The sequence below is a fragment of the Apodemus sylvaticus genome, chromosome 11 (assembly GCF_947179515.1).
Source record: "Apodemus sylvaticus chromosome 11, mApoSyl1.1, whole genome shotgun sequence".
Lineage (NCBI taxonomy): Eukaryota > Metazoa > Chordata > Mammalia > Rodentia > Muridae > Apodemus > Apodemus sylvaticus.
The window spans coordinates 295,766-367,854 of record NC_067482.1 but is presented as its reverse complement, the minus strand read 5'-3'; positions in this window follow the sequence as shown (position 1 = coordinate 367,854).

Sequence of the window (72,089 nt, the reverse complement as noted above, 5' to 3'; positions counted from 1 at the left end):
TCTTTTTGAGTTACAATGTGTTATTTAGGAAAAACAAGATAATTTTGCACGATGTGTTATTTCTTCTCATAAAATTTAAGTATTTCCAATATATATGTATTTGTCTTTAATATGCAACACTGTATTTCCTTATAACGTGGTATTCTTACATATTCTTTCGAGTGAAAACTCTCCTTGCATTCTCTTTTGAGGCTGCACGCTAAGACATACACGCAACACCAAAGCTTTTCGAGTTACAACGTGTTGTTTAGGAAAAACAAGACAATTTCGCACGATGCAGGATTTCCTTAAACGTTGTATTCTTACAAATTTTTTTGAGAGAAAATTCTCCTCTGGGTTCTCTTTTGAGGATACATGTTTAGACATACAGGCAACACCAAATCTTTTCAAGTTACAACGTGTTGTATAGAAATACAAGATAATTTTTTAGGATGTGTTATTTCTTCTCGTAAAGTTTAAGTATTTCTAATACGTACGTATTTGTCTTTACTCTGCAACACTCTACTTCCTTATAACTTGGTATTCTTACATATTCTTTCGAGACAAAGATCTCCTGTGCGTTCTCGTTTGAGGCTGCACCCTTAGACATACACGCAACACCAAAGCTTTTCGAGTTAAAACGTGTTGTTTAGGAAAACCAAGATAATTTCGCATGATGCGGGATTTACTTAAAACGTGGTATTCTGACATATTTTTTTCGAGAGAAAACTCTCCTGTGCGTTCTCTTTTGAGGCTACACGCTTAGTCAAACACGCAACATGAAATCTTTTCGAGTTACATCGTGTTGTTTAGGAAAAGCAAGATAATTTTGCATGATGTGTTATTTCTTCTCGTAAAGTTTAAGTGTTTCTAATACGTACGTATTTGTTTTTAATCTGCAACACTGTATTCCGTTATAACGTGGAATTCTTACATATTCTTTTGAGAGAAAACTCTCCTTTGCATTCTCTTTTGAGGCTACACGCTTAGACATACACGAAACACCAAAGCTTTTCGAGTTAAAACGTGTTGTTTAGGAAAAACAAGATAATTTCGCATGATGCGGTATTTCCTTAAAACGTGGTATTCTGACATATTTTTTCAAGAGAAAATTCTCCTGTGGGTTCGCTTCTGAGGCTACACATTTAGACATACACACAACACCAAATCTTTTCGAGTTACAACGTGTTGTTTAGGAAATACAAGTTAATTTTGCACGATGCATTATTTCTTCTCGTAAATTTTAAGTATTTCTAATACGTACATATTTGTCTTTACTCTGCAACACTGTATTTCCTTATAACGTGGTATTCTTACATATTCTTTCGAGAGAAAACTCTCCTGTGCGTTCTCTTTTGAGCCTACACGCTTAGACATACACGCAACACCAAAGCTTTTCGAGTTACAACATGTTGTTTAGGAAAAACAAGGTAATTTCGCACGAAGCAGGATTTCCTTAAAACGTTGTATTCTGAGATATTTTTTAGAGAGAAAATTCTCCTGTGGGTTCTCTTTTAAGGCTACACTTTTAGACTTACAAGCAACACCAAATCTTTTCAGGTTACAACGTGTTGTTTAGGATATACAAGATAATTTTGTACGATTTGTTATTTCTTCTCGTAAAGTTTAAGTATTTCTAATACGTACGTATTTGTCTTTACTCTGCACCACTGTATTTGCTTATAACGTGGTATTCTTACATATTCTTTCGAGAGAAAACTCTTCTGTGCATTCTCTTTTGAGGCTGCACCTTAGATAAAAACGCAACACCAAAGCTATTCGAATTACAACAAGTTGTTTAGGAAAAACAAGATAATTTCACGTGATGCGGGATTTCCTTAAAACGTGGTATTCTGACATATTTTTTCGAGAGAAAACTCTCCTGTGCGTTCTCTTTTAAGGCTACACGCTTAGACATACACACCACACCAAATCTTTTCGAGTTACAACGTGTTTTTTAGGAAAAACTAGATAATTTTGCATGATGCATTATTTCTTCTTGTAAATTTTAAGTATTTCTAATACATACGTATTTGTCTTTACTCTGCAACACTGTATTTCCTTATAAGGTGGTATTCTTGCATATTCTTTCGAGAGAAAACTCTCCTCTTCATTCTCTTTTGAGGCGACACGCTTAGACATACACACAACACCAAAGCTTTTCGAGTTACAACGCGTTGTTTAGGAAAAACAAGATAATTTCGCACGAAGCGGGATTTCCTTAAAACGTTGTATTCTGACATATTTTTTCGAGAAAAAAATTCTCCGGTGCGTTCTCTTTTGAGGCTACACTTTTAGATATACAAGCAACACGAAATCTTTTCAGGTTACAACGTGTTCTTTAGGATATACAAGATAATTTTGTACGATGCGTTATTTCTTCTTGTAAAGTTTAATTATTTCTAATACGTACGTATTTGTCTTTACTCTGCACCACTGTATTTGCTTATTACGTGGTATTCATATATATTCTTTCTAGAGAAAACTCTCCTGTGCGTTCTCTTTAGAGGCTACACTCATAGACATACACGCAACACCAAAGCTTTTCAAGTTACAACGTGTTGTTTATAAAAACAAGATAATTTTGCATGATGTGTGATACCTTTAAACCGGGTATTCTGACATGTTTTTTCAAGAGAAAACTCTCCTGTGCATTCTGTTTTGAGGCTAGAAGGTTAGAAATACACGCAACACCAAATCTTTTTGAGTTAAAACGTGTTATTTAGGAAAAACAAGATAATTTTGCACGATGCGTTATTTCTTTTCATAAAGTTTAATTATTTCCAATATATACGTATTTGTCTTTAATATGCAACACTGTATTTCCTTATGACGTGGTATTCTTACATACTCTTTCAAGAGAAAACTCTCCGGTGTGTTCTCTTTTGAGGCTACACGCTTAGACATACACGCAACACCAAAGCTTTTCGAGTTACAACGTGTTGTTTAAGAAAAATAAGATAATTTTGCACGATGCGGGATTTCCTTAAAAGGTGGTATTCTGACATATTTTTTCAAGTGAAAATTCTCCTGTGCGTTCTCTTTTGAGGATACACGCTTAGACATACACACAACTCCAAATCTTTTCGAGTTACAACGTGTTGGTAGGAAATACAAGATAATTTTTTACGCTGGGTTATTTCTTCTCGTAAAGTTTAAGTATTTCTAATATGTAAGTATTTGTCTTTAATCTGCACCACTGTATTTCCTTATAATGTGGTATTCTTACATATTCTTGCGAGAGAAAACTCTTCTGTGCATTCTCTTTTGAGGCTACACGCTTAGACATACACGCAACACCAATGCTTTTCGTGTTGCAGAGTAAAGACAAATACGTATGTATTGGAAATACTTAAACTTTACGAGAAAAAATAACGCAGCGTACAAAATTGTTTTGTTTTTCCTAAACAACACTTTGTAACTCGATAAGATGTGGTGTTGTGTGTGTCTGTCTACACGTGTAGCCTCAAAAGAGAACCCACAGGAGAATTTTCTCTCAAAAAAACTATGTCAGAACACCACATTTTAAGGAAATCCCGCATAGTGCGAAATTATCTTGTTTTTCCTAAACAACACGTTGTAAGTTGAAAAGCTTTGGTGTTGCGTGTATGTCTAAGCGTGTAGCCTCAAAAGAGAACCGACAGGAGAGTTTTTTCTCGAAAGAATATGTAAGACTACCACGTTATGAGGAAATACAGTGTTGCAGAGTAAAGACAAATACGTATGTATTGGATATACATAAATTGTACGAGAAGAAATAACGCATCGTGCAAAATTATCTTGTTTTTCCTAAACAACACATTGTAACTCAAAAAGATTTGGTGTGGTGTGTATGTCTAAGGTTGTAGCCTCCAAAGAGAACCCACAGGAGAGTTTTCACTCAAAAAAATATGTCAGAATACCACGTTTTAAGGAAATCCCGCATCGTACAAAATTATCTTGTTTTTCCTCAACAACACGTTGTAACTCGAAAAGCTTTGGTGTTGCGTGTATGTCTAAGAGTGTAGCCACAAAGGAGAACGCAGAGGAGAGTTTTTCTCTCGAAAGAATATGTAAGAATACCACCTTATAAGGAAATACAGTGTTGCAGAATAAAGACAAATATGTACCTATTAGAAATAAATAAACTTTACGAGAAGAAATAAAGCATCTTTTAAAATTATCTTGTATTTCCTAAACAACACGTTGTAACTCAAAAAGATTTGGTGTTGCGTGCATGTTTAAGCGTGTAGCCTCAAAAGAGAACCCACAGGAGAGTTTTCTCTCAAAAAAACATGTCAAAACACCACGTTTTAAGGAAATCCCGTATCGTTTGAAATTATCTTGTTTTCCCTAAACAACAAATTTTAACTTGAAAAGCTTTGATGTTGCGTGTATATCTAAGCATGTAGCCTCAAAAGAGAACACACAGGAGAGTTTTCGCTCGAAAAACTATGTCAGAATACCACGTTTTAAGGATATCCCGCATCGTGTGAAATTATCTTGTTTTTCCTAAACAACACGTTTTAACTCGAAAAGCTTTGGTGTTGCGTGTATGTCTATGCGTGTAGCCTCAAAAGAGAACACACAGAAGAGGTTTCTCTCAAAAGGATATGTAAGCATAACACGTTATTAGGAAATACAGTGTTGCAGAGTAAATACAAATACGTACGTATTAGAAATACTTAAACTTTACGAGAAGTTCCACATCATACAAAATTATCTTGTATTTCCTAAACAACACGTTGTAACTCGAAAAGATTTGGTGTTGCATGTTTGACTAAGCGTGTAGCCTCAAAAGAGAACGCACACGAGAGTTTTCTCTCAAAAAATATGTCAGAATACCACGTTTTAAGGAAATCCCGCATCGTGCGAAATTATCTTGTTTTTTCCTAAACAACACGTTGTAACTCGAAAAACTTTGGTGTTGAGTGTATGTCTAAGCTTGTTGCCTCAAAAGAGAATGCACAGGAGAGCTTTCTCTCGAAAGAATATGTAATAATACCACGTTATAAGGAAATACAGTGTTGCAGAGTAAAGACAAATATGTACCTATTAAAATACTTAAAATTTACGAGAAGAAATAACGCATCGTATAAAATTATCTGGTATTTCCTAAACAACACGGTGTAACTCAAAAGGATTTGGTGTTGCGTGTATGTCTAAGAGTATAGCCTCAAAAGAGAACCCACAGGAGAATTTTCTCTCGAAAAAATATGTCAGAATACCACGTTTTAAGGAAATCCTGCATTGTGCGAAATTATCTTGGTTTTCCTATACAACACGTTTTAACTCGAAAAGCTTTGGTGTCGCGTGGATGTCTAGCCATGTAGCCTCAAAAGAGAACGAACAGGAGACGTTGCTCTCGAAAAAATATGTAAGAATTCCACGTTATGAGGAAATACAGCGTTGCAGAATAAAGACAAATACGTACGTATTAGAAATACTTAAACTTTACGAGAAGAAATAAAGCATCGTACAAAATTGTTTTGTATTTCCTAAACAACACGTTGTAACTCGATAAGATTTGGTGCTGCGTGTATGTCTACACGTATATCCTCAAAAGAGAACCCACAGGAGAATTTTCTTTCAAAAAAAACATGTCAGAACACCACGTTTTTAGGAAATCCCGCATCGTGCGAAATTATCTTGTTTTTCCTAAGCAACACGTTGTAACTTGAAAAGCTTTGGAGTTGCGTGTATGTCTAAGCGTGTAGCCTCAAAAGAGAAACCACAGGAGAGTTTTCTCTTGAAAGAATATGTAAGAATACCACGTTATAAAGAAATACAGTGTTGCAGAGTAAAGACAATTACGTACATATTGGATATACTTAAACTTTACTAGAAGAAATAACGCATCGTGCAAAATTATCTTGTTTTTCCTAAACAACACTTGTAATTCGAAAAGATTTGGTGTGTCGTGTTTGACTAAGGGTGTAGCCTCAAAAGAGAACGCACAGGAGAGTTTTCTCTCGAAAAAATATGTCAGAATACCACGTTTTAAGGAAATCCCGCATAGTGCGAAATTATCTTGTTTTTCCTAAACAACACGTTGTAACTCGAAAGGCTTTGGTGTTGCATGTATGTCTAAGCATGTAGCCTCAAAAGAGAATGCACATTAGAGTTTTCTCTCGAAAGAATATGTAAGAATACCACTTTATAAGGAAATACAGTGTTGCAGAGTAACGACAAATACGTACATATTGGAAATACTTAAACTTTATGAGAAGAAATAACGCATCGAGCAAAATTATCTTGTATTTCCTAAACAACACATTGTAAATCAAAAAGATTTCTTGTTGCGTGTATGTCTAAGATTTTAGCATCAAAAGAGAACACACAGGAGAGTTTTCACTCGAAAAAATATGTCAGAATACCACGTTTTAAGGAAATCCCTCTTCGTGCGAAATTATATTGTTTTTTCTTAAACAACACGTGGTAACTCGAAAAGCTTTGGTGTTGCGTGTATGTCTTAGCGTGTAGCCTCAAAAGTGAATGCACAGGAGAGTTTTCTCTCGAAAGAATATGTAAAAATACCACGTTATAAGGAAATACAGTGTTGCTGAGTAAAGACAAATACGTACGTATTAGAAATACTTAAACATTACTAGAAGAAATAACGCATCGTGCAAAATTATCTTGTTTTTCCTAAACAACACGTTGTAACTCGAAAAGATTTGGTGTTGCATGTTTGACTAAGCGTGTAGCTTCAAAAGAGAATGCACACGAGAGTTTTCTCTCAAAAATATGTCAGAATACCACGTTTTAAGGAAATCCCCCATCGTGCGAAATCATCTTGTTTTTCCTAAACAACACGTTTTAACTCGAAAAGCTTTGGTCTTGCGTTTATTTCTATGCGTGTAGCCTTAAAAGAGAACGCACAGGAGAGTTTTCTCTCGAAAGAATATGTAAGAATACAAAGTTATTCGGAAATACAGTGTTGCAGAGTAAAGACAAATACGTACGAATTAGAAATACTTAAACTCTACGAGAAGAAGTAATGCATCGTACAAAATTATCTTGTATTTCCTAAACAACACGTTGTAACTCAAAAAGATTTGCTGCTGCGTGTATGTCTAAATGTGTAGCCTCAAAAGAGAACCCATAGGAGAATTTTCTCTCGAAAAAATATGTCAGAATACCATGTTTTAAGGAAAAACCGCATCTTGCGAAATTATCTTGTTTTTTCCTAAGCAACATGTTGTAACTCGGAAATCTTTGGTGTTGCGTTTATGTCTAAGGGTGTAGCCTTAAAAGTGAACGCACAAGAGAGTTTTCTCACAAAGAATATGTAAGAATTCCACGTTAAAAATAAATACAGTGTTGCAGAGTAAAGACAAATATGTATGTATTGGAAATACTTAAACTTTACGAGAAGAAATAACGCATCGTACAAAATTATCTTGTATTTCCTTAACAACAAGTTGTAACTCGAAAAGATTGGGTTTGTGTGTGTGTCTAAGCATTTAGCCTCAAAAGAGAACACACAGGAGAGTTTTCGCTCTAAAAAATATGTCAGAATACCACGTTTTAAGCAAATCCCTCATCGTGCGAAATTATCTTGTTTTTCCTAAACAACACGTTTTAACTCAAAAAACTTGGTGTTGCGTGTATATCTATGCGTGTAGCCTCAAAAGAAACGCATAGGAGAGTTTTCTCTCGAAAGAAAATGTAAGAATACCACGTTATAAGAAAATACAGTGTTACAGAGTAAAGACAAATATGTACGTATTGGAAATACTTAAACTTTAGGAGAAGAAATAATGCATCTTGCAAAATTATCTTGTTTTTCCTAAACAACATGTTTTAACACGAAAAGATTTGGTGTTGCGTGTATGTCTAAGAGTGTAGCCTCAAAAGTTAATGCACAAGAGAGTTTTCTCACAAAGAATATGTAAGAATTCCATGTTAAATAGAAATACAGTGTTGCAGAGTAAAGACAAATGAGTATGTATTGGAAATACTTAAACTTTAGGAGAAGAAATACCGCATCATACAAAATTAACTTGCATTTCCTAAACAACACGTTGTAACTCGAAAAGATTTGGAATTGCCTGTATGTCTGCACGTGTAGCCTCAAAAGAGAACACACAGGAGAATTTTCTCTCAAAAAAATTTGTCATAACACCACGTTTAAAGAAACCCCGCATCGTGCGAAATTATCTTGTTTTTCCTAAACAACACGTTTTAACTCGGACAGCCTTGATGTTGCGTGTATGTCTAAGCGTGTAGCCTCAAAAGAGAACGCACAGGAGAGTTTTCTCTCAAAAGAATATATAAGAATACCACGTTATAAGGAAATACAGTGTTGCAGAGTAAAGACAAAGACTTAATTATTAGAAATACTTAAACTTTACGAGAAGAAATAACGCATCGTACAAAATTATCTTGTATTTCCTAAACAACACGTTGTAACTCGAAAAGATTTGGTGTTGCGTGTATGTCTAAGCATGTAGCCTCAAAAGAGAATGCACAGGAGAGTTTTCTCTCGAAAGAATATGTAAGAATTTCACGTTATAAGGAAATACAGTGTTGCAGAGTAAAGACAAAGACTTAATTATTAGAAATACTTAAACTTTACGAGAAGAAATAAGGCATCATGCAAAATTATCTTGTTTTTCCTAAACAACACGTTGTAACTCGAAAAGATTTGGTTTTGCGTGTATGTTTAAACATGTAGCCTCAAAAGAGAATGCAGAGGAGGGTTTTCTCTCAAAAAAAATATGTCAGAATACCACGTTATTAGGAAATACGGCATCGTGCGAAATTATCTGGTTTTTCCTAAACAACACGTTGTAACTCGAAAAGCTTTGGTGTTGTGTGTATATCTAAGTGTGTAGCCTCAGAAGAGAACGCACAGGAGAGTTTTCTCTCGAACGAATATGTAAGAATACCCCGTTATAAGGAAATACAGTATTGCAGAGTAAAGACAAATATGAAATTATTAGAAATAGTTAAACTTTACGAGAAGAAATAACGCATCATACAAAATTATCTTGTATTTCGTAAACAACACGTTGTAACTCGAAAAGATTTGCTGTTGCGTGCATGTCTAAACATGTAGCCTCAAAAGAGGACCCCCAGGAGAATTTTCTCTCGAAAAAATATGGCAGAATACCACGTTTCAAGGAAATCCCGCATCGTGCGAAATTATCTTGTATTTCCTAAACAACACGTTGTAACTCTAAAAGCTTTGGTGTTGCGTGTATGTCTAAGGTTGTAGCCTCAAAAGAGAACACACAGGAGAGTTTTCGCTCGAAAAAATATGTCAGAATACCACATTTTAAGGAAATCCCGCATCGTGCAAAATTATCTTGTATTTTCTATACAACACGATTTAACTCAAAAAGCTTTGGTGTTGCGTGTATGTCTATGCGTGTAGCCTCAAAAGAGAATGCACAGAAGAGATTTCTCTCAAAAGAATATGTAAGCATACAAGGTTATAAGGAAATACAGTGTTGCAGAGTAAATACATATACGAACGTATTAGAAATACTTAAACTTTACGAGAAGTATCACATCGTACAAATTTATCTTCTATTTCCTAAACAACACGTTGTAACTCGAAATGATGTGCTGCTGCATGTATGTCTAAACGTGTAGCCTCAAAAGACAACCCACAGGAGAATTTTCTCTCGAAAAAATATGTCAAAATACCACGTTTTAAGGAAATCCCGCATCGTGCGAAATTATCTTGTTTTTCCTAAACAACACGTTGTAACTCGAAAAGATTTGGTGTTGCGTGTATGTCTAAGCCTGTGGCCTCAAAATAGAACGCACAGGAGAGTTTTCTCTCGAAAGAATATGTAAGAATACCACGTTATAGGGAAATACAGTGTTGCAGATTAAAGACAAATACGTACATATTAGAAATACTTAAACTTTACGAGAAGAAATAACGCATCTTACAAAATTATCTTGTATTTCCTAAACAACACATTGTAACTCGAAAAGATTTGGTGTTGTGTGTATGTCTAAAAGTGTAGCCTCAAAAGAGAACCCACAGGAGAATTTTCCCCTAAAAAATATGTCAGAATACCACGTTTTAAGGAAATCCCGCAACATGCGAAATTATCATGTTTTTCCTAAACAACACGTTGTAACCCAAAAAGCTTTGGTGTTGCATATATGTCTAAGCGTGTAGCCTCAAAAGAGAATGCACAGGAGAGGTTTCTCTCGAAAGAATATGTAAGAATACCAGGTTATAAGGAAATACAGCGTTGCAGAGTAAAGACAAATACGTACGTATTAGAAATACTTAACCTTCATGAGAAGAAATACTGCATCATACAAAATTATCTGGTATTTCCTAAACAGCAAGTTGTAACTCGAAAAGATTTGGTGTTGCGTGTATGTCTAAATGTGTAGCCTCAAAAGACAACCCACAGGAGAATTTACTCTCGAAAAAATATGTCAGAATACCTCCTTTTAAGGAAATCCCGCATCGTGCAAAATTATCTGGTTTTTTATAAACAACACGTTTTAACTCGAAATGCTTTGGTGTTGCGTGTATGTCTATGCGTGTAGCCTCAAAAGAGAATGCACAGGAGAGTTTTCTCTCAAAAGAATATGTAAGAATACCATGTTATAAGGAAATACAGAGTTGCAGAGTAAAGAAAAATATGTACGTATTGGAAATATTTAAACTTTACGAGGAGAAGAAACGCATCGTGCAAAATTATCTTGTATTTCCTAAACAAGTTGTAACTCCAAAAGATTTGGTGTTGCGTGTATGTCTAAGCTTGGAGCCTCAAAATAGAATGCACAGGAGAATTTTCTCTCGAAAATATATGTCAGAATACCACGTTTTAAGGAAATCCCGCATCGTACAAAATTATCTTGTTTTTCCTAAACCCTAAGTTGTAACTCGAAAAGCTTTGGTGTTGCGTGTATGTCTAAGCATGTAGCCTCAAAAGAGAACACACAGGAGAGTTTTCTCTCGCAAGAAATTGTAAGAATACCACGTTATAAGGAAATAAGTGTTGCAGAGTAAAGACAAGTACGTAGGTATTAGAAATACTTAAATTTTATGAGAAGAAATAAAACATCGTACAAAATTATCTTTTATTTCCTAAACAACAAGTTGTAACTCGAAATGATTTGGTGTTGTGTGTATGTCTAAACATGTAGCTTCCAAAGAGAACCCACAGGAGAATTTTCTTTCGAAAAAATATGTCAGAATACCACGTTTTAAGGAAATCCCGCATCGTGCAAAACTATCTTGTTTTTCCTAAACAACACATTGTAACTCGAAAAGCTTTGGTGTTGCCTGTATGACTAAGCGTGTAGCTTCAAAAGAGAACGCACAGGAGAGTTTTCTCTTGAAAGAACATGTAAGAATACCACGTTATATGGAAATACAGTGTTACAGAGTAAAGACAAATACGTATGTATTGGAAATACTTAAACTTTACGAGAAGAAATAATGCATCGTGCAAAATTATCTTGTTTATCCTAAACAACACGTTGTAACTTGAAAAGATTTGGTGATGCGTGTATGTCTAAGGTTTTAGCCTCAAAAGAGAACGCACAGGAGACTTTTCTCTCAAAAGAATATGTAAGAATACCACGTTATAAGGAAATACAGTGTTGCAGAGTAAAGAAATTAGAAATACTTAAACTTTACCAGTAGATATAACGCATCGTACAAAATTATCTTGTATTTCCTAAACAACACGTTGTAACTCGAAAAGATTTGGTGTGGCGTATATGTCTATGCGTGTAGCCTCAAAAGAGAATGCACAGGAGAGTTTCCTCTCAAAAAAATATGTCATAACACCACGTTTTAAGGAAATCCCGCATCGTGCGAAATTATGTCTAAGCTTCTAGCCTCAAAAGAGAACACACAGGAGAGTTTTCTCTCGAAAAAACATGTCAGAATACCCCGTTATGAGGAAATCACTCATCGTGCGAAATTATCTTGTTTTTCCTAAACAACACGTTGTAACTTGAAATGTTTTGGTGTTGCGTGTATGTCTAAGCGTGTAGCCTCAAAAGAGAACGCACAGGACAGTTTTCTCTAAAAAAAAAAAAATATGTCAGAATACAACGTTTTAAGGAAATCCTGCATCGTGCGAAATTATCTTTTTTTTTCCTAAAAAACTTGTTGTAACTCGAAAAGCTTTGGTGTTGCGTTTTTCTCTAAGCGTGCAGCCTCAAAAGAGAATGCGCAGGAGAGTTTTCTCTCGAAAGAATATGTAAGAATACCATGTTATGAGGAAATACAGTGTTGCAGAGTAAAAACAAATACGAACGTATTAGAAATACTTAAAATTTACGAGAAAAAATAATGCATCATGCAAAATTATCTTGTTTTTCCTACACAACACGTTGTAACTCGAAAATAATTGGTGTTCCGTGTATGTCTAAACGTTTAGCCTCAAAGAGAACCCACAGGAGAATTTTCTCTCGAAAAAATATATCATAATACCACGTTTTAAGGAAATCCTGCACCGTGAGAAATTATCATGTTTTTCCTAAACAACACGTTGGAACTCGAAAAACTTTGGTGCTGAGTGTATGTCTAAGTGTGTAGCCGCAAAAGAGAACGCACAGGAGAGTTTTCTCTCGAAAAATATGTAAGAATACCACGTTATAAGGAAATACAGTGTTGCAGAGTAAAGACAAATACGTACGTATTAGAAATACTTAAAATTTACGAGAAGAAATAACGCATCGTGCAAAATTATCTTGTATTTCCTAAACAACACGTTGTAACTTGAAAAGATTTTGTGTTGCGTGTATGGTAAAGCATGTAGTCTCAAAAGAGAACACACAGGAGAATTTTCTCTCGAAAAATTTTTCAGAATACCACTTTTTAAGGAAACCCAGCATCGTGCGAAATTATCTTGTTTTTCCTAAACAACACGTTGTAACTCGAAAAGCTTTGCTGGATTTCCTTAAAATGTGGTATTCTGACATATTTTTTCGAGAGAAAACTCTCCTGTGCGTACTCCTTTGAGGCTACATGCTTAGTCATACACTCAACAAAAAATCTTTTCTAGTTACAACGTGTTGTTTAGGAAAAACAAGATAATTTTGCATGATGCGTTATTTCTTCTCGTAAAATTTAAGTATTTCTAATACGTATGTATTTGTCTTTAATCTGCAACACTGTATTACGATATAACGTGGAATTCTTACATATTCTTTCGAGAGAAAACTCTCCTGTGCGTTCTCTTTTGAGGCTACATGCTTAGACATAAACACAACACCAAAGATTTTCGAGTTACAACGTGTTGTTTAGGAAAAACAAGATAATATCACATGATGCGATATTTCCATAAAACGTGGTATTCTGACATATTTTTTCGAGAGAAAACTCTCCAGTGCTTTCTCTTTTGAGGCTGCACGCTTACTCATACACGCAACACCAAATCTTTTCGAGTTACAATGTGCTGTTTAGGAAATACAAGATAATTTTGTATGATGCTTTATTTCTCGTAAAGTTTAAGTATTTCTAATACGTACGTATTTGTCGTTACACTGCAACACTGTATTTCCTTATAACCTGGTATTCTTACATATTCTTTCGAGAGAAAACTCTCCTGTGCGTTCTCTTTTGAGACTAAACGCTTAGACATACACTCAACACCATAGCTTTTTGAATTACAACGTGCTGTTTAGGAAAAACAAGATAATTTCGCACGATGTGCGATTTCCTTATAACGTGGTATTCTGACATGTTTTTTCGAGAGAAAACTCTCCTCTGCGTTCTCTTTTGAGGCTAGAAGCTTAGACATACAAGCAACGCCAAATCCTTTCAAGTTACAACGTGTTATTTAGGAAAAAAACATAACTTTGCAAGATGCGTTTTTTCTTCTCAAAATGTTTAAGTATTTCCAATATGTACGTATTTGTCTTTAATATGCAACTCTGTATTTCCTTATAACGTTTTATTCTTACATATTCTTTCAAGAGAAAACTCTCCTGTGTGTTCTCTTTTGAGACTGCATGCTTAGATATTCACGCAACACCAAATCTTTTCGAGTTACAACGTGTTGTTTAGGAAAAACATGATAATTTCTCACGATGCGGGATTTCCTTAAAATATGGTATCTGACATATTTTTTCGAGAGAAAACTCCCCTGTGCATTCTCTTTTGAGGCTACATGCTTAGACATACACATAACACCAAAGCTTTTCGAGTTACAACGTGTTGTTAGGAAAAACAAGATAATTTCCCACGATGCGTGATTTCCTTAAAACGTGGTATTCTGACATATTTTTTGAGAGAAAACTCTCCTGTGCGTTCTCCTTTGAGGCTACATGCTTAGACATACACGCAACACCAAATCCTTTCGAGTTACAACGTGTTGTTTAGGAAATACAAGATAATTTTGTACGATGCGTTATTTCTTCTCGTAAAGTTTAAGTATTTCGAATACGTACATAGTTGTCTTTACTCTGCAACACTGTATTTCCTTATAACGTGGTATTGTTATATATTCTTTCGAGAGAAAACTATCCTGTGCGTTCTCCTTTGAGGCTATACACTTAGACATACACGCAACACCAAAGCTTTTCTAGTTAAAACATGTTGTTTAGGAAAAACAAGATAATTTCCCACGATGCGGGATTTCCTTAAAACGTGGTATTCTGACATATTTTTTCGAGAGAAAACTCTGCTGTGCGTTCTCTTTTGAAGCTACGTGCTTAAACATACACGCAACACCAAATCTTTTCGAGTTACAACGTGTTGTTTAGGAAATACAAGATAATATTTTACGATGCGTTATTTCTTCTCATAAAGTTTAAGTATTTCTAATACGTACGTATTTGTCCTTACTCTGCAACACTCTATTTCCTTATAACGTGGTATTCTTACATATTCTTTCGAGAGAAAACTCTCCTGTGTGTTCTCCTTTGAGGCTACACACATAGACATACACGCAACACCAAAACCTTTCAAGTTAAAACAAGTTGCTTAGGAAAAACAAGATAATTTCACATGATGCGGGATTTCCTAAAAACGTGGTATTCTGACATATTCCTTCGAGAGAAAACTCTTCTGCTCGTTCTCTTTTGAGGCTGCACGCTTAGTCATACATGCAACACCATATCTTTTCGAGTTACAACGTGTTGTTTAAGAAAAACAAGATAATTTTGCACGATGCGTTATTTCTTCTCGTAAAGTTTAAGTATTTCCAATATGTACTTATTTGTCTTTACTCTGCAACACTGTATTTCCTTATAACGTGGTATTCTTACATACACTTTCGAGAGAAATTTCTCCTGTGCGTTCTCTTTTGAGGCTACAAGCTTAGACATACACGCAACACCGAAGCTTTTCGAGTTACAATGTGTTGTTTGGGAAAAATAACATAATTTCGCACGATGTGGGATTTCCTTAAAACGTGGTATTTGACACATTTTTTCGAGAGAAAACTCTGCTGCGCATTCTCTTTTGAGGATTCACGTGTAGACATACACGCAACAACAAATCTTTTTGTGTTACAACGTGTTGTTTAGGAAATACAAGGTAATTTTTTATGATGCAATATTTCTTCCCGTAAAGTTTAAGTATTTCTAATATGTACGTATTTGTCTTTACTCTGCAACACTTTATTTACTTATAATGTGGTATTCTTACATATTCTTTCGAGTGAAAACTTTCCTGTGCGTTCTCTTTTGAGGCTACACGCGTAGACATACACACAACACCAAATGTTTTTGAGTTACAAAAAAGCCTCAAAAGAGTATGCACAGGATAGTTTTCTCTCGAAAAAAACATGTCAGAATACCCCGTTTTAAGGAAATCACAGATCACGTGAAATTATCTTCTTTTTCCTGAACAATACCTTGTAACTTGAAAAGTTTTGGTGTTGCATGTATGTCTAAGCGTGTAGCCTCAAAAGAGAACGCACAGGAGAGTTTTCTATCGAGAGAACATGAAAGAATACCACGTTATAAGCAAATACAGTGTTGCAGAGTAAAGGAAAATACGTACGTATTAGAAATACTTAAACTTTGCGAGAAGAAATAACGCATCATACTATATTATCTTGTATATCCTAAACAACACATTGTAACTTGAAAGATTTGGTGTTGCTTGTAAGTCTAAATGTGTAGCCTCAAAAGAGAACCCACAGGAGAATTTTCTCTCGAAAAAATATGTCAGAATACCACTTTTTAAGGAAATCCTGCGTCGTGCGAAATTATCTTGTTTTTCTTAAACAACACTTTGTAACTCGAAAAACTTTGATGTTGCGTGTATGTGTAAGCGTGTAGCCTCAAAAGAGAACGAAGAGGAGAGTTTTCTCTCAAAAGAATATGTAAGAATACCACGTTATAAGGAAATACAGTGTTGCAGAGTAAAGACAAATACGTACGTATTAGAAATACTTAAAATTGACGAGAAGAAATAATGCATCGTGCAAAATTATCTTGTTTCTCCTAAACAACACATTGTAACTCGAAAGGTTTTGGTGTTGCGTGCATGTATAAGGGTGCAGCCTCAAAAGAGAATGCACAGGAGACTTTTCTCTCGAAAGAATATGTAGGAATACCACGTTTTAAGGAAATCCTGCATCCTGCAAAATTATCTTGTTTTTCCTTAACAACACGTTGTAACTCGAAAAGTTTTGGTGTTGCGTGTATGTCTAAGCATGCAGCCTCAAAAGAGAACGCACAGGAGAATTTTCTCTAGAAAGAATATGTAAGAATTCCACGTTATAAGGAAATACAGTGTTGCAGAGTAAAGAGAAATACATATGTATTGGAAATACTTAAACTTTACGAGAATAACGCATCGTGCAAAATTATCTTGTTTTTCCTAAACAACACGTTGTAACTCGAAAAGATTTGGTGTTGCGAGCATGTCTAAGCATGTAGCCTCAAAAGAAAACGCACAGGAGAGTTTTCTCTCAAAAAAATATGTCAGAATACCACGTTATTAGGAAATCCCGCATCATGCGAAATTATCTTGTTTTTCCTAAACAGCACGTTGTAACTCGAAAAGCATTGGTGTTGCGTGTATATCTAAGTGTGTAGCCTCAGAAGAGAATGCATAGGAGAGTTTTCTCTCGAAAGAATATGTGAGAATACCCCGATAAAAGGAAATACAGTGTTGCATATTAAAGACAAATACGTACATATTGGAAATACTTAAACTTTATGAGAAGAAATAACCCATCGTGCAAAATTATCTTGTTTTTCCTAAATAACACGATGTAACTCGAAAGGATTTGGTGTTGCGTGTATGTCTAAGCTTCTAGCCTCAAAAGAGTACACACAGGAGAGTTTTCTCTCGAAAAAACATGTCAGAATACCCCGTTTTAAGGAAATCGCAGATCATGTGAAATTATCCTTTTTCCTAAACAACACCTTGTAACTTGAAAAGTTTTGGTGTTGCGTGTATGTCTAAGCGTATAGCCTCAAAAGAGAACGCACAGGAGAGTTTTCTCTCGAAAGAATATGAAAGAATACCACGTTGTAAGCAAATACAGTGTTGCAGAATAAAGACAAATATGTACGTATTAGAAATACTTAAACATTACGAGAAGAAATAATGCATCATACTATATTATCTTGTATATCCCACGTTGTACCCTGAAAAGATGTGGTGTTGCTTGTAAGTCTAAATGTGTAGCCTCAAAAGAGAACCCACAGGAGAATTTTCTCTCGAAAAAATATGTCAGAATACCACATTTTAAGGAAATCCTGCATCGTGCGAAATTATCTTGTTTTTCCTAAACAACACGTTGTAACTCGAAAAGCTTTGATGTTGCGTGTATGTGTAAGCATGTAGCCTCAAAAGAGAACGAAGAGGAGAGTTTTCTCTCGAAAGAATATGTAAGAATACCACGTTATTGGGAAATACAGTGTTGCAGAGTAAAGACAAATACGTACGTATTAGAAATACTTAAAATTTACGAGAAGAAATAATGCATCGTACAAAATTATCTTGTTTTTCCTAAACAACACGTTGTAACTCGAAAGGATTTTGTGTTGCGTGTATGTCTAAATGTGTAGCCTCAAAAGAGAACCCACAGGAGACTTTTCTCTCAAAAACAATATGTCAGAATACCACGTTTTAAGGAAATATCGCATCGTGCGAAATTATCTTGTTTTTCCTAAACAACATGTTGTAACTCGAAAAGATTTGGTGTTGTGTGTATGTCTAAGGATGTAGCCTTAAAAGAGAATGCACAGGAGAGTTTTCTCTTGAAAGAATATGTAAGAATTCCACGTTATAATGGAATACAGTGTTGCAGAGTAAAAACAAAAACGTACGTATTAGAAATACCTAAACTTTGGGAGAAGAAATAACGCTCTGTACAAAATTGTCTTGTATTTCCTAAACAACAAGTTGAAATTCGAAAAAATTTGATGTTGCGTGTATGTCTAAGCTTGTAGCCGCAAAAGAGAACGCAATGGATAGTTTTCTATCGAAAAAATATGTCAGGATACCACGTTTTAAGGAAATCCCGCATCGTGCGAAATTACCTTGTTTTTCCTAAACAACACGTTGTAACTCGAAAAGATTTGGTGTTGCGTGTATGACTAAGCGTGTAGCCTCAAAAGAGAACGAAGAGGAGATTTTTCTCTCGAAAGAATATGTAAGAATACCACGTTATGAAGAAATACAGTGTTGCAGAGTAAAGACAAATACGTAAGTATTAGAAATACTTAAAATTTACGAGAATAAATAATGCATCGTGCAAAATTATCTTGTTTTTCCTAAGCAACATGTTGTAACTAGAAAGGATTTGGTGTTGCATGTATGTCTAAATGTGTAGCCTCAAAAGAGAAACCACAGGAGAATTTTCTCTCAAAAAAATATGTCAGAATACCACGTTTTAAGGAAATACCACATCATGCGAAATTATCTTGTTTTTCCTAAACAACACGTTGTAACTCGAAAAGTTTTGGTGTTGCATGTATTTCTAAGCATGTAGCGTCAAAAGAGAACGCACAGAAGAGTTTTCTCTCGAAAGAATATGTAAGAATTCCACGTTATAACGGAATACAGTGTTGCAGAGTAAAAACAAATACGTACGTATTAGAAATACTTAAATTTTACGAGAAGAAATAACGTCCCGTACAAAATTATCTTGAATTTCCTAAACAACAAGTTGAAATTCGAAAAGATTTGGTGTTGCGTGTATGTCTAAGCTTGTAGCCGCAAAAGAGAACGCAAAGGATAGTTTTCTATTGAAAAAATATGTCAGAATACCACGTTTTAAGGAAATCCCGCATCGTGCGAAATTATCTTGTTTTTCCTAAACAAAACGTTGTAACTAGAAAGGATTTGGTGTTGCGTGTATGTATAAGGGTGCAGCCTCAAAAGAGAATGCACAGGAGAGGTTTCTCTCGAAAGAATATGTAAGAATACCACGTTTTAAGGAAATCCCGCATCTTGCGAAATTATCTTGTTTATCCTTAACAACACGTTGTAACTCGAAAAGCTTTGGTGTTGCGTGTATGTCTAAGCGTGCAGCCTCAAAAGAGAATGCATAGGAGAATTTTCTCTCGAAAGAATATGTAAGAATACAACGTTATAAGGAAATACAGTGTTGCAGAGTAAAGACAAATACGTACGTTTTGCAAATACTTAAACTTTAAGAGAAGAAATAAGGCATCGTGCAAAAGTATCTTGTTTTTCCTAAACAACACGTTGTAACTCGAAAAGATTTGGTGTTACGTGTATGTCTAAGCTGGTAGCCTCAAAAGAGAACGCACAGGAGTGTTTTCTCTTGAAAAAATATGTGAATATACCACGTTTTAAGGAAATCCCTCATCGTGCGAAATTATCTTGTTTTTCCTAAACAACATTGTGTAACTTGAAAAGCTTTGGTGTTGCGTGTATATCTAAGCATGTAGCCTCAAAAGAGAACGCACAGGCGTATTTACTCTCGAAAGAATATGTAAGAATACCACGTGTTAAGCAAATACAGTGTTGCAGAGAAAGACAAATACGTACGTATTAGAAACACTTAAAATGTACAAGAAGAAATAACGCATCGTAAAAAATTATCTTGTATATCCTAAACAACACGTTGTAACTTGAAAAGATATGGTGATGCTTGTAAGTCTAAATGTGTAGCCTCAAAAGAGAACCCACCGGAGAATTTTCCCTCAAAAAAATATGTCAGAATACCTCGTTTTAAGGAAATCCCACATAGTGCGAAATTACCTTGTTTTTCCTAAACAACACGTTCTAACTCGAAATGCTTTGGTGTTGCGTGTATGTCTTAGCGTGTAGCCTCAAAAGAGAATGAAGAGGAGAGTTTTCTCTCGAAAGAATATGTAAGAATACCACATTATGTTGAAATAATGTGTTGCAGAGTAAAGTCAAATACATAAGTATTAGAAATACTTAAAATTTACGAGAGGAAATAATGCATCGTGCAAAATTATCTTTTTTTTTTCCTAAACAACACGTTGTAACTCGAAAAGATTTGGTGTTGCGTGTATGTCTAAATGTTTAGCCTCAAAAGAGAACCCACAGGAGAATTTCCTCTCGAAAAAAAATATCAGAATACCAAGTTTTAAGGAAATTCCGCATTATGCGAAATTATCTTGTTTTTCCTAAACAACACGTTGAAATTCGAAAAGCTTTGATGTTGCGTGTATGTCTAAGCGTGTAGCCTCAAAATAGAACGCACGGGAGAGATTTCTCTTGAAAGAATATGTAAGAATTCCACGTTATAACGGAATACAGTGTTGCAGAGTAAAGACAAATTCGTACGTATTAGAAATACTTAAACTTTACGAGAAGAACTATCGCATCATGCAAAATTATCTTGTTTTTCCTAAAAAAAAGCACGTTTTAACTTGAAAAGCTTTGGTGTTGCGTGTATGTCTAAGTGTGTAGCTTCAGAGGAGAATGCACAGGAGAGTTTTCTCTCAAAAGAATATGTCAGAACACCATGTTACAAGGAAATACAGTGTTGCAGAGTAAAGACAAATACGTACGTATTAGAAATACTTAAACTTTACGAGAAGAAATAACTCATCGCACAAAATTATCTTGTATTTCCTAAACAACACGTTGTAACTCTAAAAGATGTGAAGTTTCGTGTATGTCTAAGTGTGAAGCCTCAAAAGAGAATGCACAGGAGAGTTTTCACTCGAAAGAATATGTAAGAATACCACGTTATAAGGAAATACAGTATTGCAGATTAAAGACAAATACGTACATATTGGAAATACTTAAACTTTACGAGAAGAAATAACGCATCGTGCAAAATTATCTTGTTTTTCCTAAATAACACGTTGTAACTCCAAAAGTTTTGGTCTTGCGTGTATGCCTAAGCTTCTAGGCTCAAAAGAGAACGCACAGGAGAGTTTTCTTTCGAAAAAACATGTCAGAATACCCCGTTTTAAGGAAATTACGCATCGTGCGAAATTATCTTGTTTTTCCTAAATAACACGTTGTAACTTGAAAAGCTTTGGTGATGCGTGTATTTCTAAGCGTGTAGCCTCAAAAGAGAACGCACAGGAGAGTTTACTCTCGAAAGAATATGTAAGAATACAACGTTATAAGGAAATACAGTGATGCAGAGTAAAGACAAATACATACGTATTAGAAATACTTAAAATTTACGAGAAGAAATAACGCATCGTACAAAATTATCTTGTTTTTCCTAAACAACACGTTGTAACTCGAAAAGATTTTAGGTTGCGTGTATGTCTAAATGTGTAGCCTCAAAAGAGAACCCACAGAAGAATTTTCTCTCGAAAAAATGTCAGAATACCACGTTTTAAGGAAATAGTGCATCATGCGAAAGTATCTTGTTTTTCCTAAACAACAAGTTTTAACTCGAAAAGCTTTGGTGTTGCGTGTATGTCTAAGCGTGTAGCTTCAAAAGAGAACGCACAGGAGAGTTTTCTCTCGAAAGAATATGTAAGAATTCCACGTTATAAGGGAATACAGTGTTGCAGAGTAAAGACAAATATGAGCGTATTAGAAATACTTAAACTTTACGAGAAGAAATAACGCATCATGCAAAATTATTTTGTTTTTCCTTACAACACATTGTAACTCAAAAAGATTTGGTGTTGCGTGTATGACTAAGCGTGTAGGCTCAAAAGAGAACGCACAGGAGAGTTTTCTCTAGAAAAAATATGTCAGAATACCACGTTTTAAGGAAATCCAGCATTGTGGGATATTATCTTTTTTTTCCTAAACAATACATTTTAACTCGAAAAGCTTTGGTGTTGCGTGTATGTCTAAATGTGTAGCCTCAGAAGAGAATGCACAGTAGAGTTTTCTCTCGAAAGAATATGTCAGAACACCACGTTACAAGGAAATACAGTGTTGCAGAGTAAAGACAAATACGTACATATTAGAGATACTTAAACTTTATGACAAGAAATAATGCTCCGTACAATATTATCTTGTATTTCCTAAACAACAAGTTGAAATTCGAAAAGATTTGGTGTTGCGCGTATGTCTAAGCTTGTAGCCGCAAAAGAGAACACACAGGGGAGTTTTCTCTCGGAAAAAAAATGTCAGAATACCACGTTGTAAAGAAATCCCGCATGGTGCGAAATTATCTTGTTTTTCCTTAACAACACGTTGTAACTCGAAAAGTTTTGGTGTTGCATGTATGTCTAAGGGTGCAGCCTCAAAAGAGAAGGACAGGAGAGTTTTCTATCGAAAGAATATATAAGAATACCACGTTAAAAGGAAATAGAGTGTTGCAGAGTAAAGACAAATACGAACGTATTAGAAATACTTAAACTTTACGGGAAGAAATAACTCATCGTACAAAATTATCGTGTATTTCCTAAATAACACATTGTACCTCGAAAAGATTTGGAGTTGCGTGTATGTCTAAGCGTGTAGCCTCAAAAGAGAATGCACAAGAAAGTTTTCGCTCGAAAGAATATGTAAGAATACCACGTTATAAGGAAATACAGTGTTGCAGATTAAAGACAAATACGTACGTATTAGAAATACTTAAAATTACTAGAAGAAATAACGCATTGTAAAATATTATCTTGTATTTCCTAAACAACACGTTGTAACCTAAAAAGATTTGGTGTTGCTTGTAAGTCTATATGTGTAGCCTGAAAAGAGAACCCACAGGAGAGTTTTCTCTCGAAAAAAATATGTCAGAATACCAAGTTTTAAGGAAATCACGCATCGTATGAAATTATCTTTTTTTCCTAACAACACGTTGTAACTCGAAAAGCTTTGGTGATGCCTGTATGTCTAAGCGTGTAGCCTCAAAAGAGAACGCACAGGAGAGTTTTCTCTCGAAAGAATATGTAAGAATACCACATTACAAGGAAATACAGTATTGCAGAGTAAAGACAAATACGTACGTATTAGAAATACTTAAACATTACGAGAAGAAATAAAGCATCGTAAAAAATTATCTTGTATTTCCTAAACAACACGTTGTAACTTGAAAAGATTTGGTGTTGCGTGTATGTCTAAAAAATATGTCAGAATACCACGTTTTAAGGAATTCCTGCATTGTGCGAAATTATCTTGTTTTTCCTAACAACACTTTGTAACTCGAAAAGCTTTGGTGTTGTGTGTATGTCTAAACGTGTAGCCTCCAAAGAGAACCCACAGGAGAATATTCTCTCGACAAAATATATCAGAATACCACGTTTTAAGGAAATCCTGCATCATGCGAACTTATCTTGTTTTTCATAAAGAACACGTTGTAACTCGAAAAGATTTTGTGTTGCGTGTATGTCTAAGCTTGTAGCCTCAAAAGAGAACGCACAGGAGAGTTTTCTCTCCAAAAAATATGTCAGAATACCACGTTGTTAGGAAATCCCGCATCGAGCGAAATTATCTTGTTTTTCTTAAACAACACATTGTAACTCGAAAAGCTTTGGTATTGCGTGAATATCTAAGTGTGTAGCCTCAAAAGAGGATGCACAGGAGAGTATTCTCTCGAAAGAATATGTAAGAATACCAAGTTATAAGGAAATACAGTGTTGCAAATTAAAGACAAATACGTACATATTGGAAATACTTAAACTTTACAAGAAGAAATAACGAATGATGCAAAATTATCTTGTTTTTCCTAAACAACACGTTGTAACATGTTACATGTATGTCTAAGCTTGTAGCCTCAAAAGAGAACGCACAGGAGTTTTTCCTCGAAAAATATGTCACAATACCACGTTTTAAGGAAATCTTGCATCCTGCGAAATTATCTTGTTTTTCCTAAACAGCATGTTTTAACTCGGAAAGCTTTGGTGTTGCGTGTATGTCGAAGTGTGTAGCCTCACTTGAGAATGCACTGGAGAGTTTTCTCTCAGAAAAAAAATGTCAGAATACCATGTTTTAAGAAAATCCCGAATCATGCGAAATTATCTTTTTTTTTCCTAAACAACTTGTTGTAACTCGAAAAGCTTTGGTGTTGAGTTTTTGTCTAAGCATACAGCCTCAAAATAGAATGCACAGGAGAGTTTTCTCTCGAAAGAATATGTAAGAATACCACATTACAAGGAAATACAGTGTTGCAGAGTAAAGACATATACGTACGTATTGGAAATACTTAAACTTTACGAGAAGAAATAACGCATTGTGCAAAATTATCTTGTTTTTCCTAAACAACACGTTGTAACTCGAAAAGATTTGGTGTTGCGTGTATGTCTAAGCTTGTAGCCTCAAAAGAGAACGCACAGGAGGGTTTTCTCTCGAAAAAATATGTCAGAATACAACGTTTTAAGGAAATCCTGCATCCTGCGAAATTATCATGTTTTTCCTAAACAAGATGTTGTAACTCGAAAAGCTTTGGTGTAGCTTGTATGTCTCAGCGTTTAACCTCAAAAGAGAACACACAGGAGAGTTTTCTTTCGAAAAAATATGTCAGAATACCACGTTTTAAGGAAATCCTGCATCGTGCGAAATTATCTTTTTTTTCCTAAACAACATGTTGTAACTCGAAATGCTTTGGTGTTGCTTGTATGTTTCAGCATGTAGCCTCAAAAGAGAACGCACAGGAGAGATTTCTGTCGAAAAAATATGTCAGAATACCACGTTTTAAGGAAATCCCGCATCGTGCGAAATTATCTTGTTGTTCTTAAACAACACGTTGTAACTCGAAAAGCTTTGGAGTTACGTGTATGTCTAAGTGTGTACCCTCAAAAGAGAATGCACAGGAGAGTTTTCTCTCGATAGAATATGTAAGAATACCACGTTATAAGGAAATACAGTGTTGCAGAGTAAAGACAAATACGCACGTATTAGAAATACTTAAACTTTACGAGAAGAAATAACGCATCGTACAAAATTAAGTTGTATTTCCTAAACAACACGTTGTAACTCAAAAAGATTTGGTGATGCATGTATGTCTAAACGTGTAACCTCAAAAGAGAACCCACAGGAGAATTTTCTCCTGAAAAAATATGTCAGTATACCACGTTTTAAGGAAATCCTGCATCGTGCAGAATTATCTTGTTTTTCTTAAACAACATGTTGTAACTCGGAATACTTTGGTGTTGCTTGTAAGTTTCAGCGTGTAGCCTCAAAGGAGAATGCACCGGAGAGATTTCTGTCAAAAAATATGTCAGAATACCACGTTTTAAGGAAATCCAGCATCATGCGAAATTATCTTTTTATTTCCTAAACAACATGTTGTAACTCTAAATGCTTTGGTGTTGCTTGTATGTTTCAGCATGTAGCCTCAAAGAGAATGCACAGGAGAGATTTCTGTCGAAAAAATATGTTAGAATACCACGTTTTAAGGAAATCCTGCATCGTGAGAAATTATCTTTTTTTCCCTAAACAACGTGTTTTAACTCAAAAAGCTTTGGTGTTGCGTGTATGTCTAAGTGTGTAGCCTCAAAAGAGAATGCACAAGAGAGTTTTCTCTCGCAAGAAATTGTAAGAATACCACGTTACAAGGAAATACAGATTTGCAGATTAAAGCAAATACATACCTATTAGAAATACTTAAACTTTTCAAGAAGAAATAACACATTGTAAAAAATTATCTAGTACTTCCTAAACAACACATTGTAACTCGAAAAGATTTGGTGTGGCATGAATGTCTAAGCGTGTGGCCTCAAAAGAGAACGCACAGGAGAGTTTTCTCTTGAAAGAATATGTAAGAATACCACGTTATAAGGAAAAACAGTGTTGCAGAGTAAAGACAAATTCGTACGTATTGGAAATACTTAAACTTTACGAGAAGAAATAACGCATTGTGCAAAATTATCTTGTTTTTCCTAAACAACACATTGTAACTCGAAAAGATTTGGTGTTGCTTGTATATCTAAGCTTGTAGCCTCAAAAGAGAACGCACAGGACAGTTTTCTCTCGAAAAATATGTCAGAATACCACGTTTTAAGGAAATCCTGCATCCTGCGAAATTATCATGTTTTTCCTAAACAAGACGTTGTAACTCGAAAAGCTTTGGTTTAGCTTGTATGTCTCAGCGTGTAGCCTCAAAAGAGAACACACAGGAGAGTTTTCTCTCAAAAAAATATGTCAGAATACCACGTTTTAAGGAAATCCTGCATCGTGTGAAATTATCTTTTATTTTTCCCTAAACAGCATGTTGTAACTCGAAATGCTTTGGTGTAGCTTGTATGTCTCAGCGTGTAGCCTCAAAAGAGAACACACAGGAGAGTTTTCTCTCGAAAAAATATGTCAGAATACCACGTTTTAAGGAAATCCTGCATCGTATGAAATTATCTTTTTTTTTCCTAAACAACATGTTGTAACTCGAAATGCTTTGGTGTTGCTTGTATGTTTCAGCGTGTAGCCTCAAAAGAGAACGCACAGGAGAGATTTCTGTCAAAAAAAAATATGTCAGAATACCACGTTTTAAGGAAATCCTGCATCGTGCCAAGTTATCTTTTTTTCCCCTAAACAACATATTTTAACTCGAAAAGGTTTGGTGTTGCGTTTATGTCTAAGTGTGTAGCCTCAAAAGAGAATGCACAGGAGAGTTTTCTCTCGCAAGAAATTGTAAGAATACCACGTTACAAGGAAATACAGTTTTGCAGATTAAAGCAAATACGTACCTATTAGAAATACTTAAACTTTTCAAGAAGTAATAACGCATTGTACAAAATTATCTAGTATTTCCTAAACAACACGCTGTAACTCGAAAGGATTAGGTGTGGCGTGTATGTCTAAGCGTGTAGCCTCAAAAGAGAACGCACAGGAGAGTTTTCTCTCGAAAAAATATGCCAGAATACCACGTTTTAAGGAAATCCCGCATCGTGCGAAATTATCTTGTTGTTCTTAAACAACACGTTGTAACACGAAATGCTTTGGTGTTACGTGTATGTCTAAGCGTGTAGCCTCAAAAGAAAACGCACAGGAGAGTTTTCTCTCGAAAGAATATGTAAGAATACCATGTTATAAGGAAATACAGTGTTGCAGAGTAAAGACAAATACGCACGTATTAGAAATACTTAAACTTTATGAGAAGAAATAACGCATCATACAAAATTAACTTGTATTTCCTAAACAACACGTTGTAACTCGAAAAGATTTGGTGTTGCGTGTATGTCTAAACCTGTAACCTCAAAAGAGAACTCACAGGAGAATTTTCTCTCGAAAAAATATGTCCGAATACCACGTTTTAAGGAAATCCTGCATCGTGCAGAATTATCTTGTTTTTCTTAAACAACATGTTGTAAATCGAAATGCTTTGGTGTTGCTTGTATGTTTCAGCGTGTAGCCTCAAAAGAGAATGCACCGGAGAGATTTCTGTCAAAAAATATGTCAGAATACCACGTTTTAAGGAAATCCAGCATCGTGTGAAATTATCTTTTTTTTCCTAAACAACGTGTTTTAACTCAAAAAGCTTTGGTGTTGCGTGTACGTTTAAGTGTGTAGCCTCAAAAGAGAATGCCCAGGAGAGTTTTCTCTCGAAAAAATGTCAGAATACCATGTTTTAAGGAAATCCCGCATAGTGCGAAATTATCTTGTTTTTACTAAACAACACGTTGTAACTCGAAAAGATTTGGTGTTGCGTGTATGTCTAAACGTGTAGCCTCAAAGGAAAACCCACAGGAGAATTTTCTCTCGACAAAATATGTCAGAATACCACCTTTTAAGGAAATCCCGCATCATGCGAAATTATCTTTTTTTCCCTAAACAACACGTTGTAACTCGAAAATCTTTGGTGATGCGTGTATGTCTAAGCGTGTAGCCTCAAAAGAGAATGCACAGGAGAGTTTTCTCTCGAAAGAATATGTAAGAATACCACGTTACAAGGAAATACAGTGTTGCAGAGTAAAGACAAATACGCACGTATTAGAAATACTTAAACTTTATGAGAAGAAATAACGCATCATACAAAATTAACTTGTATTTCCTAAACAACACGTTGTAACTCGAAAAGATTTGGTGTTGCGTGTATGTCTAAACCTGTAACCTCAAAAGAGAACTCACAGGAGAATTTTCTCTCGAAAAAATATGTCAGAATACCACGTTTTAAGGAAATCCTGCATCGTGCAGAATTATCTTGTTTTTCTTAAACAACATGTTGTAAATCGAAATGCTTTGGTGTTGCTTGTATGTTTCAGCGTGTAGCCTCAAAAGAGAATGCACCGGAGAGATTTCTGTCAAAAAATATGTCAGAATACCACGTTTTAAGGAAATCCAGCATCGTGTGAAATTATCTTTTTTTTTCCTAAACAACGTGTTTTAACTCAAAAAGCTTTGGTGTTGCGTGTACGTTTAAGTGTGTAGCCTCAAAAGAGAATGCCCAGGAGAGTTTTCTCTCGAAAAAATGTCAGAATACCATGTTTTAAGGAAATCCCGCATAGTGCGAAATTATCTTGTTTTTACTAAACAACACGTTGTAACTCGAAAAGATTTGGTGTTGCGTGTATGTCTAAACGTGTAGCCTCAAAGGAAAACCCACAGGAGAATTTTCTCTCGACAAAAGAATATGTCAGAATACCACCTTTTAAGGAAATCCCGCATCATGCGAAATTATCTTTTTTTCCCTAAACAACACGTTGTAACTCGAAAATCTTTGGTGATGCGTGTATGTCTAAGCGTGTAGCCTCAAAAGAGAATGCACAGGAGAGTTTTCTCTCGAAAGAATATGTAAGAATACCACGTTACAAGGAAATACAGTGTTGCAGAGTAAAGACAAATACGCACGTATTAGAAATACTTAAACTTTACGAGAAGAAATAACACATCGTACAAAATTACCTTGTATTTCCTAAACAGCACATTGTAACTCGTAAAGATTTGGTGTTGCGTGTATGTCTAAGCATTTAGCCTCAAAAGAGAATGCACAGGACAGTTTTCTGTCGAAAAAATATGTCAGAATACCACGTTTTAAGGAAATCCCGATCGTGCGAAATTATCTTGTTTTTCTTAAACAACACATTGTAACTTGAAAAGCTTTGGTGTTGCGTGTATGTCTAAGCGTGTAGCCTCAAAAGAGAATGCACAGGAGAGTTTTCTCTCGAAAGAATATGTAAGAATACCATGTTATAAGGAAATACAGTGTTGCAGAGTAAAGACAAATACGCACGTATTAGAAATACTTAAACTTTATGAGAAGAAATAACGCATCATACAAAATTAACTTGTATTTCCTAAACAACACGTTGTAACTCGAAAAGATTTGGTGTTGCGTGTATGTCTAAACCTGTAACCTCAAAAGAGAACTCACAGGAGAATTTTCTCTCGAAAAAATATGTCAGAATACCACGTTTTAAGGAAATCCTGCATCGTGCAGAATTATCTTGTTTTTCTTAAACAACATGTTGTAAATCGAAATGCTTTGGTGTTGCTTGTATGTTTCAGCGTGTAGCCTCAAAAGAGAATGCACCGGAGAGATTTCTGTCAAAAAATATGTCAGAATACCACGTTTTAAGGAAATCCAGCATCGTGTGAAATTATCTTTTTTTTCCTAAACAACGTGTTTTAACTCAAAAAGCTTTGGTGTTGCGTGTACGTTTAAGTGTGTAGCCTCAAAAGAGAATGCCCAGGAGAGTTTTCTCTCGAAAAAATGTCAGAATACCATGTTTTAAGGAAATCCCGCATAGTGCGAAATTATCTTGTTTTTACTAAACAACACGTTGTAACTCGAAAAGATTTGGTGTTGCGTGTATGTCTAAACGTGTAGCCTCAAAGGAAAACCCACAGGAGAATTTTCTCTCGACAAAATATGTCAGAATACCACCTTTTAAGGAAATCCCGCATCATGCGAAATTATCTTTTTTTCCCTAAACAACACGTTGTAACTCGAAAATCTTTGGTGATGCGTGTATGTCTAAGCGTGTAGCCTCAAAAGAGAATGCACAGGAGAGTTTTCTCTCGAAAGAATATGTAAGAATACCACGTTACAAGGAAATACAGTGTTGCAGAGTAAAGACAAATACGTACGTATTAGAAATACTTAAACTTTACGAGAAGAAATAACACATCGTACAAAATTACCTTGTATTTCCTAAACAACACATTGTAACTCGAAAAGATTTGGTGTTGCGTGTATGTCTAAGCATTTAGCCTCAAAAGAGAATGCACAGGACAGTTTTCTGTCGAAAAAATATGTCAGAATACCACGTTTTAAGGAAATCCCGATCGTGCGAAATTATCTTGTTTTTCTTAAACAACACATTGTAACTTGAAAAGCTTTGGTGTTGCGTGTATGTCTAAGCGTGTAGCCTCAAAAGAGAATGCACAGGAGAGTTTTCTCTCGAAAGAATATGTAAGAATACCACGTTATAAGGAAATACAGTGTTGCAGAGTAAGACAAATACGTACTTATTAGAAATACTTAAACTTTACGAGAAGAAATAACGCATCGTAAAAAATTATCTTGTATTTCCTAAACAACATGTTGTAACGCGAAAGGATTTGGTGTTGTGTGTATCTCTAAATGTGTAGCCTCAAAAAAGAACCTACAGTAGAATTTTCTCTCGAGAAAATATGTCAGAATACAACGTTTTAAGGAAATCTTACATCGTGCGAAATTATCTTGTTTTTCGTAAACAACACATTGTAACTCGAAAAGCTTTGGTGTTGCGTGTATGTCTAAGTGTGTATCCTCAAAAGAGAATGCACAGGAGAGTTTTCTCTTGAAAAAATATGTCAGAATACCACGTTTTAAGGAAATCCTACATCGTGCGAAATTATCTTGTTTTTTCTAAACAACTTGTTGTAACTCGAAACGCTTTGGTGTTGCTTGTATGTCTCAGCGTGTAGCCTCAAAAGAGAATGCACAGGAGAGTTTTCTATCCAAAGAATATGTAAGAATGCCATGTTAGAAGGAAATACAGTGTTGCAGAGTAAAGACAAATACTTACTTATTAGAAATACTTAAAATTTATAAGAAGAAATAACGCATCGTACAAAATTAACTTGTATTTCCTAAACAACACGTTGTAACTCGAAAAGATTTGGTGTTGCGTGTATGTCTAAACGATTAGCCTCAAAAGAGAACCCACAGGATTATTTACTCTCGAAAAAATATGTCAGAATGCCACGTTTTAAGGAAATCCTGCATCGTGCATAATTATGGATCCCATGACAGGCAATTTGCAAGTCACCATGTGTTGGCTGGGAAATGAGCTCAGGTCCTCTGGAAGAGCAGTCAGTGCCATCTGTGCCACCTCTCCTGACCTCCACCTGTTTTTGTTTTGTTTTGTTTGTTTTTTCAAGACAGGGTTTCTCTGTACAGCCCTGGTTGTCCTGGAACTCACTCTGTAGACCAGGCTGGCCTCAAACTCAGAAATCTGCCTCTTTCTGCCTCCCGAGTGCTGGGATTAAAGGTGTGCGCCACCACTTTCTGGCTCCTGGTTTCTTTATAGAAATACTTTAGGGTATAAATTTCCTCTTTTACAGAATTCCATAATTTTTGGTATATTATAGGATATTTTGGCACACCCCTAAGCATTTTATTGTGTCCCTGCGATTCTTTGATATTTACATTCATTGCAGGAGATGGTGAAGAATGTGGTTAGTTGGTTTTGCTTCTTTTCTGAGACAGGGTCTTCCTAGGTATCCCAAGCGGGCCTTGAACTCATGGCCCTCTATCATCTGCCTGATGACTGATGGGGATCCTGGAAAAAAAATAGATGTTTTATAATTGAGTGTCTTTTCAGGGACAGAGCACTCACCTTTAGTCCCACTACTCAGGAGGCTGACCAGAAGATTGAATGTTTAACACCAACCTGGGCAACATAGTAAAAGCCTGTCTCTCCAAATTAAAAAAAATAAATAAAAATAAAAAATAAAAACCAACAAAAGGATGCCCACAAAATACACAGAGCACACAACCACCAATGGTGTGTGTGTGGGTTCATTCAATCCACTGAGACAAACGAGGAAGGAGACAAAGCAACTTCCAACCAACACAAATATGTTTATCATGGTTTAAGAAGCTGCAATATTGGTGAAGGTCTGTAAGTATCCTTGTAGTTTACAAGATGGCCTTCTTTGGTAAATCAGACAGCTAGAAGGAGTACTGTATTCCTACAACTCAAATCCAGCCTAAATTCTTAATACTATTACATACTACTAGACAAGATACAGTGTATAATCTCTATCCTTAAAAGTCCTATGTGGATACAGAGGAGCTTGTCCCTAATGCCAGCAATAAAGAAACAGAAGCAGGTTGGAGAATGGCCTGCTCTTCACAGTAGCTATAGGCCAGCTGCATCTCCATAGTGAACTCTACTCAAACAAGCAAGCAAGCAAGCAAGCAAGCAAGCAAACAAACAAACAAATAAATTAAAAAAAATCAATTCATATTTGAAACTTTGGATTTGGCTCAGCTGAAAAGACTGTCCCTGGAACACACTAATAAAAGTTAAGGAAAAAATCACATAGAAAAAGAAAGAAGGCAGGAGGCTGGAAAGCAGGAGGCTGGACGGCAGCAGGCTGGAAGGCAACAGGCTGGAAGTCTGTCCCCACCATCACAAGACCCTAGATATAGTTCCCATATGAAAAGTAACTCTACTAACTGAAGATTTACATGGTGTCATAACAAACAACTTACACAAAAAGTAAATGTGAGGAAAACATATTTGTTCAAAGACTGTGGCAGACGACTAAACACATGGACAGAGGAAGTCACAAGTGGGAGAGGGCAAACTTGCTCAGGCCTGTGGAGAGGATGACAGTCAAGGAAGACTATCTTTGAGCAGCAGGCAGTCATGAATGGGAAAAAGCTGGCAATCTATTGTCAGGGCCCCAGGAACCTTCAAGGGCAGACAAAGGAGGGATGCTGGGGGATGAACACAATATACACTGGTTGAGGCAGCACAGGCTTGGGTGTCTGGGCTCAGGATCCCTGTGGGATCCATTACAGAGAGCTGGCAAGCACAGCAGAATCATGGGGATTGTAAGCAACAGTCAGTCACCTTAATGTACAGCAACACAACCCTGTCCCCATTTGACCAAGCCCAGATTGGACTCTAACACCCACCCAGCCCATCCTGACCCAAACCACACGGGGATCCCACCTTGCCCAGTAAGGGGGGCAGAAAAGGCTACTCCACCCCTCGCCCTCTCCCTCTCCTTGGGAGGAGTCCCCGAGGAACCCAGCCACCACCCACCTCTTTAGCCTGCCTTAAGAGGTCTAGGGAGCTGTGGGGGCCTGTGACAGTGTGTCTGCTTGTGTCTTGTGTCTCTGTCTGTCTGTCTGTCTGTCTGTCTGTCTCTGTCTAATGTTGCATGGGTGAATTTTGAGGATTAGCACATTTATGTGTGAGTGTTGTGTGAATTGGTAGACCCTGGTGCGTGAGTTCATGTGCTGGTATGTGTGGGTGTGAGAGCACGCAAGAGACTGTGTGACGGGTGTGAGAGTGTGTGTTGCCATCCTGCCTTCTGCTAATGTGCCTGTGTGTGTGTGTGTGTGTGTGTGTGTGTAGCATGAGGGCCCTTCCTGCATACTTGCTCTTATCAGCCAGTACACACAAGTGTGTGTGCCTGGGGGATTGCGTGGGTGTGCCAGCCCGCTAGTGTGGGAGTGCTGTGTGTATATATGTGTGTGTGTATATGTGATGGCATGTGTGCTTTGGGGCCTGGAAGCGCTCGCGTGGGGCCACGCAGTGCAATCATGCTTGTGAGTGCGAGTCTGAATGTGCGTGTGTGCGCAGGCATGCGTGTAACCAGTCCTCAAGTTCCCACTTCTGTGCATCAGTAGCGTGTCTGGGCCATCGCTCTTTCTCGCCCGGGTGCGCCCGCGAGCCCTTTCTTGTGTCGGGCGCATTGTGCCCCTGTGTGGGTATTGTGTGTGCGCCCGCTCGCTCCAAAGGGAGGGCAGGGAGAGTGCCTGGCTCCCGGGCTAGCCTGTGCCGCTGGGTGTGGCTGTGTGGATGCTGGGTGGGATGGGATGCCAGCCATCCACATTCGGTCGAATTCCCGTGCGTGTCCAGGCTGAGGGTCCCAGTCCGGGGCACGGGGATGGACAGAGGGACAGAGGGACGGACGGTGCAGTGAGCGAGGTGGGGCCCAGCGTCCCTGATTCCAGATTCCAGAAGCTGGACCGTCCTCCTAGTCCTCATCGTGAGTCCAGGGCAAGAGGATATCACGGGTGAGTGGGTGGGTGAGGACGCTGGTCCAAGAACCTTCGGGGAGGGGAGGGGAGTGCAGGGGAGGGGAGGGGAGGAGCAGGAGAAGGAGAGATCTCTGTGGGGCCAAGGCTGGCACTCACTGTCTGGGCCCTTGCTCCATCGGGGCGGCCAGAGGAGGGCTGAAGGGGTTCTGGGAGGTTGTAGGCTGGCAGTGTGGGCTGGCGCGTGTATGTGGGGCTCGGGCCGGGCGGAGGGCCGTGCGTGCGTGCGTGCGTGCGTGCGTGTGGTTCTTGGTGTGCGGTGCGGTACAGTGCATGTGTCTGCGGGGCCCTGGGCTCGCGTGGGCTCAGCGTTGGGCAGGCAGGCAGGCGGGCAGGCGGGCAGCGTTCACAGTGGCAGCGGGTAAGTGCCGGCAGCGGGCAGCAGGATCTTGGGGCTGTCATCTACAGCCATACCACCCTGAACGCGACTGATCTTGTCTGATCTTGGAAGCTAAGCAGTGTCCAGGCCTGGTTAGTACTTGGATTGGAGACCGCCTGGGAATACCGGGTGATGTAGGCTTTTTGGACTCCGCCCCGTCGTGTCGTCTCTTGCTTTTGGTCACTGTCAGGACCACAGCCGGCCGCTCAGGTTTCTTTTTTTTTGGGGGGGGGGCGTTAGAGACGGGTTTCTCTGTGTAGCCCTGGCTGTCCTGGAACTCACTCTGTAGACCAGGCTACCCTCGAACTCAGAAATTTGCCTGCCTCTGCTTCCCCTGCCCAGTGCACCCCACCATCTTATCTGCATATTTCCAGCTCCTGACTTCTTTTTTTTTTTAAATTTTTTTATTCGATATAATTTATTTACATTTCAAATGATTTCCCCTTTTCTAGCCCCCCCACTCCCCGAAAGTCCCGTAAGCCCCCTTCTCTTCCCCTGTCCTCCCTCACACCCCTTCCCATTTCCCCGTTCTGGTTTTGCCGAATACTGTTTCACTGAGTCTTTCCAGAACCAGGGACCACTCCTCCTTTCTTCTTGTATCTCATTTGATGTGTGGATTATGTTTTGGGTATTCCAGTTTTCTAGGTTAATAACCACTTATTAGTGAGTGCATACCATGATTCACCTTTTGAGTCTGGGTTACCTCATCTAGTATGATGTTCTCTAGCTCCATCCATTTGCCTAAGAATTTCATGAATTCATTGTTTCTAATGGCTGAATAGTACTCCATTGTGTAGATATACCACATTTTTTGCATCCACTCTTCTGTTGAGGGATACCTGGGTTCTTTCCAGCATCTGGCAATTATAAATAGGGCTGCTATGAACATAGTAGAGCATGTATCCTTATTACATGGTGGGGAATCCTCTGGGTATATGCCCAGGAGTGGTATAGCAGGATCTTCTGGAAGTGAGGTGCCCAGTTTTCGGAGGAACCGCCAGACTGATTTCCAGAGTGGTTGTACCAATTTGCAACCCCACCAGCAGTGGAAGAGTGTTCCTCTTTCTCCACACCCTCTCCAACACCTGCTGTCTCCTGAATTTTTAATCTTAGCCATTCTGACTGGTGTAAGATGAAATCTTAGTGTTGTTTTGATTTGCATTTCCCTAATGACTAATGAAGTTGAGCATTTTTTAAGATGCTTCTCCGCCATCCGATGTTCTTCAGGTGAGAATTCTTTGTTTAACTCTGTACCCCATTTTTTAATAGGGTTGTTTGGTTTTCTGGAGTCTAACTTCTTGAGTTCTTTATATATATTGGATATTAGTCCTCTATCTGATGTAGGATTGGTGAAGATCTTTTCCCAATTTGTTGGTTGCCGATCTGTCCTCTTAATGGTGTCCTTTGCCTTACAGAAACTCTGTAACCTTATGAGGTCCCATTTGTCAATTCTTGCTCTTAGAGCATATGCTATTGGTGTTTTGTTCAGAAACTTTCTCCCTCTACCGATGTCCTCAAGGGTCTTCCCCAGTTTCTTTTCTATTAGCTTCAGAGTGTCTGGCTTTATGTGGAGGTCCTTGATCCATTTGGAGTTGAGCTTAGTACAAGGAGACAAGGATGGATCAATTCCCATTCTTCTGCATGCTGACCTCCAGTTGAACCAGCACCATTTGTTAAAAAGGCTATCTTTTTTCCATTGGATGTTTTCAGCCTCTTTGTCGAGGATCAAGTGGCCATAGGTGTGTGGGTTCATTTCTGGATCTTCAATCCTGTTCCATTGATCCTCCTGCCTGTCACTGTACCAATGCCATGCAGTTTTTAACACTATTGCTCTGTAGTATTGCTTGAGGTCAGGGATACTGATTCCCCCAGATTTTCTTTTGTTGCTGAGAATAGTTTTAGCTATCCTGGGTTTTTTGTTGTTCCAGATGAATTTGATAATTGCTCTTTCGAACTCTATGAAGAATTGAGTTGGGATTTTGATGGGTATTGCATTGAATCTGTATATTGCTTTTGGCAAAATGGCCATTTTAACTATATTGATTCTACCGATCCATGAGCATGGGAGGTTTTCCCATTTTTTGAGGTCTTCTTCCATTTTCTTCTTCAGAGTCTTGAAGTTCTCGTCATACAGATCTTTCACATGTTTGGTAAGAGTCACCCCAAGATACTTTATATTGTTTGTGGCTATTGTGAAGGGGGTCATTTCCCTAATTTCTTTCCCAGCCTGCTTATCCTTTGAGTATAGGAAGGCCACTGATTTGCTTGAGTTGATTTTATAACCTGCCACTTTGCTGAAGTTGTTTATCAGCTGTAGGAGCTCTCTAGTGGAGTTTTTTGGGTCACTTAGGTAGACTATCATGTCGTCTGCAAATAATGATAGTTTGACTTCCTCCTTTCCAATTTGTATCCCTTTGACCTCCTTATGTTGTCGAATTGCCCGAGCTAGTACCTCAAGTACAATATTGAAAAGATAAGGAGAAAGGGGGCAGCCTTGTTTGGTCCCTGATTTCAGTGGGATTGCTTCAATTTTCTCTCCATTTAGTTTGATGCTGGCTACCGGTTTGCTGTATATTGCTTTTACTATGTTTAGGTATGGGCCTTGCCTTGAATTCCTGTTCTCTCCAAGACTTTAAGCATGAAAGGATGCTGAATTTTGTCAAATGCTTTTTCAGCATCCAATGAAATGACCATGTGGTTTTTTTCTTTGAGTTTGTTTATGTAGTGGATTGTATTGATGGATTTCCGTATATTGAACCAACCCCGCATTCCCGGGATAAAGCCTACTTGATCGTGGTGGATGATCGTTTTGATGTGTTCTTGGATTCGGTTGGCAAGAATTTTATTGAGTATTTTTGCATCGATGTTCATAAGGGAAATTGGTCTGAAGTTCTCTTTCTTTGTTGGATCTTTGTGTGGCTTTGGTATCAGCGTAATTGGGGCTTCGTAGAAGGAATTGGGTAGTGTTCCTTCCGTTTCTATTTTGTGGAATAGTTTGAAGAGTATTGGTGTTAACTCTTCTTTGAAGATCTGATAGAATTCTGCACTGAAGCCATCTGGTCCTGTGCTTTTTTTGGTTGGAAGACTTTCTATGACTCCTTCTATTTCTTTAGGCTTTATGGGACTGTTTAGATGGTCTAGTTGGTCCTGATTTAATTTTGGTATTTGGTATCTGTCAAGGAAATTGTCCATTTCCTCCAGATTCTCCAGTTGTGTTGAGTACAGGCTCTTGTAGTAGGATCTGATGATTTTTTGGATTTCCTCAGTTTCCGTTGTTTTATCTCCCTTTTCATTTCTAAGTTTGTTAATTTGGATACTTTCTCTGTGCCCTTTGGTCAGTCTGGCTAAGGGTTTATCTATCTTGTTGATTTTCTCAAAGAACCAGCTCCTGGTTTTGTTGATTTTTTGTATGGTTCTCTTTGTTTCTACTTGATTGATTTCGGCCCTGAGTTTGATGATTTCCTGCCTTCTACTCCTCCTGGGTGAAATAGCTTCTTTTTGTTCTAGGGCTTTCAGGTGTGTCATTAAGCTGGTAATTTATGCTCTCTCTGTTTTCTTTTTGGAGGCACTCAGGGCTATGAGTTTTCCTCTTAGCACTGCTTTCATTGTGTCCCATAGATTTGGGTATGTTGTGTTTTCATTTTCATTGTGTTCTAAAAAGTCTTTAATTTCTTTCTTTATTTCTTCCTTGACCAAGGTATCATTGAGTAGAGTATTGTTCAATTTCCACGTGTATGTGGGTTTTCTGTTGTTTCTGTTGCTATTGAAGACCACTTTTACTCCATAGTGATCAGATAGGAGGCATGGGATTAGTTCGATCTTCTTATATTTGTTGAGGTCTGTCTTGTGACCAATTATATGGTCGATTTTGGAGAAGGTACCATGAGGTGCTGAAAAAAAGGTATATTCTTTTGTTTTAGGATAGAATGTTCTATATATATCTGTTAATTCTAATTGGTCCAAAGCTTCAATTAGTTTCATTGTGTCCTTGTTTAGTTTCTGTTTTCCTGATCGGTCCATTGAGGAAAGTGCAGTGTTGAAGTCACCCACAATTATTGTGTTAGATGCAATGTGTGCTTTGAGTTTTAATAAAGTTTCTTTTATGAAAGAGGGTGCCCTTGCATTTGGAGCATAGATGTTCAGGATTGAGAGTTCTTCTTGTTGTATTTTTCCTTTGACCAGCAAGAAGTGTCCCTCAGAGTCTCTTTTGATGACTTTGGGTTGAAAGTCAATTTTATCTGATATTAAAATGGCTACTCCAGCTTGTTTCCTGAGACCATTTGCTTGTAAAATTGTCTTCCAGCCTTTTACTCTAAGGTAGTGTTTGTCTTTGACCCTGAGGTGTGTTTCCTGTAAGCAGCAAAATGTAGGGTCCTGTTTACGTATCCAGTCAGATAGTCTGTGTCTTTTTATTGGGGCATTAAGTCCATTGATGTTAAGAGATATTAAGGAATAGTGATTGTTACTTCCTATCATTTTTGACGTTATTTTTTAAATTTGATTGCTTAACTTCTTTTGGGTTTGATGAAAGGTTACTATCTTGCTTTTTCCAGGGTGAAGTTTCCCTCCTTGTATTGGTGTTGTCCTCCTATTATCCTTTTTAGGGCTGGGTTTGTGGATAGATATTGGGTAAACTTGGTTTTGTCGTGAAATATCTTAGTTTCTCCATCTATGGTGATTGAGAGTTTTGCTGGATATAGTAGTTTTGGTTGGCATTTGTGTTCTCTTAGAGTCTGCATGAGATCTGCCCAGGACCTTCTAGCCTTCATAGTCTCAGGTGAAAAGTCTGCTGTGATTCTGATAGGTCTTCCTTTATATGTTACGTGGCCTTTTTCTCTTACTGCCTTTAATATTCTTTCTTTGTTTAGAACATTTGGTGTTTTGATTATTATGTGACGGGAAGTATTTCTGTTCTGGTCCAGTCTGTTTGGAGTTCTGTAGGCTTCTTGCATATTCATGGGCATCTCTCTCTTTAGGTTAGGGAAGTTTTCTTCCATAATTTTATTGAAGATATTTGCTGGCCCTTTAAGTTGTAAATCTTCACTCTCATCTATGCCTATAATCCTTAGGTTTGGTCTTCTCATTGTGTCCTGGATTTCCTGGATATTTTAGGTTACAAGCTTTTTGCATTTTGCATTTTCTTTAACTGTTGAGTCCATGGTTTCTATGGAATCTTCAGCATCTGAGATTCTTTCTTCTATTTCTTGTATTCTGTTTTTGATATTTGCATCTCTGTCCCCTGATTTCTTCCCAAGGCTTTCTATCTCCAAAGTTGTCTCCCTTTGAGTTTTCTTAGTTGTTTCTACTTCTGATTTTAGATCCTGGATGGTTTTGCTTAGCTCCTTCACTTGCTTGTTTGTGCTTTCCTGTAATTCTTTAAGAGATTTTTGTGTTTCCTCTTTCATGACCTCAGCATGTTGACCAAAGTTCTCCTGTATTTCTTTAAGAGATTTTTGTGTTTCGTCTTTCATGACCTCAGCCTGTTGACCAAAGTTCTCCTGTATTTCTTTAAGTGTTTTTTGCATTTCCTCCTTGTTGCCTTTGTATTCTCCTGGATTTCTTTCAATGATTTTTGTGTTTCCCTTGCAAGGGCTTCTAACTTTTGATCCATTTTCTCCTGAATTTCTTTAAATATGTCCTTCACGTGTTCCTGTACCAGCATCATGACCAGTGATTTTAAATCCAAATCTTGTTTTACTGGTGTGATGGGGTATCCAGGACATGCTGGTAGAGGAGAATTGGGTTCAGATGTTGCCATATTGCCTTGATTTCTGTTAGTGACGTTCCTGCGTTTGCCTTTTGCCATCTAGCTCTCACTGGTGTTACTTGGTCTTGTCAGTGCTGGACTCACTAGTGCAAGCTGCCCCTTCTCCCTTGGCCTCTGGTGGACAGCTTACACCCTGCACTGCCTGTAGCCAGGGTGCTGCTGTCCAGGCTGTTCAGATCCCGAAGCAAGCACCTGAGGGCTTCCGCTGGGGCCCGCAGGATTTACCGGCAGCTCCTTGCTTCTAAAACTACTGAGTTTATTACATAATACAGTGTTCAGCAAGGCAGGCAGGTACACCCCTGGGGTCAGAGAGAGAGAGAGAGAGAGAGAGAGAGACAGAGAGACAGAGACAAAGACAGAGAGACAGAGACAGAGAGAGAAAGAGAGAGACAGAGAGAAAGAAACAGACTGGAGATCGAGACAGAGACAGAGAGAGAGAGAGAGGAGAGAGAGACAGAAAGAGAGAGAGGAGAGAGGGGGAAAGAGAGAGGAAGGAGGGAGAGGGAGGAGAGACAGAGAGGAAGGAGAGACAGAGAGAGAGAGAAGAAGGAGAGCGACAGAGAGAGAGGAAGGAGAGAGGACAGACAGAGACAGAGAGAGAGAGAGAGAGAGGAAGGAGAGAGAAGAGAAACAGACAGACAGAGACAGACAGAGAGACCATAAACCAGGCACCCAGCACCACCTTCCCTTGTTTGTTTGTTTGTTTTATCCCAGGTTAATAATTATAGTTATATTTTTCCTGTTCATTGACTTAGTTGGGGCAGGCAGGGGAGTCTCTACATAGCCCTGGAAATCACTATCTAGATCAGACCTGCCTCCAATTCACAGCATTGCCTCTGTTTCCTTCCTTCCTGAGTGATGGGATGAAAGGCGTGTATGGCCACACCCGGTTCTGTTATTTCATTAACCCCAGGAAAGGTTATTTTGGATATTGTTTTGTTTTGCTCTCTGTTTTAGATTTCTTTTTCTTTTTCTTTACTGCATGTTTAGTTCAAATTCAACTTGTGTGTGTGTGTGTGTGTGTGTGTGTGTGTGTGTGTGTGTTTCCCCGGAAGGTGTGATTGCTCATTGACCTCACCAAGATGGAAGGTGACCTGTTGATGGCAGCTATCTTAGCTGCCGGCTGACTGACCTCACCAAGATGGAGGGTGCCGGCCATGTGTGACCTACCTTGCCCTTTCTTTCCCAGCCACTAGGTGACCAGAACTGCAGCTAAACCAGTGTAGAACGGTGAAAAGGCACTGAAAAGCCACCAGAAAGAAGCCACAGCCACCTGTTTTTCTCTTACTTTTTGTCTATTACTTTTAAGTGTCAGATGAATCGAACCTTTTAAATTTTTTGTTATTTTTTTATTAAAATGCATAATAAAAGATAAATATAATCAGTCTTCCTGGAACTCCTCTTGTATGCCAGGCAAACTTAGTTACTTGCTTAGTTAGCTAGACAGTCAAAATTGGTTAAAATTTATATAAACATAAATATCAGTCACTAAGAATGATAATGTAATTCACACTGTCTGAAGCAAAAAGAAGGAAGGAAGGAAGGAAGGAAGGAATAAGTAATGCTCTCTGAAACACAAATCTGGGGTGGGTCCTAGCTTGACCATGGAAACACACACACACACACACACACACACACACACAGACACATGGGGCAAGGGGGCATGAAACAATTTCCACATCCTTCCACACAAGTCTCCTTAGTCTGAGCATGGAGGAAAGATTGAGAAAAGCTGCAACAGTGGATACTATATATAAGCTTGAAGAGTCTTGGACCAATCAATCATGATGGAACTCCGTTCGTCTAACTCCAACGAGCCGGGTTACAGCCTTGTGAAAGCCCAGGACAAGACACCCTCTCGGCTTCACAAATCCAGACCACCCGCTGAGGGAGTCTGGAAGCGGGGGTGGGGGGGGTGGGGGGGAAATAAAAAGCTCCGAAGAGCCCGGTTACAGTCTTGTGAAAGCCCAGGACAAGACACCATCTAGGCTTCACAAATCCAGACCACCCGCTGAGGGAGCCTGGAGGAAAGAAAAAAAAAAAAAGCTCCGAAGCTCCAGCCGAGAACAAGACACCCTCAAGACACCCTCTCGGCTTCAGAAATCCAGAGCTCCCTATGAAGGAGCACACTCCGGGGCAGGACTTCTGGTCGACCTGAGCAAGCTGCCCCCAACCTGCGTGTTTGTTCCAATAGGTTGTGCAGTCACTACCATCCCCTGCATAACTCTCCGGGTACAACCTCCTAAGTAGAGAAAAATCTTTAAACTCGGCACGGTCTCCGGGACACACCCGCCTGCTTGCCCGGCCTCCTGTCACCCTGGCCGGCTCACAGCAGGCACTTCCTCCTCCTTCTTCATGTACTGGGGACCAGGAACGTTGCGGAAAATTGTCACCACTAGGTGTCGCCCGACAACCAAGCAAACCAATACAGATCGCTCACGCGCTGCTAGCCACACTCACTCAGTCTCTCCCTGGAGGGTCCTCCTTAGCTCAGGGGGACACTCACCCACGCATGACGGAGCAGAGTACCCACCACTCCTCCCGAGTGGCACAAACAGTTCCCGCTTTCCCGCCCGAAACTAGTGAACGCTGGCTGGACTCTGGCCGACCCCCTCAGGCACCCAAAAGCCAAAGTATGGCTGGGAGCTGAGAAAACAGGCTTAATCATTCTCTAAGTGAAAGGACGCGACTAACAGTCGGTTAGCGGGTCAAGGAACAGGCATAATTAGCAGAAGGGAGCCTCCAAACACGGTGGAAGAGGAGGGTGGCGGCGACATTTTTGTCTCTCTCACTCTGTTTTCTGTTTCATGTTCCTCTCCTCCTTGCCACCACCGCTGCCTGCCCTCCTGCCCTCACTCACCCGTCCGCCCACCCACTGTCCCCTTTTCAAAGACTAAATACAGAGTTAAATTTTAAAAGTGGTAGGATGGTTAAAAATCCCATTTCTGTCTTTGCTTCCTTGCTTCCTTGCTTGCTTGCTTGCTTGCTTGCTGTTTGTTACTTTGCTTGCTTGTTTGTTTGTTTGTTTTTGTTCTGTTTTGTTTTTCTAGGAATACCTTTTCAAAGTGATTTGTTTTCACTTTGGCCAGAAAGTAATTATTTTTTGCACTGCTTTCCTTTGGTCATGTGAGTGGTGGTGGTGGTGGTGGTGGTGGTGGTGGTGGTGGTGTGTGTGTGTTGGCATATCTGTTCTTTTTCTTCCTTCCTTCCTTCCTTCCTTCCTTCCTTCCTTCCTTTCTACCAATAGCTTATCTGCCTATTTCCAGTTCCTGACTGCTAGAGTTACTGAGTTTATACAATACAGAGTTCAGCAAGGACACCAGGGATACACCTGGGGGTCTGAGATCATCAGAGATCAGCATTAGTGGCAAGGGGGGATTTCCTACCAAGGTGGTTACAAATAGAATATATTGCCAGACAACTTGGGAAGATGGGGAGGAGGGGGAGGAGGAGGGGAAAAACAAATGTGATGATGTTTAAGATAATTTTGATAGATTCCTTCATTCACAGCAGCACTCAGAGAAAAAAAAAGGCTAAGAGCCTGCCTCAGTGAGACCATGTGTCTGGGTCCCAGAGGGTTAGGGAGGCATAACAATCAATAATTCTTTCTGGCCAGCAGATAGAGTAGAATAAAATCAAATGAAAAAGTAAAGTAAAAATCGAATGAACCACAGAAAAGACACATCGTAAGCACAGAGTTTCCTCAAAAAGCTGAAAGGGGCCAACTTTGGAAAGAAACACGAAAGCAGAGAGCAGTTCCTCTCCCACACCACCAAACACAACTCGACCACGCTACCATCCCGATTCATTGTGTTCTTTTGGCCGGGTGGTGGTGGTGCAGGACTTTAATCCCAGCATCTGGAAGGTAGAGGCAGGTGGATTTCTGAATTTGAGGCCAGTCTGGTCTAAAAGTGAGTTCAGGACAGGCTGTACAGAGAAACCCTGTCTCAAAAGAAAAAACAGAAAGAAAGAAAGAAAGAAAGAAAGAAAGAAAGAAAGAAAGAAAGAAAGAAAGAAAGAAAGAAAGAAAAAAGAAAGGAAGGAAGGAAGGAAGGAAGGAAGAAAGAAAGAAAGAAAGAAAGAAAGAAAGAAAGAAAGAAAGAAAGAAAGAAAGAAAGAAAGAAAGATAGAAAGAAAGAAAGAAAGATTGGGTTCTTTTGATTCCAATCTGGGTGTTGGTTGGGCGGTTGATCAGGTATCTGTCTCCGTGTCTCCCTTCCTCTCAACAGAATTGATGAATGTTATAGTGAGATGGCCAGATTTTTTTTTGAGACAGCATTTCTCTGTGTAGCCCTGACTGTCCTGGAACTCACTGTGTACACCAGGCTGGCCTCGAACTCAGAAATTCGCCTGCCTCTGCTTTCCACTGCCCAGCGCACCCCACCATCTTATCTGCATATTTCCAGCTCCTGACTTCTAAAATTACTGAGTTTATTACATAATACAGTGTTCAGCAAGGCAGGCAGGTACACCCCTGGGGTCATAGAGAGAGACAGAGACAAAGAGAGAAGGAGAGAGACAGAGAAAGAGAAAGAGAGAGACAGAGAGAAAGAAACAGACTGGAGAAAGAGACAGAGAGAGAGAGAGGAGAGAGACAGAAAGAGAGAGAGGAGAGAGGGGGAAAGAGAGAGAGAAAGGAGAGAGAGGAAAGAGAGAGAGGGAGGAGAGAGAGAGAGGGAGGAGAGACAGAGAGAGAGAAGAAGGAGAGAGACAGAGAGATAGGAAGGAGAGAGGAAAGACAGAGACAGAGAGTGACAGAGAGAGAGAAGAAGGAGAGAGACAGAGAGATAGGAAGGAGAGAGGAAAGACAGAGACAGAGAGTGAGAGAGAGAGAGAGAGAGAGAGAGAGAGAGAGAGAGAGAGAGAGAGGAAGGAGAGAGGGGAGAGACAGACAGACAGAGACAGACAGAGAGACCATAAACCAGGCACCCAGCACCACCTTCCCTTGATTGTTTGTTTTATCCCAGGTTAATAATTATAGTTATAGTTTTCCTGTTCATTGACTTAGTTGGGCCAGGCAGGGGATTCTCTACATAGCCCTGGAAATCACTATCTAGATCAGACCTGCCTCCAATTCACAGCATTGCCTCTGTTTCCTTCCTTCCTGAGTGATGGGATGAAAGGCTTGTATGACCACACCCGGTTCTGTTATTTCATTAACCCCAGGAAAGGTTATTTTGGATATTGTTTTGTTTTGCTCTCTGTTTTAGATTTCTTTTTCTTTTTCTTTACTGTATGTTTAGTTCAAATTCAATGTGTGTGTGTGTGTGTGTGTGTGTGTGTGTGTGTGTGTGTAAGTAATACAATAAAATAAAAGGAGTGTCTAGATAAACATGATGCCTGGAATTTTAAGATGCTCAATTTCTTCAGAAGCTTTGTTTAATTTCATTTTTAAGGATCTTTTATTTATGTATTTATTTATGCATTTATTTATTTTTTATTTATTTATTTATTTATTTATTTATTTATTTATTTATTTATATGAGTACCCTGCAGCTGACTTCAGACACATACCAGAAGAGTGCATTGGATCCCATGACAGGCAGTTTGCACGTCAGCATGTGTTGGCTGACAATTGATCTCAGAACCTCTGGAAGAGCAATCAGTGCTCTTAACTGCTGAGCCACCTCTCCAGCCCTCCACAAGCTTTATTTTATTTTATTTATTTTATTTTATTTTATTTTATTTTATTTTATTTTATTTTATTTTATTTTATTTTATTTATTTATTTATTTATTTATTTATTTATTTATTTATTTATTTTTTGGTTTTTCAAGACAGGGTTTCTCTGTTTAGTCCTGGCTGTCCTGGAACTCACTCTGTAGACAGACCAAGCTTTCCTCGAGCTCAGAAATCCACCTGCCCTTCCTCCCAAGTGCTGGGATTAAAGGCATGTGCCACCACTGCCTGGCGCTTTATTTTATTAAACATTAAACATAAAGTAGAAATTCCAAATCATGTAAATATTGTGTAGATTTTGCCTCACAAATCCCTGAGCTGGCAGGGCGAGGTTGTAGTCTTCCTCTTTGTGTTAGGGTGTGTTAGCAACCCCATTAGCATTTCCAAAGAGCCTAGGGTTTGGTTCAGCTGGTGCCTGAGCCAACGTGGCCCTGAAAGACAGTGAGTTCAGACATTCAAGCTGAAATATCACTCACTCGCAGACTTCACGCGTGAAATTTGCCTCTGGAGAGACATGGCTCAGCAGTAAAGTGCACCAGGCCAGGGAATGTGCAGACTTCACAGACTGGCAGGAATGTGCAGCCAGCTCAGCAATGCTCTGCTCCACCCCTCTCCCACCCCCCACACCCAGGGAAAAGAAGGAAGAAGGCAGTGTGTGGGAGGGGCAGGGAGCTGTTGAGAGAGAGTTGAGATGGGGGGGGCAAATCAATAAACTGGAGACTTCGTTCATTTATTTACCTTATTGGGTGTATGGTGGAAGAGGGAAACTGAATCAAAAGGGTGCATTGGATCCCATGACAGGCAATTTGCAAGTCAACATGTGTTGGCTGGGAAATGAGCTCAGGACCTCTGGAAGAGCAGTCAGTGCTCTTAACCACTGAGCCACCTCTCCTGCCCTCCACCTGTTTTTGTTTTGTTTTGTTTGTTTTTTCAAGGCTGACCTCAAACTCAGAAATCTGCCTCTTTCTGCCTCCCAAGTGCTGGGATTAAAGGTGTGCGCCACCACTTCCTGGCTCCTGGTTTCTTTATAGAAATACTTTAGGGTATAAATTTCCTCTTTTACAGAATTCCATAATTTCTGGTATATTATAGGATATTTTGGCACACCCCTAAGCATTTTATTGTGTCCCTGCGATTCTTTGACATTTACATTCATTGCAGGAGATGGTAAAGAATGTGGTTAGTTGGTTTTGCTTCTTTCCTGAGACCGGGTCTTCCTAGGTATCCCAAGCGGGCCTTGAACTCATGGCCCTCTATCATCTGCCTGATGACTGATGGGGATCCTGGAAAAAAAATAGATGTTTTATAATTGAGTGTCTTTTCAGGGACAGAGCACTCACCTTTAGTCCCACTACTCAGGAGGCTGAGACCAGAAGATTGCATGTTTAACACCAACCTGGGCAACATAGTAAAAGCCTGTCTCCCCAAATTAAAAAATAAATAAATAAATAAAAAATAAAAACCAACAAAAGGATGCCCACAAAATACACAGAGCACACAACCACCAATGGTGTGTGTGTGGGTTCATTCAATCCACTGAGACAAACGAGGAAGGAGACAAAGCAACTTCCAAACAACACAAATATGTTTATCATGGCTTAAGAAGCTGCAATTTTGGTGAAGGTCTGTAAGTATCCTTGTAGTTTACAAGATGGCCTTCTTTGGTAAATCAGACAGCTAGAAGGAGTACTGTATTCCTACAACTCAAATCCAGCCTAAATTCTTAATACTATTACATACTGCTAGACAAGATACAGTGTATAATCTCTATCGTTAAAAGTCCTATGTTGGATATAGAGGAGCTTGTCCCTAATGCCAGCAATAAAGAAACAGAAGCAGGATGGAGAATGGCCTGCTCTTCACAGTAGTTATAGGCCAGCTGCATCTCCATAGTGAACTCTACTCAAACAAGCAAGCAGGCAAGCAAACAAACAAACAAATAAATTTAAAAAATCAATTCATATTTGAAACTTTGGATTTGGCTCAGCTGAAAAGACTGTCCCTGGAACACACTAATAAAAGTTAAGGAAAAAAATCACATAGAAAAAGAAAGAAGGCAGGAGGCTGGAAAGCAGGAGGCTGGACGGCAGCAGGCTGGAAGGCAGCAGGCTGGAAGTCTGTCCCCACTATCACAAGACCCTAGGTATATGAATTCATGGCCCTCTATCATCTGCCTGATGACTGATGGGGATCCTGGAAAAAGAAAAGGAGAAAGAAAGAAAGAAAGAAAGAAAGAAAGAAAGAAAGAAAGAAAGAAAGAAAGAAAGAAAGAAAGAAAGAAAGAAAGAAAGAAAGAAAGAAAGAAAATGGAAAGATTGGGTTCTTTTGATTCCAATCTGGGTGTTGGTTCGGCAGTTGATCAGGTATCTGTCTCCGGGTCTCCCTTCCTCTCAACAGAATTGATGAATGTTATAGTTGAGATGGCCCGATTTTTTTTTTTTTTTTGAGACATCATTTCTCTGTGTAGCCCTGACTGTACTGGAACTCACTGTGTACACCAGGCTGGCCTCGAACTCAGAAATTCGCCTGTCTCTGCTTCCCACTGCCCAGCGCACCCCACCATCTTATCTGCATATTTCCAGTTCCTGACTTCTAAAACTACTGAGTTTATTACATAATACAGTGTTCAGCAAGGCCGGCAGGTACACACCTGGGGTCAGAGAGAGAGAGAGAGAGAGAGAGAGAGAGAGAGAGAGAGAGAGACAGACAGACAGAGACAGAGACAAAGAGAGAAAGAGAGAGACAGAGAGAAAGAGAAAGAGAAAGAGAAAGAGAGACAGAGAGAAAGAAACAGACTGGAGAGAGAGAGACAGAGACTAGGACAGAGAGACATAAAGAGAGAGAGGAGAGAGTGGGAAAGAGAGAGAAAGGAGAGAGAGGAAGGAGAGAGGTGGAGGAGAGACAGAGAGAGAGGAGAGACAGAGAGAGAAGGAGAGAGACAGACAGAGAGGAAGGAGAGAGAGGAGAGACAGACAGACAGAGACAGAGAGAGAGACCATAAACCAGGCACCCAGCACCACCTTCCCTTGATTGTTTGTTTTATCCCAGGTTAATAATTATAGTTATATTTTTCCTGTTCATTGACTTATTTGGGGGCAGGCAGGGGAGTCTCTACATAGCCCTGGAAATCACTATCTAGATCAGACCTGCCTACAATTCACAGCATTGCCTCTGTTTTCTTCCTTCCTGAGTGATGGGATGAAAGGCATGTATGACCACACCCGGTTCTGTTATTTCATTAACCCCAGGAAAGGTTATTTTGAATATTGTTTTGTTTTGCTCTCAGTTTTAGATTTCTTTTTCTTTTTCTTTACTGTATGTTTAGTTCAAATTCAATTTGTGTGTGTGTGTGTGTGTTTCCCCGGAAGGTGTGATTGCTCATTGACCTCACCAAGATGGAAGATGACCTGTGGATGGCAGCCATCTTAGCTGCCGGCTGACTGACCTCACCAAGATGGAGGGTGCCGACCACGTGTGACCTACCTTGCCCTTTCTTTCCCAGCCGCTAGGGGACCAGAACTGCAGCTAAACCAGTGTAGAACAGTGCGAAGGCACTGAAAAGCCACCAGAAAGAAGCCATAGCCACCTGTTTTTCTCCTGCTTTTTGTCTATTACTTTTAAGTGTCAGATGAATCGAACCTTTTAAATTTTTTGTTATTTTTGTATTAAAATACATAATAATAAAAGATAAATATAATCAGTCATCCTGGAACTCCTCTTCTATGCCAGGCAGACTTAGTTACTTGGTTAGTTAGCTAGACAGTCAAAATAGGTTAAAATTTATAAAAACATAAATATCAGTCACTAAGAAAGAATGATAATGTAATTCACACTGTCTGAAGCAAAAGGAAGGAAGGAAGGAAGGAAGGAAGGAAGGAAGGAAGGAAGGAAGGAAGGAAGGAAGGAAGGAAGGAAGGAAGGAAGGGATAAGTAATGCTCTCTGAAACACAAATCTGGGGTGGGTCCTAGCTTGACCATGGAAACACACACACACACACACACACACACACACACACACAGACACGTGGGGCAAGGGGGCATGAAACAATTTCCACATCCTTCCACGCAAGTCTCCTTAGTCTGAGCATGGAGGAAAGATTGAGAAAAGCTGCAACAGTGGATACTATATATAAGCTTGAAGAGTCTTGGACCAGAATGATTTCCTACACCAGCAGCAAATGGCCAAGAAATGGACGATTCCAAAATCCCTTTTTGCTGTTGTTCCTCACAATCAGTCATGATGGAACTCTGTTCGTCTAACTCCATCTGTAGACAAGGCTAGCCACAAAGTTACAGTGATCTACCTCCCTTTGCCACTACCACTAGAATCATACTTGTATTGTTGGTTGTGGTGTTGGAGATTGCTTGTTTATTTGTAAGTGTAACCTGGAAATATTCTTTCTTTGATCTGCGTACCTTAGAGATGATGGCGTATCTTTAAATAAAATGGGAAAATTAGTTCACACAGGTATGGTTTTCCCCATTATTGTTTTTGTTTCATGTAACTGGGAGCTTCTTCAGACACAATTCTGTAACAGGAAAATGGATGACAGAAGCTTAACTAACATCCTGGTTCTTCTCCTACCTGTCCTGTTACTGTCTTTCGTGGGTTCACGTCCCACCACCACCCACAGGCAAGACTGACAGCCATTCATAACTCTAACTCTAATTTCAGCACATCTGACATGTGACCCTTCATCTGGGTTTTTTTTTTTTTTTTTTTTTGGACAGGGTTTCTCTTGTATAGCCCTGGCTGTCCTGGAACTCACTCTGCAGACCAAGCTGGCCTCGAACTCAGAAATCCACCTGCCCTGCCTCCCAAGTGCTGGGATTAAAGATGTGTGCCACCACTGCCCGGCGCTTTATTTTATTAAACATTAAACATAAAGTAGAAATTCCAAATCATGTAAATATTGTGTAGATTTTGCCTCACAAATCCCTGAGCTGGCAGGGCGAGGTTGTAGTCTTCCTCTTTGTGTTAGGGTGTGTTCGCAACTCCATTAGCATTTCCAAAGAGCCTAGGGTTTTGGTTTAGCTGGTGCCTGAGCCAACATGGCCCTGAAAGACAGTGAGTTCAGACATTCAAGCTGAACTATCACTCGCTCGCAGACTTCACGCGTGAAATTTGCCTCTGGAGAGACATGGCTCAGCAGTAAAGTGCACCAGGCCAGGGAATGTGCAGACTTCACAGACTGGCAGGAATGTGCCTACCTCTCCTTCTCCTTGTGTTGAGACTTTGTGGAGATGTTAGGAAAAGAAGAAGTCTTACACCACCCCCAAGAAGAGTAAACAGAAGAGGTGGTGGGGTAAGCGGTCTGTCCTGAAATGCTATAAGATAAACGAAAATGTCGAAATTAATCACCTTTATTTAAAAATGCCCTTTGGATGCAAAATGTGATGATGTTTAAGATAATTTTGATAGACTCCTTCATTCACAGCAGCACTCAGAGAAAAAAAAAAGGCTAAGAACCTGCCTCAGTGAGACCATGTGTCTGGGTCCCAGAGGGTTAGGGAGGCATAACAATCAATAAGTCTTTCTGGCCAGCAGATAGAGTAGAATAAAATCAAATGAAAAAGTAAAGTAAAAATCGAATGAACCACAGAAAAGACACATCGTAAGCACAGAGTTTCCTCAAAAAGCTGAAAGGGGCCGACTTTGGAAAGAAACACGAAAGCAGAAAGCAGTTTCCCTCCCACACCACTAAACACAACTCGACCACACTACCATCCCGATTCATTGTGTTCTTTTGGCCGGGCGGTGGTGGTGCAGGGCTTTAATCCCAGCATCTGGAAGGTAGAGGCAGGTGGATTTCTGAATTTGAGGCCAGTCTGGTCTACAAAGTGAGTTCAGGACAGGCTGTACAGAGAAACCCTGTCTCAAAAGAAAAAAAAAGAAAAGAAAGAAAAGAAATGAAAAGGGCAAAGAAAGAAAGAAAGAAAGAAAGAAAGAAAGAAAGAAAGAAAGAAAGAAAGAAAGAAAAAGAAAGAAAGGAAGGAAGGAAGGAAGGAAGGAAGGAAGGAAGAAGAAAGAAAGAAAGAAAGAAAGAAAGAAAGAAAGAAAGAAAGAAAGAAAGAAAGAAAGAAAGAAAGAAAGAAAGAAAGAAAGAAAGAAAGAAAGAAAGATTGGGTTCTTTTGATTCCAATCTGGGTGTTGGTTGGGCGGTTGATCAGGTATCTGTCTCCGTGTCTCCCTTCCTCTCAACAGAATTGATGAATGTTATAGTGAGATGGCCAGATTTTTTTTGAGACAGCATTTCTCTGTGTAGCCCTGACTGTCCTGGAACTCACTCTGTACACCAGGCTGGCCTCAAACTCAGAAATTCACCTGTCTCTGCTTTCCACTGCCCAGCTCACCCCACCATCATATCTGCATTTTTCCAGCTCCTGACTTCTAAAATTACTGAGTTTATTATATAATACAGTGTTCAGCAAGGCAGGCAGGTACACCCCTGGAGTCAGAGAGAGAGACAGAGACAGAGACAAAGAGAGAAAAAGAGAGACAGAGAAAGAGAAAGAGAGAGACAGAGAGAAAGAAACAGACTGGAGAGAGAGACAGAGCGAGAGAGAGAGAGAGAGAGAGAGAGAGAGAGAGAGAGAGAGAGAGGAGAGACAGAAAGAGAGGAGAGAGGGGGAAAGAGAGAGAGGAAGGAGAGGGAGGGAGGAGAGACAGAGAGAGGAGAGACAGAGAGAGAAGAAGGAGAGAGACAGAGAAAGAGGAAGGAGAGAGGAAAGACAGAGACAGGGAGTGACAGAGAGAGACAGGAGAGAGAGAGAGAGAGAGAGAGAGAGAGAGAGAGAGAGAGAGAGAGAGAGAGAGAGAGAGAGAGAGAGAGAGACAGAGACAGAGAGAGACAGAGAGAGAGAGAGAGAGAGAGAGGAAGGAGAGAGAGGAGAGACAGACAGACAGAGACAGACAGAGAGACCATAAACCAGGCACCCAGCACCACCTTCCCTTGATTGTTAGTTTTATCCCAGGTTAATAATTATAGTGATAGTTTTCCTGTTCATTGACTTAGTTGGGGCAGGCAGGGGGTTCTCTACATAGCCCTGGAAATCACTATCTAGATCAGACCTGCCTCCAATTCACAGCATTGCCTCTGTTTCCTTCCTTCCTGAGTGATGGGATGAAAGGCATGTATGGCCACACCCGGTTCTGTTATTTCGTTAACCCCAGGAAAGGTTATTTTGGATATTGTTTTGTTTTGCTCTCTGTTTTAGATTTCTTTTTCTTTTTCTTTACTGTATGTTTAGTTCAAATTCAATTTGTGTGTGTGTGTGTGTGTGTATGTGTATGTGTGTGTGTATGTGTGTGTGTGTGTATGTGTGTGTGTGTGAGTAATACAATAAAATAAAAGGAGTGTCTAGATAAGCATGATGCCTGGAATTTTAAGATGCTCAATTTCTTCAGAAGCTTTGTTTAATTTCATTTTTAAGGATTATTTATTTATTTATTTATTTATTTATTTATTTATTTATTTATATGAGTACCCTGCAGCTGATTTCAGACACACACCAGAAGAGTGCATTGGATCCCATGACAGGCAGTTTGCAAGTCAGCATGTATTGGCTGACAATTGATCTCAGAACCTCTGGAAGAGCAGTCAGTGCTCTTAACTGCTGAGCCACCTCTCCAGCCCTCCACAAGCTTTATTTTATTTTATTTTATTTTATTTTATTTTATTTTATTTTATTTTATTTTATTTTATTTTTTTGGTTTTTCAAGACAGGGTTTCTCTGTGTAGCCCTGGCTGTCCTGGAACTCACTCTGTAGACAGTCCAAGCTGGCCTCGAACTCAGAAATCCACCTGCCCTGCCTCCCAAGTGCTGGGATTAAAGGTGTGTGCCACCACTGCCCCGCACTTTATTTTATTAAACATTAAACATAAAGTAGAAATTCCAAAATCATGTAAATATTGTGTAGATTTTTGCCTCACAAATCCCAGAGCTGGCAAGGCTAGGCCGTAGTCTTCCTCTTTGTGTTAGGGTGTGTTAGCAACTCCATTAGCATTTCCAAAGAGCCTAGGGTTTTGGTTTAGCTGGTGCCTGAGCCAAAGTGGCCCTGAAAGACAGTGAGTTCAGACATTCAAGCTGAACTATCACTCGCTCGCAGACTTCACGTGTGAAACTGCGTGTAGCCCTGGCTGTCCTGGAACTCACTCTGTAGACCAGGCTACCCTCGAACTCAGAAATTCGCCTGCCTCTGCTTCCCACTGCCCAGTGCACCCCACCATCTTATCTGCATATTTCCAACTCCTGACTTCTAAAACTACTGAGTTTATTACATAATACAGTGTTCAGCAAGGCAGGCAGGTACACCCCTGGGGTCAGAGAGAGAGAGAGAGAGAGACAGAGACAGAGACAGAGACAGAGACAGAGAGACAGAGACAGAGAGAGAAAGAGAGAGACAGAGAGAAAGAGAAAGAGAGACAGAGAGAAAGAAACAGACTGGAGAGAGAGACAGAGACAGAGAGAGAGAGAGGAGAGAGAGACAGAAAGAGAGAGAGGAGAGAGGGGGAAAGAGAGAGAGGAAGGAGAGAGAGGGAGGAGAGACAGAGAGGGAGGAGAGACAGAGAGAGAGAAGAAGGAGAGAGACAGAGAGAGAGGAAGGAGAGAGGACAGACAGAGACAAACATAGAGAGAGAGAGAGAGAGAGGAAGGAGAGAGAGGAGAAACAGACAGACAGAGACAGACAGAGAGACCATAAACCAGGCACCCAGCACCACCTTCCCTTGTTTGTTTGTTTGTTTTATCCCAGGTTAATAATTATAATTATATGTTTCCTGTTCATTGACTTAGTTGGGGCAGGCAGGGGAGTCTCTACATAGCCCTGGAAATCACTATCTAGATCAGACCTGCCTCCAATTCACAGCATTGCCTCTGTTTCCTTCCTTCCTGAGTGATGGGATGAAAGGCGTGTATGGCCACACCCGGTTCTGTTATTTCATTAACCCCAGGAAAGGTTATTTTGGATATTGTTTTGTTTTGCTCACTGTTTTAGATTTCTTTTTCTTTTTCTTTACTGTATGTTTAGTTCAAATTCAACTTGTGTGTGTGTGTGTGTGTGTGTATGTGTGTGTGTGCGTGTGTGTGTGTGTGTGTGTGTGTTTCCCCGGAAGGTGTGATTGCTCATTGACCTCACCAAGATGGAAGGTGACCTGTGGATGGCAGCCATCTTAGCTGCCGGCTGACTGACCTCACCAAGGTGGAGGGTGCCGGCCACAAGTGACCTACCTTGCCCTTTCTTTCCCAGCCGCTAGGGGACCAGAACTGCAGCTAAACCAATGTAGAACAGTGAGGAGGCACTGAAAAGCCACCAGAAAGAAGCCACAGCCACCTGTTTTTCTCCTGCTTTTTGTCTATTACTTTTAAGTGTCAGATGAATCGAACCTTTTAAATTTTTTGTTATTTTTTTATTAAAATGCATAATAAAAGATAAATATAATCAGGCATCCTGGAACTCCTCTTGTATGCCAGGCAGACTTAGTTACTTGGTTATTTAGGTAGACAGTCAAAATAGGTTAAAATTTATATAAACATAAATATCAGTCACTAAGAATGATAATGTAATTCACACTGTCTGAAGCAAAAAGAAGGAAGGAAGAAAGGAAGAAAGGAAGGAAGGAAGGAAGGATGGAAGGAAGGAAGGAAGGAAGGAAGGAAGGAAGGAAGGAAGGAAGGAAGGAATAAGTAATGCTCTCTGAAACACAAATCTGGGGTGGGTCCTAGCTTGACCATGGAAACACACACACACACACACACACACACACACACACACACAGAGACACGTGGGGCAAGGGGGCATGAAACAATTTCCACATCCTTCCACGCAAGTCTCCTTAGTCTGAGCATGGAGGAAAGATTGAGAAAAGCTGCAACAGTGGATATTATATATAAACTTGAAGAGTCTTGGACCAGAATGATTTCCTACACCAGCAGCAAGTGGCCAAGAAATGGACGATTCCAAAATCCCTTTTTGCTGTTGTTCCTCACAATCAGTCATGATGGAACTCCGTTCGTCTAACTCCATCTGTAGACAAGGCTAGCCACAAAGTTACAGTGATCTACCTCCCTTTGCCACTACCACTAGAATCATACTTGTATTGTTGGTGTTGGTGTTGGTTGTGGTGTTGGAGATTGCTTGTTTATTTGTAAGTGTAACCTCGAAATATTCTTTCTTTGATCTGCGTACCTTAGAGATGATGGCGTATCTTTAAATAAAATGGGAAAATTAGTTCACACAGGTATGATTTTCCCCATTATTGTTTTTGTTTCATGTAACTAGGAGCTTCCTCAGACACAACTCTGTAACAGGAAAATGGATGACAGAAGCTTAACTAACATCCTGGTTCTTCTCCTACCTGTCCTGTTTCTGTCTTTCGTGGGTTCACGTCCCACCACCACTCACAGGGCAAGCCTGACAGCCATTCATAACTCTAACTCTAATTTCAGCACATCTGACATCTGACCCTTCATATGGCTTTTTTTTTTTTGGACAGGGTTTCTCTTGTATAGCCCTGGCTGTACTGAAACTCACTCTGTATACCAGACTGGCCTGGAACTCAGGAATCCGCCTGCCTCTGTCTCCCCATTGCTGAGATTAAAGGCCACCACTGCCCGGCATATGTGCCTGTGTTTGTAATTTCCTGTTCTGTTAATGGATTGTCAGCAGAATGTTAACGCCAGAACTTTTTTTGTCTATTTAATCTAATTTCAAAATATATCCGTGTGTGTGTGTGTGTGTGTTGTGTATTGTATGTTTGTGTATGTTGCATACGTGTGAGTGGGTGGATGCATGTCTGTCTGTGTGCATTGGAGTGATGGATAGCTCCCAACCATTAGCTCTCATTATTTGTTGTTTGTATCTATGTGTGTATGTATGTATGTATGTATGTATGTATGTATGTATGTATGTATGCAATTACTTGCTTAGTTTTTATTTATTTGAAACAAGGTTTCTTGGGGGGGGGAGGGCGTTAGAGACAGGGTTTCTCTGTGTAGCCCTGGCTGTCCTGGAACTCACTCTGTAGACAGACCAAGCTGGCCTCGAACTCAGAAATCCACCTGCCCTGCCTCCCAAGTGCTGGGATTAAAGGCGTGTGCCACCACTGCCCGGCGCTTTATTTTATTAAACATTAAACATAAAGTAGAAATTCCAAATCAGGTAAATATTGTGTAGATTTTGCCTCACAAATCCCTGAGCTGGCAGGGCGAGGCTGTAGTCTTCCTCTTCGTGTTAGGGTGTGTTAGCAACCCCATTAGCATTTCCAAAGAGCCTAGGGTTTGGTTCAGCTGGTGCCTGAGCCAACGTGGCCCTGAAAGACAGTGAGTTCAAACATTCAAGCTGAACTATCACTCGGTCGCAGACTTCACGCGTGAAATTTGCCTCTGGAGAGACATGGCTCAGCAGTAAAGTGCACCAGGCCAGGGAATGTGCAGACTTCACAGACTGGCAGGAATGTGCAGCCAGCTCAGCAATGCTCTGCTCCACCCCTCCCCCACCCCCAACACCCAGGGAGAAGGAGGGAGAAGGCAGTGTGTGGGAGGGGCAGGGAGCTGTTGAGAGAGAGTTGAGATGGGGGGGGAAATCAATAAACTGGAGACTTCGTTCACTTTTTTTAGATTTGTTTCTTTTTCTTTTCTTTTCTTTTCTTTTCTTTTCTTTGCTTTTCTTTCTTTCTTTCTTTCTTTCTTTCTTTCTTTCTTTCTTTCTTTCTTTCTTTCTTTCTTTCTTTCTTTCTTTCTTTCTTTCTTTCTTTCTTTTTTTTTGAGACAGGCTTTCTCTGTATAGCCCTGGCTGTCTTGGAGCTCACTCTGTAGACCAGGCTAGCCTCAAACTCAGAAATCCACCTGCCTCTTCCTCCCAGAGTGCTGAGATTACAGGTGTGTGCCACCACTGCCCGGCTGCTTTATTTTCTTCATAATGTGTACTTTTCTTTTTCTTTAGATTCTGAGTCAGGGTCACCCAGGAAAGAAATACCACCCTCATAGCCAGGCATGGTGGCGCATGCCTGTAATCCCAGAACTTGGGAGGGAGAGGCAGGCGGATTTCTGAGTTCTAATACGTACTTATTTGTCTTTACTCTGCAACACTGTATTTCCTTATAACGTGGTATTCTTACATATTCTTTCGAGAGAAAACTCTCCTGTGTGTTCTCTTATGAGGCTACAGACTTAGATATACACGCAACACAAACCTTTTCGAGTTAAAACGGGTTGTTTAGGAAAAACAAGATAATTTCGCACAATGCGGGATTTCCATAAAACGTAGTAATCTGACATATTTTTCCGAGAGAAAACTCTCCTGGGCGTTCTCTTTTGAGGCTACACGCTTAGTCATACACGCAACACCAAATCTTTTCGAGTTACAACATGTTGTTTAGGAAAAACAAGATAATTTTTCATGATGCGTTATTTCTTCTTGTAAAGTTTAAGTATTTCCAATACGTACTTATTTGTTTTTACTCTGCCACACTGTATTCCGCTATAACGTGGAATTCTTACATATTCTTTCGAGAGAAAACTCTCCTGTGCATTCTCTTTTGAGGCTACATGCTTAGACATAAACGCAACACCAAAGATTTTCGAGTTACAACGTGTTGTTTAGGAAAAACAAGATAATTTCGCATGATGCGGTATTTCCTTAAAACGTGGTATTCTGACATATTTTTTCGAGAGAAAATTCTCCTGTGGGTTCCCTTTGGAGGCTACACATTTAGACATACACGCAACACCAAATCTTTTCTAGGTACAACATCTTGTTTAGGAAAAACAAGATAATTTTCACAATGCGTTATTTCTTCTCTTAAATTTTAAGTATTTCTAATACGTACGTATTTGTCTTTATTCTTCAACACTGTATTTCCTTATAACGTGGTATTATTACATATTCTTTCGAGAGAAAACTCTCCTCTTCGTTCCCTTTTGAGGCTACATGCTTATACATACACGAAACACCAAAGCTTTTCGAGTTAAAACTTGTTATTTAGGAAAAACAAGATAATTTCGCACGATGAGCGATTTCCTTAAAACGGGGTATTCTGACATGTTTTTTCGAGAGAAAACTCTCCAGTGCATTCTCTTTTGAGGCTAGAAGCTTAGACATACATGCAACACCAAATCTTTTCGAGTACTATTTAAGAAAAACTAGATAATTTTGCATGATGCGTTATTCCTTCTCATAAAGTTTAAGTATTTCCAATATGTACGTATATGTCTTTAATATGCAACACTGTATTTCCTTGTAACAGGGTATTCTTACATATTCTTTCGAGAGAAAACTCTCCTGTGCGTTCTCGTCTGAGGCTACACACTTAGACATACACGCAACACCAAAGCTTTTCAAGTTACACCGTGTTGTTTAGGAAAAACAAGATAATTTCGCACGATGAGCGATTTCCTTAAAACGGGGTAATCTGACATGTTTTTTTCGAGAGAAAACTCTCCAGTGCATTCTCTTTTGAGGCTAGAAGCTTTGACATACACGCAACACCAAATCTTTTCGAGTTACAACGTGTTATTTAGGAAAAACAAGATAATTTTGCACGATGCGCTATTTCTTCTCATAAATTTTAAGTATTTCCAATATGTACGTATATGTCTTTAATATGCAACACTCTATTTCCTTGTAACGGGGTATTCTTACATATTCTTTTGAGAGAAAACTCTCCTGTGCGTTCTCGTCTGAGGCTACACACTTAGACAAACACGCAACACCAAAGCTTTTCAAGTTACATCGTGTTGTTTAGGAAAAACAAGATAATTTCGCACGATGAGCGACTTCTTTAAACCGGGGTATTCTGACATGTTTTTTCGAGAGAAAACACTCCTGTGCATTCTCCTTTGAGGCTAGAAGCTTAGACATACACACAACACCAAAATCTTTTCGAGTTACAACGTTAAGGAAAAACAAGATAATTCCGCACGATGCGGGATTTCCAAAAAACGTGGTATTCTGACATATTTTTTCGAGAGAAAACTCGCCTGTGCGTTCTCTTTTGAGGCGACAGGCTTAGACATACACGCAACACCAAATCTTTTCAAGTTACAACGTGTTGTTTAAGAAATACAAGATAATATTGTATGATGAGTTATTTCTTCTGGTGAAGTTTAAGTATTTCTAATACGTATGTATTTGTCTTTACCTGCATCACTGTATTTCCTTGTAACGTGGTATTCTTATATATTCTTTGGAGAGAAAACTCTCCTGTGCATTCTCTTTTGAGGCTGCACACTTAGACATACACGCAACACCAACGATTTTCAAGTTACAACATGTTGTTTAGGAAAAACAAGATAATTTCGCACGATGTGGGATTTCCTTATAACGTGGTATTCTGACATATTTTTTCGAGAGAAAACACTCCTGTGCGTTCTCTTTTGAGGCTACCAGCTTAGACATACACGTAACACCAAATCCTTTCGAGTTACAACGTGTTGTTTAGGAAAAACCAGATAATTTTGCACGATGTGTTATTTCTTCTTGTAAAGTTTAAGTATTTCCAATACATACGTATTTGTCTTTACTCTGCAACACTGTATTTCCTTATAACGTGGTATTCTGATATATTTTATCGAGAGAAAACTCTCCTGTGCCTTCTCTTTGCGGCTACAAGTTTAGACATACACGCAACTACAAATCTTTTCGAATTTCAACTTGTTGTTTAGGAAATACAAAATAATTTTGTACGGAGCGTTATTTCTTCTCGTAACCTTTAACTATTTCTAATACGTACCTATTTGTCTTTACTCTGCAACACTGTATTTACTTGTAACATGGTATTCTGACATATTGTTTCGAGAGAAATCTCTCCTGTGCGTTCTCGTCTGAGGCTACACACTTAGACATACACGCAACACAAAGCTTTCAAGTTATAACGTGTTGCTTAGGAAAATCAAGATAATTTCACACAATGCTGGATTTCCTTAAAACGTGGTATTATGACATAGTTTTTCGATAGAAAAATCTCCTGTGCGTTCTCCTTTGAGGCTACTCGCTTAGACATACAGGCAACACCAAAGCTTTGCGAGTTACAACGTGTTGTTTAGGAATAACAAGATAATTTTGCATGATGCGTTATTTCTTCTCGTAAGATTTAAGTATTTCTAATACGTACGTATTTGTCCTTACTCTGCAACACTGTATTTCCTTATAACGTGGTATTTTTACATATTCTTTTGAGAAAAAACTCTCCTGTGCATTCTCTTTTGAGGATACACATTTAGACTTACAAGCAACAACAAATCTTTTCAGGTTACAATGTGTTGTTTAGGATATACAAGATATTTTGCTTTATTTCTTCTTGTAAAGTTTAAGTATTTCTAATACTTACATATTTGTCTTTACTCTGCAACACTGTATTTGCTAATAACGTGGTATTCTTACATATTCTTTCAAGAGAAAACGCTCCTGTGAGTTCTCTTTTGAGGCTACATGCTTAGACATACACGCAGCACCAAAGCTTTTCGAGTTAAAACTTGTTGTTTAGGAAAAACAAGATAATTTCGCAAGATGAGCGATTTCCTTAAAACGGGGTATTCTGACATGTTTTTTTTTTTTGAAAGAAAACTCTCCTGTGCGTTCTCTTTTGAGGCTAGAAGCTTAGAAATACACGCAACACAAAATCCTTTCGAGTTACAACTTGTTATTTAGGAAAAACTAGATAATTTTGCACGATGTGTTATTTCTTCTCATAAAGTTTAAGTATTTCCAATATGTACGAATATGTCTTTAATATGCAACACTGTATTTCCTTGTAACGGGGTATTCTTATATATTCTTTCGAGAGAAAACTCTCCGGTGCGTTCTCATCTGAGTCTACACACTTAGACATACAGGCAACACCAAAGCTTTTCAAGTTACACCGTGTTGTTTAGGAAAAACAGGATAATATCACACGATGAGTGATTTCCTTAAAACGGGGTATTCTGACATGTTTTTTTTTTTAGAGAAAACTCTCCTGTGCATTCTCTTTTGAGGCAAGAAGCTTAGACATACACGCAACACCAAATCCTTTCGAGTTTCAATGTTTAGGAAAAACAAGATAATTCCGCACGATGCGGGATTTCCTAAAAACGTGGTATTCTGATATATTTTTTCAAGAGAAAACTCACCTGTACATTCACTTTTGAGGCTATACGCTTAGACATACTCGCAACACCAAATCTTTTCGAGTTACAACGTGTTCTTTAAGAAAAACAAGATAATTTTGCACGATGCATTATTTCTTCTCTTAAATTTTAAGTATTTCTAATACGTACTTATTTGTCTTTACTCTGCAACTCTGTATTTCCTAATAACGTGGTATTCTTACATATTCTTTCGAGAGAAAACTCTCCTGTGTGTTCTCTTCTGAGGCTACAGACTTAGACATACACGCAACACAAAGCTTTTCGAGTTAAAACGGGTTGTTTAGGAAAAACAAGATAATTTCGCACAATGCGTGATTTCCATAAAACGTAGTATTCTGACATATTTTTCTGAGAGAAAACTCTCCTGGGCGTTCTCTTTTGAGGCTACACGCTTAGTCATACACGCAACACCAAATCTTTTCGAGTTACAACATGTTGTTTAGGAAAAACAAGATAATTTTTCATGATGCGTTATTTCTTCTCGTAAAGTTTAAGTATTTCCAATACGTACTTATTTGTTTTTACTCTGCCACACTGTATTCTGCTATAACGTGGAATTCTTACATATTCTTTCGAGAGAAAACTCTCCTGTGCGTTCTCTTTTGAGGCTACATGCTTAGACATAAACGCAACACCAAAGATTTTCGAGTTACAACGTGTTGTTTAGGAAAAACAAGATAATTTCGCATGTTGCAGTATTTCCTTAAAACGTGGTCTTCTGATATATTTTTTGGGGAGAAAATTCTCCTGTGGGTTCCCTTTTGAGGCTACACATTTAGACATACACGCAACACCAAATCTTTTCTAGATACAACATCTTCTTTAGGAAAAACAAGATAATTTTGCACAATGCGTTATTTCTTCTCTTAAATTTTAAGTATTTCTAATACTTACGTATTTGTCTTTATTCTTCAACACTGTATTTCCTTATAACGTGGTATTCTTACATATTCTTTCGAGAGAAAACTCTCCTCTTCGTTCCCTTTTGAGGCTACATGCTTATACATACACGCAACACCAAAGCTTTTCGAGTTAAAACTTGTTGTTTAGGAAAAACAAGATAATTTCGCACGATGAGCGATTTCCTTAAAACGGGGTATTCTGACGTGTTTTTTTCGAGAGAAAACTCTCCAGTGCATTCCCTTTTGAGGCTAGAAATTTAGACATACATGCAACACCAAATCTTTTTGAGTTACCACGTGTTATTTAGGAAAAACTAGATAATTTTGCATGATGCGTTATTTCTTCTCATAAAGTTTAAGTATTTCCAATATGTACGTATATGTCTTTAATAGCAACACTGTATTTCCTTGTAACAGGGTATTCTTACATATTCTTTCGAGAGAAAACTCTCCTGTGCCTTCTCTTTACAGCTACAAGCTTAGACATACACGCAACTCCAAATCTTTTCGAATTTCAACTTGTTGTTTGGGAAATACAAGATAATTTTTTATGGAGCGTTATTTCTTCTCGTAAACTTTAACTATTTCTAATATGTACCTATTTGTCTTTACTCTGCAACACTGTATTTCCTTGTAACATGGTATTCTGGCATATTGTTTCGAGAGAAATCTCTCCTGTGTGTTCTCTTCTGAGGCTACACACTTAGACATACAGGCAACACAAAGCTTTCGAGTTATAACGTGTTGCTTAGGAAAATGAAGATAATTTCTCACAATGCTGGATTTCCTTAAAACGTGGTATTCTGACATAGTTTTTCGATAGAAAACTCTCCTGTGCGTTCTCCTTTGAGGCTACTCGCTTAGACACACATGCAACATCAAAGCTTTGCGAGTTACAACGTTTTGTTTAGGAATAACAAGATAATTTCGCATGATGCGTTATTTCTTCTCGTAAGATTTAAGTATTTCTAATATGTACGTATTTGTCCTTAATCTGCAACACTGTATTTCCTTATAACGTGGTATTTTTACATATTCTTTTAAGAGAAAACTCTCCTGTGCGTTCTCTTTTGAGGATACACACTTAGACATACAGGCAACACCAAAAGTTTTTGAGTTAAAACATGTTGTTTAGGGAAAAAAAAGATAATTTCTCATGATGCGGGATTTCCTTAAAACGTGGTATTGTGACATATTTTTTCAAGAGAAAACTCTCCTGTGCGTTCTCTTTTGAGGCTGTATGCTTAGTCATACATGCAACACAATATCTTTTCGAGTTACAACGTGGTGTTTAGGAAAAACAAGATAATTTTGCACGACGCGTTATTTCTTCTTGTAAAGTTTAAATATTTCTAATATGTACGTATTTGTCTTTACTCTGCACCACTGTATTTACTTATACTGTGGTATTCTTACATATTCTTTCGAGAAAAATCTCTCCTGTGCGTTCTCTTTTGAGGCTACAAGCTTAGACATACACACAACACCAAAGCTTTTCGAGTTACAACGTGTTGTTTAGGAAAAACAACATAATTTCGCACGATGCAGGATTTCCTTAAAACGTGGTATTCTGACATATTTTTTCTAGAGAGAATTCTCCTTTGCGTTCTCTTTTGAGGATCCACGTTTAGACATACACGCAACAAGAAATCTTTTCAGGTTACAACCTGTTGTTTAGGAAATACAAGATAATTTGGTACGATGCAATATTTCTTCTCGTAAAGTTTAAGTGTTTTTAATATGTACGTATTTGTCTTTACTCTGCAACACTGTATTTACTTATAATGTGGTATTCTTACATATTCTTTTGAGTGAAATCTCTCCTCTTCATTCTTATTTGAGGCTACACGCTTAGACATACACGCAACACAAAATCCTTTCGAGTTACAACGTGTTATTTAGGAAAAACTAGATAATTTTGCACGATGTGTTATTTCTTCTCATAAAGTTTAAGTATTTCCAATATGTATGAATATGTCTTTAATATGCAACACTGTATTTCCTTGTAATGGGGTATTCTTATATATTCTTTCGAGAGAAAACTCTCCTGTGCGTTCTCATCTGAGGCTACACACTTAGACATACATGCAACACCAAAGCTTTTCAAGTTACACCGTGCTGTTTAGGAAAAACAAGATAATTTCGCACGATGAGCGATTTCCTTAAAACGGGGTATTCTGACATGTTTTTTCGAGAGAAAACTCTCCTTGCGTTCTCTTTTGAGGCTAGAAGCTTAGACATATATGCAACACCAAATCCTTTCGAGTTACAACGTTTAGGAAAAACAAGATAATTCCGCACGATGCGAGATTTCCTAAAAACGTGGTATTCTGATATATTTTTTTCGAGAGAAAAGTCTCCTGTGCATTCTCTTTTGAGGCTACACGCTTAGACATACTCGCAACACCAAATGTTTTCGAGTTACAACGTGTTCTTTAGGAAAAACAAGATAATTTTGCACGATGCATTATTTCTTCTCGTAAATTTTAAGTATTTCTAATACGTACTTATTTCTATTTACTCTGCAACACTGTATTTCCTTATAACGTGGTATTCTTAGATATTCTTTCGAGAGAAAACTCTCCTGTGTGTTCTCTTCTGAGGCTACACACTTAGACATACACGCAACACAAACCTTTTCGAGTTAAAACGTGTTGTTTAGGAAAAACAAGATAATTTCGCACGATGAGCGATTTCCTTAAAACAGGGTATTCTGACATGTTTTTTTCGAGAGAAAATTCTCCTATGTGTTCTCTTTTGAGGCTAGAAGCTTAGACATACACGCAACACCAACCAAATCCTTTCGAGTTACAACGTTTAGGAAAAACAAGATATTTCCGCACGATGCGGGATTTCCTAAAAACGTGGTATTCTGACGTATTTTTTCGAGAGAAAAGTCTCCTGTGCATTCTCTTTTGAGGCTACACGCTTAGACATACTCGCCACACCTAATCTTTTCAAGTTAAAACGTGTTCTTTAGGAAAAACAAGATAATTTTGCACGATACGTTATTTCTTCTCTTAAATTTATGTACTTCTGATACGTACGTATTTGTCTTTACTCTGCAACATTGTATTTCCTTATAACATGGTATTCTTAGATATTCTTTCGAGAGAAAACTCTCCTGTGTGTTCTCTTCTGAGGCTACACACTTAGACATACACGCAACACAAAGCTTTTAGAGTTAAAACGTGTTGTTTAGGAAAAACAAGATAATTTCGCACAATGCGGGATTTCCATAAAACGTAGTATTCTGACATATTTTTCCGAGAGAATACTCTCCTGGGCATTCTCTTTTGAGGCTACACGCTTAGTCATACACGCAACACCAAATCTATTCGAGTTACAACGTGTTGTTTAGGAAAAACAAGATAATTTTTCATGATGCGTTATTTCTTCTCGTAAAGTTTAAGTATTTCCAATACGTACTTATTTGTTTTTACTCTGCCACACTGTATTCCGTTATAACGTGGAATTCATACATATTCCTTCGAGAGAAAACTCTCCTGTGCGCTCTCTTTTGAGGCTACATGCTTAAACATAAACGCAACACCAAAGATTTTCGAGTTACAATGTGTTGTTTAGGAAAAACAAGATAATTTCGCATGATGCGGTATTTCTTTAAAACGTGGTATTCTGACATAATTTTTAGAGAGAAAATTCTCCTGTGGGTTCCCTTTTGAGGCTACACATTTAGACATACACGCAACACCAAATCATTTCTAGATACAGCATCTTGTTTAGGAAAAACAAGATAATTTTGCACAATGCGTTTTTTCTTCTCGTAAATTTTAAGTATTTCTAATACGTACGTATTTGTCATTATTCTGCAACACTGTATTTCCTTATAACGTGGTATTCTTACATATTCTTTAGAGAGAAAACTCTCCTGTGTGTTCTCTTCTGAGGCTACACACTTAGACATAAACGCAACACCAAAGATTTTCGAGTTACAACATATTGTGAAGGAAAAACAAGATAATTTCCCAAGATTCGGGATTTCCTGAAAACTTGGTATTCTTATATATTCTTTCGAGAGAAAATTCTCCTTGCATTCTCTTTTAAGGCTGCACCCTTATACATACACGCAACACCAAAGCTTTTCGAGTTACAACGTGTTGTTTAGGAAAAATAAGATAATTTCACACGATGCGGGATTTCCTTAAAACGTGGTATTCTGACATATTTTTTCGAGAGAAAATTCTCCTGTGGGTTCTCTTTTGAGGCTACACATTTAGACTGACAGGCAACACCAAATCTTTTCAGGTTACAATGTGTTGTTTAGGATATACAGGATATTTTTGTACGATGCGTTATTTCTTCTCGTAAAGTTTAAGTATTTCTAATACGTATGTATTAGTCTTTACTCTGCAACACTGTATTTGCTTATAACGTGGTATTCTTACATATTCTTTCAAGAGAAAACACTCCTGTGAGTTCTTTTGAGGCTACATGCTTAGACATACACGCAACACCAAATCCTTTCGAGATAAACTTGTTGTTTAGGAAAAACAAGATAATTTCGCAAGATGAGCGATTTCCGTAAAACAGGGTATTCTGACATGTTTTTTTCGAAAGAAAACTCTCCTGTGCGTTCTCTTTTGAGGCTAGAAGCTTAGACATACACGCAACACAAAATCCTTTTGAGTTACAACGTGTTATTTAGGAAAAACTAGATAATTTTGCACGATGTGTTATTTCTTCTCATAAAGTTTAAGTATTTCCAATATGTACGAATATGTCTTTAATATGCAACACTGTATTTCCTTGTAACGTGGTATTCTTATATATTCTTTGGAGAGAAAACTCTCCTGTGCGTTCTCATCTGAGTCTACACACTTAGACATACACGCAACACCAAAGCTTTTCAAGTTACACAGTGTTGTTTAGGAAAAACAAGATAATTTCGCACGATGAGTGATTTCCTTAAAACGGGGTATTCTGACATGCTTTTTTTCGAGAGAACACTCTCCTGTGCATTCTCTTTTGAGGCTAGAAGCTTAGACATACACGCAACACCAAATCCTTTCGAGTTACAATGTTTAGGAAAAATAAGATAATTCTGCACGATCCGGGATTTCCTAAAAACGTGGTATTCTGATATATTTTTTCGAGAGAAAACTCTCCTGTACATTCTCTTTTGAGGCTACACGCTTAGACATACTCGCAACACCAAATCTTTTCGAGTTACAACGTGTTCTTTAGGAAAATCAAGATAATTTTGCACGATGCATTATTTCTTCTCATAAATTTTAAGTATTTCTAATTAGTACTTATTTGTCTTTACTCTGCAACACTGTATTTCCGTATAACGTGGTATTCTTACATATTCTTTCGAGAGAAAACTCTCCTGTGTGTTCTCTTCTGAGGCTAAACACTTAGACATACACGCAACACAAAGCTTTTCGAGTTAAAACGTGTTGTTTAGGAAAAACAAGATAATTTCGCACAATGTGGGATTTCCATAAAACGTAGTATTCTGACATATTTTTCTGAGAGAAAACTCTCCTGGGCGTTCTCTTTTGAGGCTACATGCTTAGTCATACACGCAACACCAAATCTTTTCGAATTACAACATGTTGTTTAGGAAAAACAAGAAAATTTTTCATGATGCGTTATTTCATCTCGTAAAGTTTAAGTATTTCTAATACGTACTTATTTGTTTTTACTTTGACACACTGTATTCCGTTATAAAGTGGAATTCTTACATAATCTTTCGAGAGAAAACTCTCCTGTGCGTTCTCTTTTGAGGCTACATGCTTAGACATAAACAAAACACCAAAGATTTTCGAGTTACAACGTGTTGTTAGGAAAAACAAGATAATTTCGCATGATGCGGTATTTCCTTAAAACGTGGTATTCTGACATATTTTTTCGAGAGAAAATTCTCCTGTGGGTTCCCTTTTGAGGCTACACATTTAGACATACACGCAACACCAAATCTTTTCTAGATACAACATCTTGTTTAGGAAAAACAAGATAATTTTGCGCAATGCGTTATTTCTTCTCGTAAATTTTATATATTTCTAATACGTACTTATTCGTCTTTATTCTGCAATACTGTATTTCCTTATAACGTGGTATTCTTAAATATTCTTTCAAGAGAAAACTCTCCTCTTCGTTCCCTTTTGAGGCTACATGCTTATACATACACGCAACACCAAAACTTTTCGAGTTAAAACTTGTTGTTTAGGAAAAACAAGATAATTTCGCACGATGAGCTATTTCCTTAAAACGGGGTATTCTGACATGTTTTTTTCGAGAGAAAACTCTCCTGTGTGTTCTCTTTTGAGGCTAGAAGCTTAGACATACACGCAACACAAAATCCTTTCGAGTTACAACGTGTTATTTAGGAAAAACTAGATAATTTTACACGATGCGTTATTTCTTCTCATAAAGTTTAAGTATTTCCAATATGTACGTATATGTCTTTAATATGCAACAGTGTATTTCCTTGTAACAGGGTATTCTTACATATTCTTTCGAGAGAAAACTCTCCTGTGCGTTCTCGTCTGAGGCTACACACTTAGACATACACGCAACACCAAAGCTTTTCAAGTTACACCGTGTTGTTTAGGAAAAACAAGATAATTTCGCACGATGAGCGATTTCCTTAAAACAGGGTATTCTGACATGATTTTTCGAGAGAAAACCCTCCAGTGCATTCTCTTTTGAGGCTAGAATCTTAGACATACACACAACACCAGATCTTTTCGAGTTACAACGTGTTATTTAGGAAAAATAAGATAATTTTGAACGATGCGTTATTTCTTCTCATAAAGTTTAAGTATCTCCAATATGTACGTATATGTCTTTAATATGCAACACTCTATTTCCTTGTAACGGGGTATTCTTACATATTCTTTTGAGAGAAAACTCTCCTGTGTGTTCTCGTCAGAGGCTACACACTTAGACATACACGCAACACCAAAGCTTTTCAAGTTACATCGTGTTGTTTAGGAAAAACAAGATAATTTCGCACGATGAGCGATTTCTTTAAAACCGGGTATTCTGACATGTTTTTTCGAGAGAAAACACTCCTGTGCATTCTCCTTTGAGGTTAGAAGCTTAGACATACACGCAACACCAAATCTTTTCGAGTTACAACGTTAAGGAAAAACAAGATAATTCCGCACGATGCGGGATTTCCAAAAAACGTGGTATTCTGACATATTTTTTCGAGAGAAAACTCTCCTGTGCGTTCTCTTTTGAGGCTACAGTCTTAGACATACACGCAATACCAAATCTTTTCGAGTTACAACGTGTTGTTTAGGAAATACAAGATAATATTGTATGATGCGTTATTTCTTCTGGGAAAGTTTAAGTATTTCTAATACGTATGTATTTGTCTTTACCTGCATCACTGTATTTCCTTGTAACGTGGTATTCTTATATATTCTTTGGAGAGAAAACTCTCCTGTGCATTCTCTTTTGAGGCTGCACACTTAGACATACACGCAACACCAAAGATTTTCGAGTTACATCATGTTGTTTAGGAAAAACAAGATAATTTCGCACGATGCGGGATTTCCTTATAACGTGGTATTCTGACATATTTTTTCGAGAGAAAACACTCCTGTGCATTCTCTTTTGAGGCTACCAGCTTAGACATGCATGTAACACCAAATCCTTTCGAGTTACAACGTGTTGTTTAGGAAAAACAAGATAATTTTGCACGATGCGTTATTTCTTCTCATAAAGTTTAAGTATTTCCAATACGTACTTATTTGTCTTTACTCTGCAACACTATATTTCCTTATAACGTGGTATTCTGACATATTTTTTCGAGAGAAAACTCTCCTGTGCATTCTCTTTGCGGCTACAAGCTTAGACATACACGCAACTCCAAATCTTTTTGAATTTCAACTTGTTGTTTAGGAAATACAAGATAATTTTGTAAGGAGCGTTATTTCTTCTCGTAAACTTTATTTATAATACGTACCTATTTGTCTTTCCTCTGCAACACTGTATTTACTTGTAACATGGTATTCTGACATATTGTTTCGAGAGAATTCTCTCCTGTGCGTTCTCTTCTGAGACTACACACTTAGACATACACGCAAAACAAAGCTTTCGAATTATAATGTGTTGCTTAGGAAAATCAAGATAATTTCGCATAATGCTGGATTTCCTTAAAACGTGGTATTCTGACATATTTTTCGATAGAAAACTCTCCTGTGTGTTCTCCTTTGAGGCTACTCGCTTAGACATACACACAACACCAACGCTTTGCGAGTTACAACGTTTTGTTTAGGAATAACAAGGTAATTTCGCATGATGCGTTATTTCTTCTCGAAAGGTTTAAGTATTTCTAATACGTACATATTTGTCCTTACTCTGCAACACTGTATTTCCTTATAATGTGGTATTCTTACTTATTCTTTTGAGAGAAAACTCTCCTGTGCGTGCTCTTTTGAGGATACACACTTAGACATACAGGCAATACCAAAGCTTTTAGAGTTAAAACCTGTTATTTAGGGAAAAAAAAAGATAATTTCTCACGATGTGGGATTTCCTTAAAACGTGCTGTTATGACATATTTTTTCGAGAGAAAACTCTCCTGTGCGTTCTCTTTTGAGGCTGCACGCTTAGTCATACATGCAACACCATATCTTTTCGAATTACAACGTGTTGTTTAGGAAAAACAAGATAATTTTGCACGACGCGTTATTTCTTCTTGTAAAGTTTAAGTATTTCTAATATGTACGTATTTGTCTTTACTCTGCACCACTGTATTTACTTATAACGTGGTATTCTTACATATTCTTTCGAGAGAAATCTCTCCTGTGCATTCTCTTTTTAGGCTACAA